Source organism: Myotis daubentonii, chromosome 4 (genome assembly GCF_963259705.1).
Source record: "Myotis daubentonii chromosome 4, mMyoDau2.1, whole genome shotgun sequence".
NCBI lineage: Eukaryota > Metazoa > Chordata > Mammalia > Chiroptera > Vespertilionidae > Myotis > Myotis daubentonii.
This window is the reverse complement of record NC_081843.1, coordinates 33,434,634-33,495,581: the sequence shown is the minus strand read 5'-3', so window position 1 is coordinate 33,495,581 and position 60,948 is coordinate 33,434,634. Positions and strand designations below refer to the sequence as shown.

The following is a 60,948-nucleotide window of genomic DNA, read 5'->3' as shown; positions in this document are numbered from 1 at the left end:
TACTAATAAATGCTATAATATCAACGAATCTTGAAAACATTGTTAAATGATAGAAGCCAGTCAAAAAAGACCACATATGATAAGATTCCATTGGTATCAAATGTCCAGAATAGGCAAATCAATAGAGACGGAAAGTATGTTAGTGATTGCTTAGGGCTGAGGGTGTTGGTGCTGGTAGGGTTGGAGGAAATGGAAGTGACTGCTAATGAGTACAGAGTTTCTTTTTGGGGATGATGGAAAATGTTCTAAAATTGATTGTGCCAATGGTTGCACAACTATGTGAATATACCAAAAACACTGAATCGTACAATTTAAATTTGAATTGTATGGCATGTGAACTATATATCAATAAAGCTGATTTTTAAAAAATCTTTATTATGGAAAGTATTACATATGACCCCTTTTTTCCCCCATCAACTCCTTCCAGGCCATCCCTGCCCCCTACCCCAGGCCCTCCCCACTCCACTATCTGTGTCCATGGGCTATGCATATATAATTAAGTTGATTTTTAAAAAGGGGGTGGGAGTCAGGTCCTTGGAGAACAATTAATTTAAAAATATATTTTTATTGATTTCAGAGAGGAAGGGAGAAGGACAGAGAGAGAGAAACATCACTGATGAGAAAGAATCATTGATCAGCTGCCTCCTGCATGCCCCCTACTGGGGATTGAGCCCACAACTCAGGCATGTGCCCGTGACCAGAACTGAACCCCAGACCTTTCAGTCCACAGGCCAACACTCTATCCAGAGCCAAACTGGCTAGGGCTGGAGAACAATGAATTTAAAGACTGAAGAAGGGAGGAGAACCACGGAGGTGAAGCGTCCCTTTGCACAGTCAACTCCTGGAATTTCCTGGAAGATGGTTGTTCCATTAGTTACAAACCAAGAGAGCATTTCCAGAAAGATAAGCCGATTGCAGCTGCTGTTTTTGGAGCACTGACTAGTCATCATGCTAGACGCTTATATAAAGTCACCTAATCCTTCAACTTCTCATTTTACATATGATATAATTAAGTGATTGACGCTGGGTCACATAGGAAGTTCAGAGCTCAGAATGAGATCCAAGTCTATCTAACTCCAAAGCTAAGTTCTAAAAATAGACCCTAAAAATGTCTTAATTTTACATAAAAGTTTACACCAAAAGTGTAAAGATTAATACAGTGTACACCTGTGTACCCCCACTCAGCTTAAGAAATTGAATTCTCACCCTAGCCAGTTTGGCTTAGTGGATAGAGCATCGGCCTGTGGACTAAAAGGTCCCAGGTTCGATTCTGGTCAAGAGCACATGCCCGGGTTGCGGGCTTGATCCCCAGTGTGGGGCATGCAGGAGGCAGCCCATCAATGATTCTTTCTCATCATTGATGTTTCTCTCTCTCCCTCTCCCTTCCTCTCTGAAATCAATAAAAATATATATTTTAAAAAAAGAAATTGAATTCTCTCTGAACACCATTTAAGTCCCCTCTGCCTCCTCTCTGATTCCATCCCTCTTCTGCCATACAACCGTGCTTCTGAATTTGGTATTTATTGTTCCCATACTTTACTTTGTATGTAACTCCAAGCAATGTGAAGTATAGTTTTACGTTTCTAAATTTTATATCAACATCATATTATGCTGAATGTACTCTTCTGAGGCTGCCTTTTTACTCAGCTTGTTTGTGAGATTCATCCAAATTGACATGTGTATCCATAGTCCACCCATTTCCATTGCTGTAGAGTACGAAGCATTCCATTACATAAAGGTAGGGTAGCTCCTGTCACTATCCTGGTGTTGGACAGTTGGGTTGCTTCCAGTTCTTTGTTATGACAAATCGAGCTGCTGTGAACATTCTGGTTCATGAATCCTCGTTCGAGAGAGTGAACATTCCCAGGAGTTTGTACTAGTTTCCTATGGCTGCTGTAACAAGTGACCACAACACTAGCGGGTTAAAACGACACACATTCATTATCTTACAACTCTGGGTGTCAGAAGTCCGAACGGGGTTCACTGGGCTGAAGGGAAGGTTTTGGCAAGGTCACCGTCCCTCTTTAGGGGAGAATCCATTTCCTTGAATTTTTTGGCTTCTAGAAGCCACCCGCCTTCCTTGGCTTGTGGCTCCTCACTACATCTTCAACACCAGCAACACAGTATCTCCAAAGTTCTCTGACTCTGACCCTCTGCTTCCGTTGTCTCATCTTCTCTGATTCTGACTCTCCTGCCTTCCTCTTATAAGGACCCTTGTGATTACATAGGGTGGACAAGTTCCCCATCTCCAGATCCTTGACTTAATCACAGTTGCAAATTCATGTCTGCCATGGGAGATAACATAGCCTCAGGCTCCGGGTTCAGGATGTGGACAGCTGTGGGGGCCATTGTTCCATCTACCACCGAGGGAACGACGCGGCAATGTGATATGAGCATCTTCGCATTACTGCTCTCCACAGTGAATCGGGTCTCTCTCCTACTGGTGGTGCAGAAGCACTCCTGTCACTCCCACTTTCACCAACACTTGCTATTACCTGACTTTTTCATTTTTGTCAACCTGGTGGCTGTGAAATGTCTGGGCTCTACTGCTATGGGGTCAAGAAAGAGACAGTGCTCAGTGCTGCTGAATGTGGAAAAGAGGAGTCCTGGCAGTAAGAACGTGGTCGACGACCTCGGCTGGAGCAGTTCCCTCCTGAGTGGTGAGAGGGAGTCAAGTCAGACCAAGTTAAGAAACAGGGAGGGCCAGGAAAGGGACACGGGAAGTGCAGCGCGTAGAGGGCATGTCTTAACTTGGGCTCCACCGTGAAACACTACAGACTTGCGGGCTTAAACAACAGATATGAACTTCTTACAATCCTGGAGGCCGGGAAGTCCAAGATCAAGGTGCCAGCAGATTCCGTTTCTGGTGGGAGCCTGCTTCCTGGCTTGCAGACAGCCACGCCCTCGCTGTGTCCTCACGTGGAGAGAGAGAAAGAACTCTGCTCTCTTTTTCTTCTTATAAGGACACTGATGCCACCATGGGGGACCCAATCTCATGACCTCATCTAAATCTAATAACTTCCCGAAGACCCCACTTTCAAATAGCATATTGAGGGGTTAGGCCTTCCACATAGGAATTTGGGGGGACACAAACATTCAGCCCATAACAGGATGCTTTCAAAATATTGGAGGATGAATGAAAGGGAGGTTATCCGTCTAAAGTAGAGAGAAAAAAGACATAACTGATGGAATGGGGCAGGGCATCTTGGAGGAGGCAGGTAAAGGCGAGGCCTACAGGAAGGGCACCTGGATTGGCTTTGGAAGGAGGTGGCGGCTTTTTCTGGAGGTGGGAGGGTCGGGAGGACACTGAGGCATATGCAGAGAAATCCAAAGAGGCCAGGCAGAAAACGGCAGAGGCTTCTACTGTGATGGGCAGCAGGAGTGGGTTTAGGGGTCTGAGGAGTGTGGGGAAGGTTTACAGAGAACATGGTTGTGGGGCATTCAACAGGGTGCCTGCTGGGCTGAACAAAGGGGGGTGGGTGAGAAAGAGGGGACAAGCTGAGGTCTTACCAGCACTCTTAGGGTGAAGAAGTTCAGAGTGAAAGGGGCCAAAGGATGGCCATGTAGGATTGTCTAGAAGACCCCTGGATGCTTAGTGGAAATGGTGGGTCCTGAGGTGGCAGAGCAGAACCAGGGAGATCACAGCCAGGGAGCTGGGATGTGTGGAGGGACTTTTGATAATGCCCAGGACCATGGTGGAAGGAGAGTAGGGACTGTGGGAGCCCAGAGGAGAGGGGCACATAACCCAGCCTGGGTAAGTGGAGTGCTTCCAGGAGGTAGTGATGTTTCAGCTGAGTCTCGAAAGGGAAAACCAAATTTCAGTTATCATAAAAATTTGGAAGAAGTATTGGCTTTATAGTCTACTCATCAGTTTTGTCTCTCTTGGATAGCTGCCCATTGTGCTCTGGATGGATTGGAAGAGTCTGGATGGATTGGTATAAGTCTTTCAGCCCTTATACCTTGGCTTATGGACTTCTCTTTAGTTTAATTATTTTCTCCTTTAACTTCAGAACTCCTATTCATCCTTCAAAACCCAGAGCAAATGTCACCTCCTCTGGAGAGCCTTTCTGATTGCCCTGGTCCTACCTCTGTGCTTTCTTAGCAGTGTGATAAAGTGGAACAAGCTCACTCATTACTGTTTGATTTTAGACAAGTGGCTTAGTCTCTGAGTGTTTCCTGGCAATGGGACTAGCCAAGTCTAGCTGTGAAGATAAGGCAAATGACAATCCTCTGGCATCACACGGGAATCACTTAGGAAGCCATTGGGTGGTGAAACTTGACATTCTGACTTGTCCTAGAGTAAGCTGTGTGAGAATGTGACTCTGTCAGTCTAAATCCATGAGCTCTGCAGAGGGTCTAGCCCAGTGACCGGGAATCATGTGCTCTGTGGGTCCTGAACAGAGGGAAGAATTGAGATTGCCTATCATTTACCTGTAATGTGACTTTGGGAAGGTGACATCATCTCTGTGAATCTGTTTCCTCCTCTGTAAAATGACAACATATTAGGGATTCATTTACTACAGGTAAAGCACTCAACACTCACTATATCTAATCCTCACTTTGTGTATCATCAACCCATTTTACAGAAGAGAAAACTGAGGCTTGGGGAGGTGATCGACCTGTTCAAGTTAGCCGCAGAGCAGGAGCACCTGGCGCCCAGCCAAACTCAGAAAATTGTGCGAATCCAGAGGGGAAATGTGAAATAGTCCCGCAAATTGTAAACGCCTGGGGTGGGAGAGTCCGTGCCTGGGGGGCGTGGTGAATGATGGATGGCCAAGAGGAGGGGTGCGGAGAGAAGCCGCCTCAGCTATCCGGATGGCGGCGGGAGGATGGTTTTGCCCGCCGATCGGCGGGTGCGGGAGGCCCAGAGGGGCGCTGCATTGCCCGGTGGGCTGGGGTGCGGCTCGCCCCCTTTCCGCCCCACCCCCAGCCCCAACATCGCGGCCCCTTTAAGAGCGGGCAGGGCGCCCTCTGGCGGCGGAGCGGCGCGCGCGCGGCCGGAGCCGGAGCCGGATCCTGGAGCCGGAGCGGAGCGGAGCGGAGCCGGGGCGGAGCGGGCCGAACGGGCCGAGCCAGCAGCCGAGCTGGGGGCGCGGGCGGGCGGCATGTACCGGGCCCGGGCGGCGCGGGCGGGGCCGGAGCCCGGCAGCCCGGGGCGCTTTGGGATCCTCAGCACCGGGCAGCTCCGGGACCTGCTTCAGGATGAACCCAAGCTGGACCGGATCGTGCGGCTCAGCAGGAAGGTAGCGCGGGGGTCGCGGGTGGGGGGCGCGGGAATGGGCCGCGGCCTGCCGGACCTGCCGAGCAACCAAAGGGCCGCACGGGCCGGGCCGCGGGGCCGCCGGAGCCTGGCACGTACGAGTGGGCTCCACGGAGCCGCCCCCGGGGGAGGGGGCGCCCAGAGCCGGCCTGGGGCGGGTGGGGCGCCAGAGACCCGGGGAGGCGCCTATGCACCCCCGGGATGGCCGCGAGGCGTGTCCTACAGCGGATGCTCCAGGGAGGTGTGTTCTGGGGGGCAGGGGTGGTTGTGTTGTGGGGGGCCCTGGCTCGCACACCCACGTTCTGTAGGGCCAGAAAGGGGAGGCGCCTTCCATGGGGAGAACTAGGGGCCTGTTTAACACCTGGGAGGACCGACGAGGGAGCACCCGCATCTGGAGGGTGCAGGAGGCGGCTTTGTGTCTTCCTTTGGGTAGGGGTGCTGCGAGCTGAGGTGCCTATTCCATAGGCCACCATAAGAGAAAGTTGTATATTTCACAGGCGATAGGCCGGGGCTGGTTGGCTGTGGGGGGCAGGAAGGGAAAGTGTGTGTCGGAGGGAGGCAGGCAGGAGGGGCATATGCATCCTATAGGGGACAGATGGAGGGTAGCGTGTTCTCCAGGGGCCGGGAGGGGAGGTGGGCACTCCTAGGAACAAGGAAACAGCATTCTCCAGAGCCAGGGAAGAAAGGGGCTCTGCTTGCTGTACGAGAAGGCGAGCTGGGAGGTGCTAGAGGCTCTGGGAGGGAAAGGGGGTGTGTATTCCTTGGGGGGTGGGGATTCCACTGGAGGGCAGAAGGACAGGTGAGAGGGGAGGAGAGGGTGGCTTGAGGGGGTACTATGCAGGGACTGGGTGAAGGCCACTCTGGACAGCCAGAGCCGGGGTGGGAGTGTTTCCGCACAAACACCTGAGGAGGAGGCAGACAAAGGCCTGGAATGAGAGGGAAGCTGCCCATGCATGGAAAATGGGACAGAGGAGGGCGGGGGACTCCTCGGGGACCTGAGCCGACATATTAATTGAAAAATTAAAAATTAACTAACATTTGTAGAGGCCTTCATAGTTTTCCTCTCTTCGGTCTCACCACAGCCCTGTAAGGTGGCGGTTTTCGCTTACTTTGTAGAGGAGGAAACTGAGGCCCAGAGAGGAAGCCCAAGGCAAAGCTCCTTCTGGGCCTCTTGCATCTCTCCACCTGTTGGCTCCCCATCCTGGGATTGGGGTGCCTTCAGCGTGACCCCGGGCACTGCTGCTCAGGGTGGCAGGAGGTGGAAGTGGCAGACGCCCTGAGTGCACCTCTTGGCTCTTCTCTGGTGGCAGTTCCAGGGCCTGCAGCTGGAGCGCGAGGCGTGCCTGGCCTCCAACTACGCACTAGCCAAGGAGAACCTGGCGTTGCGGCCCCGCCTCGAGATGGGTCGGGCAGCCCTGGCCATCAAGTACCAGGAACTCCGAGAGGTGGCCGAGAGCTGTGCGGACAAGCTGCAGCGACTGGGTGAGGGGACAGTTGGGAGAACTGCCTGGGAGGGTGGCAGTTGGCTCTGGTTGGCTGGCCTTGGGAAGTGCTAGGTTCTGAAAGGTGGGACTTGGGCAGACCTATTCCCCAGGCAAGTTGGAGGGGTGCTACTCCTGGAAAACTGAGTTGGGGAAGTGAACAGTTGGTGAGCAGAGCTGGGTTGTAGAGGCCAGATGGGGCCCTTGGCAGTGGGAGGAAAGGGGGCCCGATATCCAAGGGCCTGGGGTACTCTAGGAGACCAAGCCCTTGCTCCCTCTTTTGCACTAAGACTGGGGTCAGAACCTTGGGGGAAGGTGCACAAACTGATCCCAAGGGCATTGTACAGATGAGGAAACGGAGAAACAAACACAGTCACACACAGGGTTAGGGAGAGTCAGGATTGGGCCCTGGGACTATGGCCTATCTGTCCTGGGGGACAGGCCCTAGGGCAGGGGCTATTCACTCTGTCCCTCTGTGGCCCTCAGAGGAGAGCATGCATCGCTGGAGCCCCCACTGTGCCCTGGGCTGGCTGCAGGCTGAGCTGGAAGAGGCTGAGCAGGAAGCTGAGGTGAGGGGAGGGGAGGTGGGCCTGGGGACAAGAGAGAGACCCATCCTATCACCCCCCCACTTCATTCTCACATTGCAGGCTTGACAGCCCCTTCCCCAGGAAGCCTGTCCTAAGTGCCAGGCCCCCAGGAGAGCCCCCTGTGAATGTCTCAGGGCAGAGTAGGCTGGGTCTACAGAGGAGCTGGCACAGACTTCTCAGCGCCGGGTTGGGAATATAGGGCTCAGTGAGTTAATGGAGGTGGGGAAGGAGGGGGCCTGGCCCTATCTTTGATGGGCAACACCTAAGTCTACCTCAGTGGGTCCCCATCTCCGATCCTGCCTCATCTCTGACCCAGCAGGTCTGGTGATAGTAAGGAAATAAAGGCTTGAGAGTAGAGGACATTTGTCTGCAGTCACTCAGCAAGTCGGAGGCACGCCCAGGCTGGGACTCAGGTGGCTCTGTCCCCCAGCTGTGGTCACCATTAGAAGGGATTCGGGGGGGAGGGATAGAGGGCCAGTCCACAGTCTTGGTCATGCTCCTCCCAAACTGTGCCTTCCTCCCGTCCCAGGAGCACATGGAGCAGCTGCTGCTGGGGGAGCAGAGCCTGGAGGCTTTCTTGCCCGCTTTCCAGCGAGGCCGTGCCCTGGCCCACCTGAGGCGGACCCAGGCTGAGAAGCTGCAGGAGCTGCTGCGGCGCCGGGAGCGGTCTGCCCAGCCAGCACCCACTGCTGCTGTGGATCCCCCCAAACCTTTCCCCGCTGCAGCTGTCCTGCCCACCGGGGCTGGCCGGGGGCCACCAGCAGTACCCCGAAACCTGCCCCCCTTGGACTCCCGCCCAGTGCCCCCACTGAAGGGCTCCCCCGGGTGCCCCCTTGGCCCAGCACCTCTGCTGAGCCCTCGGCCCTCGCAGCCAGAGCCCCCTCACCGGTAGGATCCAGGGTATGGCTCCCCAATGGGGGGCCCAGACAAAGTTGATGCGTGGCTCCTCCTCCTCCCCCACTGCCTGGGTGGGGGGAGGGGCAGGCCCCTCCCCTTGGCCTCAGGCAGGCCCTGGCCCTGGAGGCTAAGCTGGGGAGGAGGGTCACCTGGAAGATGCCCAGAGAGGGCTGGGGGTGGGTGGGCAGGGTGTTATGCCTCTGGCATTGAGGAAACTGCCTTTTTTTTGTCCCTGGCTGAGACCTCCCAGGTGATGGGCAAGACCCAGTGAAAGAACTTGACTCATGGCAACCTAGGAAGGTGCCCGCTCTCCCCAAGGCCCTGCCTTGGGGGCCTATCACATCCTGCCACTTCACTGGGCTGGCACAATCAATGCCAAGGCTGATAGAAGTGTTTTCTATCATGTACTGCGCCTACCTTTCCCCCAGTCCTGGGGCCCACCACCTAGGAGCCAGGTGGTCAGGTCCCAGCTGCAGGGTCCAGGAAACCATGGCCCTGGGGCCCCACTCACGCTCCAGACACTGGGGCAATGGGGCAAGGTAGGCCAGGGGCTTCTGACCTGCACAGGTGAGAGTGGGCCATCCCCAGGAAAGACCATTCTGTATTTTTCTGTCCTGTCTCCTTAGAATGGAACCTTTTTGAGGGCAGGTCCTTGTCTTTGTATGTTCTGTCCCCAGCCCCGCTTCCCAGGGGCCGTCAATAAATGTGATGATGAGGATGACGATGCTGCTCGACTCCTCTCTGCTCCCTCCACCAGCCACTCTGCTGTTGCAGCCGCTCCATCCCAGCTCCTGCGCTTCCTATTCTTGAGATGCCTTTCCTTCCTCTCTGCCCGTCCAAAGCCCGCCTGTCCTTCAGGTCCAGCACCGCTCCTGCCTCTTCCATGAAGCCTTCTCTGGTTATCAATCTGTGGGAGACTTTCCTAACCCTTAACTTCCCGGCACTTCTGGCCAGAAGCACACTCTACTTCTTCACTGGTCTCCAATTGCCTCACCTGTACGCAATTTCTTTTCCTGGGCCATCTGTAAGCCCAATCAAGATGGTACCTGCTTCTTCTCTGGCCTGCCAAATGGTCACCGCCAGAGTGCTGGAGGGGGCTGTATAGTGCTGAAGGTATCTGTCCAGCTAGGGTGAACACTGGGTGGCCCGCTTGGCAGATGAGTGTGGGACAAGATGGGAAAGCAGCCCTAGCCAGTCTGGCTTAGTGGATAGAGTGTCGGCCTGCGGACGGAAGGGTACCAGCTTGATTCCAGTCAAGAGCACATGTCTCAGTTACAGGCTCCCCCCTGGCCCAGGCCCTGGTCAGGCCATGTGCAGGAGGCAACCAATTGATGTGTTTCTCTCACATCGATATTTCTCTCTTCCACTCTCGCTACAATCAATGGAAAAATATCCTCAGGTGAGGATTAAAAAATAAATAAAATAAAGAAGATGGGAAAGCAGAAACATGCCCCGAATCCGCTTAGGTCAAGTCTGACGAGATGAAGTTTGGTAGGGAGGCACGGATGGCCTTACAAATAAGAGGGGATAGTCAGTGCTGCAGCAGCAAATGTGAACTTGGTCCACGTTCATGGGAATAAACCATCTACAAAGAGGGAAGTGTTGGGTTGGCTCAACTTTTCACTGAAATCTTACACTCTAAGGGGGATTTCCAGAACTGCACATTTGGAGTAATAACGATAAGAGAGGATTGAGACTAAATCCCATGTGAAACAACTTAGGTATCCATGTAGGGCCAGAGGTCAGAGCCTAGACCAGTGGTCGGCAAACCGCGCCTCTCTTCGCAAGCCACATGCGGCTCTTTGGCCCCTTGAGTGTGGCTCTTCCACAAAATACCGACTTCTGCGCATGGGCCACAAAGTTTCAATCACACTGTACGTCAGAGCCGAGACCCATGGTCGGCAAACTTCGGCTCGCAAGCCACATGCGGCTCTTTGGCCCCTTGAGTGTGGCTCTTCCTAAGCCTTAGGAGTACCCTAATTAAGTTAATAACAATGTACCTACCTATATAGTTTAAGTTTAAAAAATTTGGCTCTCAAAAGAAATTTCAATCGTATTGTTGATATTTGGCTCTGATGACTAATGAGTTTGCCGACCACTGGCCTAGACCAATGGGCGGAAACCACAAGGAGCCAGATTTTGGCTCATTATGAGGCTTTTAAGTCAGGGCTGCTACTGGAGATAGTTTTGTGACTGCTTAATCTTTAGAGATGAAGGCAATAGTTGGGAGGGACGGGCCCACTGAACTTTTCAGAGCCCTTCATGCCATCAGATTTATCATATAGAGGCACGGTCAAAGGAAGCATGACTAGTGCCCACATGAGACCCTTTGTCCATATGGCCTTGGTTCTACTCCCCTTACTGTTAGCACTTGAGCTGCTGGAGGCTGAGGGACACCAAAACATCTCTGCCTGCGAGGACAACAGACAGAGCAGCTCTGGACAACCTCCTAAATGCTAAGCACAGCTTGGGGCAGGCTGGGCCCTTCTTGCCCTCGTCTCTCATTCTGGATTCAAGCTTACAGGCAGTTTGTAACTAAGAGGAGAAAGGGGGCTAAGGTGGGCATGTCTGAGCCTTCCTCCACTATCATGAATTGAGGAGCAGCCTCATAAAGCAGGGTTCAGCCTCCCCTCCCCAGGGCAAGTAAGAGAAAGGAACGACCCAAGCAGTGGAGGGACAGAAGGGGAGAGAGGTGTTTCCATGGGACTGTACGGGGTCCTTCAAAAGTCCTCACCTACATCAGAGAGCTCAGACTGCTTCACAGGGCGTGGGGACTGAGGTCCCTCAGTGTTCAGCTCCAGCCTGAAAAAGACCAAGGCAGGTGGGTACAGATATCACCAGAGTGGAGTGGGCCTGGTTTGGGGCCATGGGAAAGGGTTAGAATTGGAGGGTTAATAAATTGCATTAACTTCCTTGCTGGAAAATACATGGAATGTTCTGGAAGGTTGCAGGCAGGGCTCTCTTTCTAATTGAAACCCTCTGGAACTTTGTTCCCAGATTCTGGGGCCCCAGCGAATATTCCTGGCTATAATCCTCTGTGAGAGAGAACAAACTTAAGGGTCTACATCAAGGAGCCCATGAGTAAGGAACCACCTATTATAGACCAACAGAGCTTTTACAAACCAAAAGCAAAAAGTTGTCCAAATAACAAAACTCCCATCCCTTTTTGATAAAAACAGAGTTCCTACCTCTCAAGAAAGTCTGGTATATGCACCTCCTTGTTTAGGTATCACTAGCTTCTGCATATTTCCTTAAGCTTCTCCCCTTGTTTTCCAAATACAAAACATAACATTAAATGTGTTTTTGTTTTGTTTTGTTGCCAGTCAAGGCTTACTGACCTAAGCAGGCCTGAACCAGAGTGGGCTCAACTCTTTACCATTGAATCATGTGGTCACTGCACAACCACAGCTACCAACTTGCCCCTCACCTCCAAGGTTAGAGAATCGAGTGGTTCCCAAGAGACCAAGGTGGATTAGCTGTGGGTTTATCCCAATTTATATAAAGATTGTACATAAAAGATTGAGTGTAGGAATTGGGGTTATAGTACTCTGCAGAGGGAGGACCTCTGGCTTTGTCTAGGACAGTGATGGCGAACCTATGACACGCGTGTCAGAGGTGACACGCGAACTCATTTTTTTGGTTGATTTTTCTTTGTTAAATGGCATTTAAATAAATATCAAAAATATAAGTCTTTGTTTTACTATGGTTGCAAATATCAAGAAATTTCTATATGTGACACGGCACCAGAGTTAAGTTAGGGTTTTTCAAAATGCCGACATGCCTAGCTCAAAAGGTTCGCCATCACTGGTCTAGGACCTTACCACTGCTGTAGACCTCTTCAAAGATTCTTCTTGTCCCACATGGAAATAAGATTTACACTCTGCCTCCCACATAAAGTGTCAGCTCTTACCTATGCTGTAAACTCAAATGCCTTGGGGGCCAGGAAAATCAGAGGCGCAAAGCAGTTCATTCCCACAAAGAAATACACCCTCTCCCATCTTTTCTGGAAATGTACAGTCCTTTTAAAAAATTTCTCCTCTTGATATGGGATAGAGATATTTCTCTACTGTGGGCAAAATGGTGAAAGTATCAAGGCCTTGCATACTTTCCCCCTGATGATGGGAGTGCAGTGAAATGTAGAGAAATATCTTATCTCAAAGGCAGATGTCACAGCTTCTCCCAAGCACTAACGTGGTTATCTGAGCTCAATTGTGGCATAATTTTTTGAGAGAAGTCAGAAATCTAGATTTTCATGCAAAGCCCCATTATGAATGTTGGCTAGTTATTTTAAGACACTGTGCCAGCCACAGCCAAACACTGTGTGAACCATGAATCTTGGTCTGTTCTTGGTCATTCTGAAGCAGGCCTTCTTTTGTCTAGTAGCAGTGCCCTCCAGAACTGAAAATATGAATGCTGAAGAAGCGAAGGCAGGATGGGAGGGCCAACCTACCTCAAGACTAGTGAGTGTCAGGACCTCAGGTTCAGATGGCCTTAAGAGAGAGTGGCATGATGGCTAGATGCATAGTGACACGATGACTTCATGATGCGTGGTGCACTCTGCACTGGCTTCTTGGGGATGAGTGCAGAGTGTTCTCAGCATATGCAAGTTCATGCAGTCCAAACGCAGGTCCTTAACACAGAGGGACCCTCAGTTCTCTGCTCAACCCCTATGGCTGCCAGGGCTACAAGCATGGCCTGAGGGCAGGCAAGGCCAGCCTTCTCCTAGGATCCTGACCATAGTCGGGTGGCAGTGTGTGACCTCATCATAGGGCGGAGAACTGAGAGGAGACGAAGGCCAGGAGAGAGCCCACTTTTCTCGTGAACTGAATTCAAGAGAGAGTGAATTCAAGTAGCACCACCACTGACCAGTTGTCCATTCTCTCAGCCTCTCTTCATGGGATCTGGTGACCTTCCAGGAAGCCCAAAGGTCCAAGACACAGTCTCCTACCCTCACGATTTTCCGAAAAGGGAATGTGATGGCCACTCATTTGGGCTCCACCCTTGCTGCCTCAGCCTCAGGCTATTACACACATACACACACACACACACACACACACACACACACACACATTGTACATACGGTTTTATATGTATGTGGAGTTAATAATGACTAAATGGACAATTCACTGGCTTTAGGCAGGCTATTCTTATACATTTTGGCTCATGCTAGAACCATTATAGTAGGTAAGGTACATCCTGTGAACCAAATGCTTAGAACCTCAGAAGGAAGCAAGAAATCCTACTCTCTCAGCACTGGGATGAGTAAAGGATTTCACCCAGCAATAAATAAAGGGCAACAGAGGGAAAAGCAGTTTGGCTTAGGGGAAATAAAGTCCTGATCAAGTCCAAAGACACTTGCCTAGACATGTACACCTCTGATCCTGTCCTGTCTGAGTCTCCCTGTTTAGGAACTGTGTGCTGCTCACTCAACTTTGTACTACACTTGCAACCTTATTCCCACCCCATAAGCATAGCCTGGGACAAGCTGGGCCCCTCTTGTCCATCTCCTGTCAAAAATGGACTAAAGCTGAGCATGTCTGAGCTGTCTTCTACCATCAGGAATTGGGGAACAGCGCCTAGAAGGCAGCTAATGTCCTCAGCCTGGTTCAGCCTCTTCTCTCCAAGGTAGGAAGGGAGAAATGTTACTATGGGGACAAGGTAACATTGGAAGGGCCCTCAAAAAGCCTCCCACACATCTCTCCTTCCATGAAAAGCTCAGACTCAGTTTAGGGATGGTAGGGAGTGGGGTCTTAAGGAGTTCAAACCGGGCCTAAAAATCCCCGAGGCAAGCAGAATGGCACTCTAGTTATAGGCCTAAGGAGAAACTGAGTTAGATGGTTAAAAATTTTATTGACTACCCTGCATGAAATATATATTCTGGAATGTTCCAAAAGTTTCATATTGCCTGGACACCCCCCCCCCCGCCCACCACACACACACACACACACACACACACACACACACACCTGAAACCTCCTTGAGCTTTTTATCTATGTATTTCCATGTTCTGGGGCCCCAGGAAATGTTCTGGATTGTGATCTTCACAGAAAGAAAACAAACTTGAAAGGTCTATGTCAAGGAGCCCATGCAAAAGGTCCCAGCTGTTACAGACCACTAGTGCTTTCACAAACAAGGCCCAAAAGAGCTCCAACTCCTTCTGATAGAATCTTGCCCAAAGGACGCTGTTATGCCCCAACTCCTTGGTTGGGAATCACTAGTTTCTGCATATTTTACTAAGCTTCACTTATTGTAGTTTATATTTCAAAAAGAACACTCAGCTGGCGCCATTTTGGGGCTCAGCCCACCTGGTTTTCCAGATTGACCTAATAAATTCACAATTCTTTACCAAAAAAAGAGAACACTCTCCCTCTTGTTTTTCAAATATGAAACATAATAACATTAAATGTTCTTTTTCAAAGTACGTATGCCCCACCCCCAGATCAAGGCTCACTGAGCACTGTGGGCCTGAATCAGGGTGGGCTCAAATCTTTACTACTGAACCGTGTGTGGTCACTGCAAAGCCATGATTAAGGGCTTGTCCCCCGACATCTAAGGCTAGAGAGAATCGGAGAGCCCAAGGTGAACTAGCTATGGTTTGATCCCGATTTATACAAGGATTTCACACAGGAACTGGTATTACTATACCAAAGCACCTCTGGCTTTGTTTAGCCTCTAGACTTAGGCCTGTGCCCTTGTGGTAGCTCTCTTGCAAAGGTTTTCCTATCCCACAGCTTTACACGCAGCCCCAGTGTGTCAGTCTCCGAGCACTGACAATCGCACAGCCATGCACTCCCCATGTGCAGTGACTCAGGGTTAAGAGAGCCTGACTACTACTGCTCTAGCCAAGTGAGGACTGACCAAGGGCTGAGCACAAATTAGAAACGGAAAAAAGCCTCAGGCAGTTCTAAACCAGGGGTTTCCACCACAGGACTCCTCGTCCTCAGCAGTCCCACCAACTCCGCACTCCCAAAATTCCCCACAGCCTCAAGCAACCACGTTTCCGGGACTTGGCCTGCACTGCCTGCAATAAGCACTCAAGACAAACAGGAGGGTCCACACTCAGAGGAGCTCTGTTTCTGAGAGAGGACTGCCTGCACTGTTAGGGACAGGGCCAGCTGGTAAAGGGATAACCAGGCGACAGGTCCACTATCCCAGGGATAAACCTGACTCCACTAGCATGTTTTAACCATTGAGCCCATTCCAACTATGGACAATAAAAGTGTGACAAACCTCAAGAGAGCAAATGGTTTGCTCTCTGCCCTCATGTCCACAGAGTAACTTTCTTCAAGGGCATATGATAAGTATGGGCTCAGGAACACTCACTCTTTATGCTCCCCGACCTTGCTTTTCCCGACTCCCTCATGCCAACAGCAGAAGCGGGAGAGGGGCTTGGGGCTGACCATCGCAAGGTTTCTATATATCACATGTGTAGCCTGTGTCGGGTCTCACCTGTGGCTTGGGGAACTCACAGAAAGACAAGGTTGCACACCTCAGAATTTTTCTTTTGGCCGCTAACAACTGGCCACATTGCACGTTTCAAGGTTACAGAGCTCCATGGCACAAACACGGGGCCGGAGCAGACATTTCTTTGCTCAGAGCTCGACAATAAAGCCAGAGCCAAGTGTTCCAGAAGTTGACAACCGCCGGAAGGCGACCCCTGGAAGCAGGCACCCAGGGGACTCCAGGAAACTCTTCACTCTCGGGCCTTCAGGGCTGTCCACATAGGGGTCTCCTCGGGCACCGAAAAGCCTCCTTTTCCTGGGCCGCAGGGAAGAGGAGGTGCGGGTCAGAGGCTAAGCTGGGCGAGCGGGGAAGCGAAGGGGGAGAGCGGTTCCTTCGGACCCCAGCAGAGGTAGACTGTGGAAAGCGAAGGGTTCAAGACGGGAAAGGCCGTTTTCTGGGGTCGGGCTGGGGGGCTGCTCCCCTCGCCTTCTCCCGCGGTTAAGAACGAATGCCTATGACGATGAAGACGGCGAGGAGAAAGACGACTAAAGCCGTGTCTCGGATCTCGTCCCAGCGCAAGCCCTTCTTGGCCCGATCCTCCTGCTGCTTGCGCAGGGCCTCCCGCCGGGCCCGCAGGCGGCGCTCCCGCTCCAGCTGCTCCCCGTAGTGCGCCTGGTAGAAGGCGTCAAAGTTGAACATCGTGCGGTCGGCGCCCGGGGCGGCCTGACCCGAGCTGTGGGCGCGAGAGGCGGGCGACGGGGCGCGGGCCGGGCCGGAGTCCGCGGAGGGCGCCGCGGAGGGCCGGACGCCGGGTCCGCGCAGGTCCATGTCGCTGAGCAGGCCGCGGTCATACTTGCGGCGCAGGGTGGCGCTGCCCAGCACCACGTAGGCCTGGGAGATACGCGTGAAGCGCTCGGCGGCCTCGGCGCTCCCCGCGTTGCGGTCCGGGTGGTAGAGGAAGCTTTGCCGGTAGTAGGCGGCCTTGATTTGCGCCTGCGTCGCCGTGGGCGGGACGCCGAGCAGCTCATACAGCGCCGTGCGCGAGTACGGGCCGTCGCCCCGGGAGTAAGTCCTCGCTTCTAAGCCGTGGCAGGACACCCGGCTTTGCGGGGGCCCCCGACCCCGCCACAAGCTCCACAGTAACAAGCGCGGCCACCACGGATCGTGTCGCGCTGCCATCTTGCATGGGTCTGGAGGGCGGTACAAAGGTCACCTGGCCAATGGGAGGCCCGCGTTGTTCGCCGAGCGTCATCCTGGTAGCCAATCGCGTAGAAGAGGAGGCGGGGAGAGGAGTGGAGCATGCGTATTACGGGGCAGGCGCGGCGCTGATGCTCTACACTCCGGACTCGGGAGCCCCCAGCAGCGGTCGTGCGGTGGAAGCGTGGGTATGGCGTGTCGCGGGCGCCGACCGGAGCACGGCGGACCCCCCGAGCTGGTGAGCCCTGCCCTGCGGCCCTCGGGCGCCCTTCGGTCTTAAAGAAGCTCGGCGTTTCGATTTCTCCCCCTTACTACCCTTTTCTCTTTCTCTTTTCCCGCAGTTTTACGACCAGAATGAAGCCCGGAAATACATGCGCAAGTAAGGCAGCCTGGCTATTGCGCGGCGTCGGGGGTGGGGACCCGCAAGTTGCGCTCATTTGGGGCATTGCTTGGAGAACGTGAAGAATTTGGGGCGGTTGGGGTGGGAGGAAGGGACCTGGGTTGATCCCATTTTTTACACTGGCAAAGTCGGTTTTAGTTAAATCTCTGAACCCTCTGGGCCTCAGTTACCGCAGCATTAATACGGGAGTGATCACATTTTTATCTGGGTTTTCAGTTTATTGTGGCAACTTGTTTTAAACATGTAGTAAAATAGGCAGGAGGCAGTGGATATGTGTAAGTGGTTAATGCTATTGGGGGAAAGGAAATGTTCATAAATGTTTACCGGGTGCCCCTATTTGCATAACCTCGCTAAATCCTCTCGACAGCTGTTGGTGTAGTATCTGAATTTCACGGAGGGTAGTTATTTCTGTAACTAGGTGAAGGCTAGAACAGACTTCCAGACCTGTCCTTTCTGATAAACCAGCCTGTAGAAGAGTCCGCAGATACCTGATCTTGGGAAAGCCAGATATAATATAGACCTATTCTGTGCTACGGTAACCAGTAGCCATCAGTGTCTGAATTACTTAGCATGAAGAAAATATAAAATATTTTATTGATCATTTTTATGTTGATTACGTGGTGAAATAATTTGAGCATGTTGGGTTAACACATTAAGCGCCCTGTCAGTCACTGGTGACTGACACTATACTTTCACTCCGGAAGACAAAACAGGCTGGGCGCTTAACATGTTAAAATTATTAGGTACATTGGATTTGGTTAATTATTAGTTAATTTTACATATTTAATTTCTTTTTTACTGTGGCCACTGGAAAGTCATGTGGCTTGTATTATGATTCTCCTGGACAGCACTGCTGTAGATTTTTGTTGTGATTCTTTTTTTTTTTTTTTTAAATATAGTTTATTGATTTTTTACAGAGATGAAGGGAGAGGGATAGAGAGTTAGAAACATCGATGAGAGAGAGAAACATCGATCAGCTGCCTCCTGCACGCCCCCTACTGGGGATGTGCCGGCAACCAAGGTACATGCCCTTGGCCGGAATCGAACCTGGGACCCTTCAGTCCTCAGGGCGACGCTCTATCCACTGAGCCAAACCGGCCAGGGCTTTGTTGTGATTCTTGATCCTGATATCTGAGAGTCACTATGGTGGATAATTCTTCCAGAAAACTTGTTCTCTTTTTGTTTTTTTTAAAAATATTTTTTCATTGATTTCAGAGAGGAAGGGAGAGAGAGAGAGAGAAACATTAATGATGAGAGAATCATTGATCGGCCGCCTCCTGTGTGCCCACCACTGGGGATCAAGCCTGCAACCCAGGCATGTGCCCTGATGGGAATTGAACCCATGACCTCCTGATTCATAGGTCCGATGCTCAACCACTGAGTCATGCCAGTCGAGCCAAAAAAAACTTGTTCTTAAATAAAACTACATCAAAGCCTGATAGATTTGAGAATACCCAGTGGTTGGTCATTAGTTAAGTGATTTGTCCCCTTTAGCTTTGCATCAGGTGCAGTTATAATTTGTGCCACAACAAAATAACATGTCGCTGTTATTGGGGTTACTTTTAAATAGTTATAGTTGAGCCCTGTCCAGTTTGGCTCAATGGATAGAGCATTGGCCTGCAGACTGCAGGATCCCAGGTTCGATTCCTGGTCAGTGCACATGCCTGGGTTTCGGGCTCGATCCCCAGTAGGGGGTGTGGTGTGTAGGAGGCAGCCGATCAATGATTCTCTCTCATCATTGATGTTTTTCTCTCCCCTTATCCTTTCTTCTCTGAAATCAATAAAAAATATATATATTAAATAGTTGTAGTTGAGTTTGTTGACCAGGAAAGAGCACCTTGTTCTTTTTTCCTAGAAGATCTTGGGTTTTTTTGGTCTGGGTACAGTTTTAGCTCAGAACCTTACCACATGTGTGTGTTTCTGCCTTCCTAGCTCTAGGATGATTGATGTGCAGACCAAGATGACTGGGCGAGCTTTGGAGCTCCTTGATCTGCCTGATGAGAAGCCCTGTTTCCTGTTGGATATTGGGTGAGATCCTGGGGCCCAGTCAGATTCCCCCGGTTGTGGGGCATCTTTGCTACTCACACTGTTGAGTCCCCGTTTGTATCTTCCAGCTGCGGTACTGGGCTGAGTGGAGATTATCTCTCTGATGAGGGGCACTATTGGGTGGGCATCGACATCAGCCTTGCCATGCTGGGTAAGTATGTTCTGTTTAGAACTGGGGTGGCTACCCTCATGAGTGTGGAGCAGCTATGCATGTTGTCTGTTTCCCTCACTTGCTCTTCTGTGATGCAGATGCAGCTTTGGACCGAGAAGCACAAGGAGACCTACTTCTGGGGGACATGGGCCAGGGCATTCCCTTCAAACCAGGCTCCTTTGATGGTTGTATCAGGTAAGAGTCTTCATGCTTTGCTCTTCGTTCTGCAGACCTGCTTCCCACACCTGGCTGTGCAGCAGAGTCACGTGGGAAACTGAAAATTATACATCCTGTGTGATTTTTAGGTTAATAAGGTTAGAGCAAGGCCCCAAAATAGGTATTTTTTGTATTTCAAAACTATCTACTGTGATTCTCTTGCACTGCCAGAGGTTCAGGCACCTCTGATACAGTTTCTCTGTCTGCTTTGATTGTGTGGTAGGAGAAGGGTGGTCTTCTGAGCCACTAGCAGTCATCATGGAGGCCTGGTGGCCATCTTGGGGGGGGGCCTGGTGGGCAAGCATGTCAAACTCAAAGGCTAACAAGGGCCAAATAAGATTTAAGTTTATGTGGGCTGCAATAAAAAAAAAAGCTTCAATTTTCATGGAAACATAGGTTTATTTCCATAGAGACATGCTGAACACAAAGGGCTGAAATAAATGAGTAATCATTAACACAAACTAATAGAACATTTTAATAAAAATTAATATTTTTTCTTGAACATTAACTTACCAGACACTGAATAACTGCACAAATTGATAAATGTGACGCAAATAAACCTATTTTTCTTGTTCTCCGAAAGCGAAATATTTCCTGTTGCGCGCACCAAACAAGTCAGTACAAGACTAATGATGTGACAATCAGCTGCTAAAATATTCGCTGCTAGTATTAGTGGAGAGAAATGGTGCGCCCACGAGTAAGGCATGTAAGAGAAATAAATGCAACACGATTATAGTAGTCATTAGCGAACATTGTAGTTCGTTATTAATAACTAGAGGCCAAGTGCACGCAATTCATGCCCTCTGGGACAGGGGGGGAGTCCTTCAGCCTGGCCTGCACCCTCTTGCAGTCCAGGAGCCCTCGGGGAGCGGGCCTAAGTCATCAGTTGGACATCCTTAGTACTGCTGCGGAGGTGGGAGAGGCTCCCGCCACCATTGCTGCACTTACCAGTCGTGAGCCAGGCTTCTGACTGAGAGGTGCTCCCCCTGTGGGAGCGCACTGACCACCAGGGGGCAGTTCCTGTGTTGAGTGTCTACCCCCCCCGCCCCCCCCCTCCCCCCCCCCCCCGTCAGTGTGTGTCATAGTGATCAGCTGTTCTGCTGTTCAGTCAATTTGCATATTAGCCTTTTATTATATAGGATTATGTATAACAGGATATTGTAAAAATTAAGTTATGAAATTTTTATTAAAATGCATCTTACCATTATATTGGCTGGGCTGCAAAAATATTCGTGGGCCGCGAGTTTGACATGCTTGTTGTACAGGCTGCTGTGGAGTTTGAAAATAAAATAGTCCCTGTTGTGGTTAATTAGCTGCTAAAAGATATAGATTGGTTAAACACAAGGCTGAGTGTGGGCTGTGCACTGGGGAGTCATGGGACCACCTGAATTGTGAAGAGAAAAGCACAGGAAAGCCGTGGCTGGTGGCTCAGTTGATTGGAATGTCCTGAACACCAAAAAGTGGCAAGTTTGCCCTAACTAGTTTGGCTCAGTGGATAGGGCGTCGGCCTACAGACTGAAGGGTCCCAGGTTCGATTCCGGTCAAGGGCATGTACCTTGGTTGCGGGCACATCCCCAGTAGGGAATGTGCAGGAGGCAGCTGATCGATGTTTCTGACTATCCCTCTCCCTTCCTCTCTGTAAAAAATCAATAAAATATATTTAAAAAAACAATAAACCAAAAAACGCCCCCAAAAGTGGCAGGTTCAATCCCCAGTTGTGATGCGTTTAGGAGGCAATCTATTGAAATTGTTCCTCTCCCTTTTCCTCTTTCTAGAATCAATTTTTTTTAAAAAAGCTTTAAAAAGAGCACAGGCAAGCTTTGAGAAAGGAGGGGTTAGGGTTGGGTCTTGAAGGGTGGGGGGAATTTGGAAAATCAAGGAGGGTTTCTGAGTGAAGGAATAGAGTCTGAGAGATCATGGGCATGAATGAAAGATTTCATAGAAGTTGAGATTATGTAGACTTGGGTCCTAGAAAATTTTTTTGTTATTGTTAATCCTCACTTGATAGATTTTTCCATTGATTTTTAGAGAGAGTGGGAGGGAGGGAAGGGAGAGAGAGAGAGAGAGAGAGAGAGAGAAAGAGAGAAACATCCATGTGAGAGAAGAGACATTGATTGGTGCATGGGCTGGCACTGTAATCACTGAGTCACATTGGCTAGGGCCTGTTTTTTTTTTTTTTTTTAAAAACTCCATCCTAAGAAGTTGGGGCTTTATTCAGTAGTTCTTTGTTTTAGGAAAGTTGTTTAGAAGAAGAGAGGAGAGATAGGTTGTTAAACAATTGAGGTGGTCCTAAGTGCTGACCTAGGAGAGTGGTGGAGGAAAGTCAAAGCTTGAAGAGGCAGTGGGACACATCAGCAGGGTTTGTTTGGGCTTCTCTGAATGGGTTGGGCGTTCACAGCACCGAGGAAGGGAATGCCAGAAAGAAGGACATAGTAGCTGCTTGAAAATTTAAGTAGAAGGAACTGATTTTGGAAGAGCGTGAATGAATGGCCTTCTAAGTGCTATAAAACACGTTTCCCTTGATTTTGGAGCAAGGGAGTGTGAAAGGGTAGGTGGCAGAGAACCTTGATATGATGAGTAATTTTGAACTGAGATACCTGTAGAAAAAGGTTGAGAAACTGTTTCTCTGGACGGACTGCAAGGAAGTTAATGCCGACCTTCGGGAAACCCTGTTTGGTCCAGCGTTGTAGAATAGTCACCTGGAGTGGACCTGCACATGCCAAGAAAGGGAGTGGCGGGGGGTTTTACCTGGACACTCAGGGTGTGTGGTGTATGAGTCCTGACGAGGCAGGGGTGTGCTGGCCACTTGCCTGACTAGGTCCCTTCCTGTTTCAGCATTTCTGCTGTGCAGTGGCTCTGCAGTGCTAACAAGAAGTCAGACATTCCCGCCAAGCGCCTGCACTGCTTTTTTTCTTCTCTGTATTCTGTGCTGGTGAGTATAAGGTCTCCCATCTGGCCGCCGCCGAGCCCTCCCTTGCCCTGCAGGTAGAGTGATGGAGTGGAGTCCTGTGGCAGGGCTGTTCAGGTGGGACGGCATGGGGTGGCAGAACCTTTTTGTGATCCGCAGCCTGAGCAGAGAATTCAGTGGGCTAACACTCCCTAATGAAATGCAAAAGGTGCTGATGTCAAAGTATGAGACAGGTTAAAATTCCTGTGTCCACTGTGCTGAATTTTCATCAGAAGTTGGTTTGGGGACATAGACTTCACAGAATGAGGACAGGGACATCGTGTCCAGGACACACAAGGCATATCTTTCCGAGTGCCCACATCCTTCAACTCCCACCCCTTGCTCCTCCCTCTGCTGATGCTCAGATGGGGAGCAAGGTGGTGTTTGCCTCTCTGCTGAGATGTTCTTCCCTCGTATGTTTGAATGACCAGCTCCCCATATATTCAGGTCTCTGCTCAAGTGTCCCTCTAAGAGAGGCCTTCCTTGAACCAAAAGTAAACTCATTAGTCTCTTGTCACTCACAATCCCTTTGTCCTCCTAAGTTATTTTTCTTTTTGGCTCTTAATCACTACTGTAAATTAGCTTGCTTCCTCTGCTAAAAAGTGAGCTCCAAAATTTCAGAGGAGGGGCTCTCTCTTTTGTTCATAGCTGTAACCTCAGCCCTAAGAACAGTGCCTCGCACATAATGGGAACTCAGATGTCAGTGAATAAGGAAGGGAGGAGTGTCTGGGTCCTGACCCCATGGGATACTTGTAAGACAGTGATTGTTTCTGTTTCTTGCAGGTCCGTGGAGCCCGAGCTGTTCTGCAGCTATACCCTGAGAACTCGGAGCAGGTGAGCCTCTTGGCTACTAGAGGTGCAGGGAGGTGGGAGGGGCCCAGAACAGGTAAACTGTTCGTATCCTGCTCCTCACTCACCTGCCCTCCTACTATTGGGAAGTGACAGAATAGGATCCTTATGCTGGTTGGTGGGAAAAGGAGAGAATGAGTATCTGAGAGTGGTTCCTGTGGCTCCTGATGACATATTTTATGATCTGATATCCGAAGGAGGAGTGGTGGGTGTGGAGTAGGGTTAATGTGATATATTAACTGATTTCCATAACCAAATATATAAATAGGGGTGGGGGACTGAGAGAACATCAGCAGTTGTCTGTTCTAAGGAGTGTAATGCAATATGGAGGAGGAATGAGGAGGTTGGAGTTACCGACCTTGAAAGGTAAGTTGTGAGCTGTCCCTGACTAATACCATGAATGAGTCTGCCCCCAGTATTGGCCATTCATTTCCTGAGATTTGAGTGGGTAGATGGTTCCCTGGGCTACAAAGTGAGACTTGCTTGTTCTGTAATTCCCTTGAGGGGGCTGTGTGCCATGGCTGGTTCTAGCCTGCACTTTCCTGTGTGGCTTTTGGGGACTCCGAATTGGGAACAGTCTAATAAAGAAGACCTTTAGTTCTCCCAGGCACTGTCCATCCTGGAACCAGACTGGCTGAAGAGGAGTAAGGGAAAGCAGTGTGCTCCCCCAGCTTCTCTCTGATTCACCAATGTTCTCTCCGCAGTTGGAGCTAATTACGACCCAGGCCATCAGGGCTGGTTTCACTGGCGGTGTGGTGGTGGACTACCCCAACAGTGCCAAAGCAAAGAAGTGAGTGCTGCGGGTCATGTGCTGCTGGCACCGCTGGGTAGAGGCTGGTGGTGTGGACCAGAGTAGTAGTGCAGGAGGCACTGCTGGAAGGGAAGGTGAGGACTTGACTTACACTGCAAGGCTTTATGAGTCCTTGAACTTTTCTTGTTTTAGGTTCTACCTCTGTTTGTTTTCTGGGCCATCAACCTTTCTGCCAAAGGTGAGGGACCCTGAGTTTTTGGGTGTGTGTCTTTTGGGTTCCCTTCTTGTGAGGCTGGGCCTAGTACCTGTGGAAAGGGCTTAGGCTTGGTGGGTGCCCAGGCCTTTCAGGGTAGGGCAGATGGGTTTAGAGATCTCCAGAATCTCTAAAAGCACTTTGGTTCCTACAGGGCCTAAATGAAATTAAGGAAGAAGAGGAGGCAAAGGAATCCACATTCACAAACAAGAGGTAAAGCGAACTGTAGGTGAACCTGCCCAAGGTTCAGGGAGTTGCTGCCGCTAGGTCTCTTAGACATGCAGAGGAAGCTGGGGCTGGCAAGACCACTCCATTTTTCTCTGCTTTCACCAAGTTCCGGGCTCAGACGTGACAGTGACACCAAGGTGGTAATAGAACCAGGAACCCCTTGTTCCAGTGCCTGCTACTGTCTAAGGCTGGGACGTCTGTAAGCAGCCTTGCAGCCTTGCTCTCTGCCTTTCCTCTTTCCATGCCTGACAGGCTGTCCCCTCCTTCCCTAGGCTGCCTCCGCCACCTCTGTCCTGGACCCCATCCCCTCTTGGCCCCTGTGACTATCCTTTCTCTGCATCCTCATCTTTACTCTCCTGGGCTATTTGCATCCGTTCACAAACATGCTACACAATTTCTCATGTCTTCTAAGAGATTGTCCCTTTACTTCTTAACAACTCCAAGCTACCACCCTGCTTATTTGCTTCCCTTTATATCACAAAACTCCTCATATCTGCTTCTTGCTTTCTCCCCTACCATTCTCTCAGTCCTCTTCTCTGGCTTACGCTTCTGTCTCATCACAAATTGCTCTTGTCAAGGCCACCACCAACCTGTCTTGCCAAATGTATGGTCACTTCTGTTTTTTTCCCTACTTTATCCTTATTTTTTTTTTTTTTTCATTAATCCTCAACCCAAGGGTATTTTCCATTGATTTTTAGAGAGAGTGGAAAGGAGGGGGGGGGTGGAGGGGAGGGGGAGAAAGAGAGAGAGAAACAGAAACATTGATGTGAGTCATATTGCTTGGTTGCCTCTCCCACATAAGCCCTGCCCAGAGCTGGGGATAGAACATGCATCCCAGGTATGTGCCCTTGACTGGAAATTGAACCCTTAACACTTTGGTGTGTGGGCTGACACTAACCACTGAGCACACTGGCCAGGCCTTTATCCTCTCTTAACTTGCCTGCTCAATAGGACCTGACCCAGCCCTTCACTGTCTTAACACTTTCCTTACTTGGCCTCCCACTCACTATCATGGTTTTCTCTTAACCTTACTGGTTGTTCCTTCTCAGTTTACTCTGCTGGCCCCTCTTCTAGAGCAGCGCTCGCCAATTGGTGGTCCGTGAGGTCCAAAAGGTTGGTGACGGCTGTTCTAGAGCACTCGGGGGCCCAACCTGGACCCCTTCTCTCTCTGCACGGCCTTAAACACCAGCTACAGGTTTATAACTCCCAGATTTATATCCTTGGCCTCAATTCCACCTGATTGCCAACCCGCCTTCTAAGTATCCATACCTAAACTTCCCACCCTGTCCATACCTGAACTTCCCACAGATGTCTCGAATAAAACAGAGCTCTGGGTTTGCACCCCCAGACTTCCTTTGTCCATTCTTTACCATTCTCACTTATTCTTTTTTTTTTTTTTTTAAATATATTTTATTGATTTTTTACAGAGAGGAAGGGAGAGAGATAGAGAGTCAGAAACATCGATGGGAGAGAAACACCGACCAGCTGCCTCCTGCACATCCCCCACTGGGGAAGTGCCCGCAACCCAGGCACATGCCCTTAACCGGAATCGAACCCGGGACCTTTCAGTCCGCAGGCCGAAGCTCTATCCACTGAGCCAAACCGGTTTCGGCCATTCTCACTTATTCTTATCTTCCTTACCTCTCATAGCCAATCGTCCGTCTGCAAGTCCTGCACCCTTTTTCTCAATGTATATCCCAATTCCAGCCCTTTCCCCACTCCCACCTGGTCTTAGGTCACCACCAGTCTTGCCTGGATTACTGAAAGCAGCTCCGTGTGTCTCTGCTTTTAGTATTTGTTTCTTTCCATTTACTTTCTGCGCAGCAGCAAGACCGATTCTTTCCTTTTTCTTTGTTAAAAAAAAATCTTGCCATTTTTCTTTTCCTTATCTTTAGTTCAGTTCTCCTTACCTTTATTTTCCTTAACACCTTTTTATTTAAAAAAATATATTTTATTGATTTTTACAGAGAGGAAGGGAGAGGGACAGAGAGTTAGAAACATCGTTGAGAGAGAAACATCGATCAGCTGCCTCCTGCACACCCCACACTGGGGATGTGCCCGCAACCAAGGCACATGCCCTTGACCGGAATCGAACCTGGGACCCTTCAGTCCACAGGCCGATGCTCTATCCACTGAGCCAAACCAGTCAGGGCTTCCTTAACACCTTTAACTGCTCTAAATCTTGGCTATTTGTATCCCCAACTAGAATGAAAACTTGGTGGAGACTGGTATTATGTGCCTGCCATCAGAAGAGTATCTTGTTAATTAAAGATGTTCAATATTTGTTGAACACATAATTACAAGATAGTGAAGGAGTTATTTCTTAGTTCTGGTTGATATGGGTGGAAGGTGTTAAGACTTTGAAGACATTTAAGAGGAAAAATGGGCAGAGAATTGAATGAGTTTAGAAGGCCCACCGGTAGTGAAAATCATGATTGTACTCTGTGTCCAACACAGATTTATGCTGTCTGATCGCTTGTCCCTCAGTAGTCATCTCTCTTAGCTTCCTTTCTCAGCCCATTCCCCATGGGGACTTAGCTCTTCTAGATGTTTTCTGCTCTAGGGCACCCACCACTTGCCCCCAGTGAGTGATCCCATTTCCTGCTTCACAGAGGAAGTACAAGCTGTTAACTCCTTCCATCCATCTTAGGATCCCTCTTGTCCTCACACCGGTGTTTATAGACTACATGTCCTAACTGTAAACTTGGGTAAGTTTTGTGACCTGAGCGTCCATTTTTCTATTTAAAAATGGGGGGATATTGCCACCCTCTTGGGCAGTGTGTTGTGTAGAGAGCATGTTTGTTCAGGACTCAGCACAGTGCCTGGCACAGACCTTGTCTCCCCTAGTTCTGCAGGCTCTCACTCTTCCCTTCAGAGTCCCCAGATTGCCTATTAGAAGTATTATTGTGATTCTCCCATTACTATCACTTCTCTCTAATCACATTCTGGCCACTTATAAATAGGTGAATTTAAAAGTTTTTAAAATCTTTACTTAGCCCTGGCTCGTGTTGCTCAGTGGTCAGAGCATCGACCTGCTCACCAAAGGGTCACAGGTTCTTTTCTCAGTTAAGGGCATGTACCTTGGTTGCAGGCTCGATCCCCAGCCCTGGTTGGGTGCATGTGGGAGGCTGCCAATATGTGTGGCTCTCTCACATCAATGTTTCTTTCCCCCCACAACCCCACCCCCTTCCACTCTCTAAAAAATCAATGGAAAGAATATCCTTGGGTGAGGATTAACAAAACAAAAAAACTTTACCTAATTTATACATTTCTTTTGCATCAATATTGTTCTACTCGTGCATTCCATAATTCTTGCTATCTGGCCTCCACCCTACCAGGAAATGGTGGTCACTTAAATGGCAAGCATCCTTGCTTGGTTTGGGTTATGCTGGAAACAGTGTAATCCCAACTGCCAGGTGGGGCAGTGGTTAGGGAGCCCAGGCTTTTTCCGTTCTCAAGGCCTCTTTTCCCTGGGGCTGTAGGGGGTTTCCTTTCTCCTCAGCCAGGGCTGGAGGCCAAGATCAACCCTTGAGGGTTATTGTCAGGGCTGTCACGAGCTGGGCAGCCTTGTTTTCCTACTTCAGACATTTATTGCTGGGAGCCCCTATCTGATGGGGTATGCTGACCTCACCACCAGACTAGGGCCTTAAGGGGCAGCAGTGGACGTTGGGCCTCTGACTTTCTATGGATATTGCTAGGCTCTTGTGAACCAATCCTGGCCCAGGTTGCCCAAAAAGTAGCCTTGCCCCCTGCCTGCTCCCTAAGCAGGATGTGTGCAGACCCAGTAATTGGTCACCTACTGCAGATATGCCTGCAAGTGAGTGGGGCCTTGCACCTTCTGCCCTCCTATATAAATTGCTTTTGACCCCAGTGGATGGTACCAGGATGGAGATGGTGGTGGAAGGGGGTGGTTCAAAGATGCAACTTTTATTGTAGAACTAGAAGCTTGGTGCACAAAAGTTTGTGCACTCAGGGGGGTCCCTCAGCCTGGCCTGTGCCCTCTTGCAGACCAGGAATTCTTGGGGGATGTCCAACTGACAGCTTAGGCCCGATCCTATGGGGAGCGGGCCTAACCCTCAGTCTGGCCTCCCTCTGTGGGAGGTGATTGGCAGGGCAGTCAGGGGAACGGCACCGGCCAGTGAACGGCCAGCACCCCTCACCCCCCATCGCCGTCTCTTCCCTCTGCCTGCTAGCACCTGCCTTGGCTGGCCTGGTGCCGTCCACCCACTGACCCCGCCCCCCACTGACTGGTTGTTCTGCTGTTCAATTTGCATATTAGGCTTTTATTATATAGGATGGGCATCTAAGGCCCCTAACTCAAAGGAAGTTCACCATTTTTTCCTGCCTGGATTAACTTGGGTGCCAGTCAGGCTGTTCCATCCATCATTTCACAGCCGTGTCTCCTGCACAGGGTCCCATACAGGATTGCACGGAGCGGGGTGGTGAGGAAGATGAAGACCCGGGAGTGGGTGCTGGAGAAGAAAGAGCGCCGTAGACGCCAGGGCAAGTGAGTACCTGGGCCAGGGGTAGGCTGCTGCGGATAAAGGGAGGTCTTGACCGGGAAAGGCTCACCTACACTTGAAGGGGTCCCAATAGTACTTTGTTCTTTCTTCTGAAACTCTTCTATTCTTCCTGCCCGTTACTTCTTCACAGGGAAGTCAGACCTGACACTCAGTACACTGGCCGCAAGCGCAAGCCCTACTTCTAAGCTGTTAGCTGCACTGAATGGTGGGACAGCTCGGGGTCCACACAGTGGTGAGCTGGGCCATCCAGCTCAGGCACTGCCTCTGGAAAGCTTTATATATTGAAGTATCTACTCCATCAGCTGACAAAAGAGTGTCTAGAAAAGTCTAATAGCCCTGACCAACATGGCTCAGTGGTTAGAGCAGCCTGCACACCAAAAGGTCATGGGTTCGCTCCCCGCCCCTGGTTGGGGTGTGTGCAGGAGGCAGCCAATTGATGTGTCTCTCTCACATCAATGTTTCTCCCTCCCATTGTCTCTGAAGAAGCAATGGAAAAAATATCCTCAGGTGAGGATTAACAACAGCAAAAAAATCTAATACTATTTTCTTCATTAAAGTTCTAACGGCATCTTATTTTGTTGTAAAAGTAATAAACCACTTTCTATGGAACTCTGGCATTTTCCAGCTCTATGGTCCTAAACAAATTTAAGTTCCTCTGTTGGTGGTAGCTACCACTCGATTCCACGGGTCCAAATTAGAACTTAAGAGTGCTTTTATACACTTAAAGGAATAGGTAGATTTCTTTAATTTAGGCAAACTTGGGAAGGACGGACAGGATGAAATGCATCCAAAGTACCTATTGGCCTGAGGGAGGAGGCTGGGGTCATTTGCCTCGAGCCCCTCCCCATATTGTCACACACATTCACCTTTAAGTCCTAAGGCCATGACACTAATAGTAAGAAATCTAGAGCAGAGGCACGGGACGGATACAAATGTTTATTCTACATAAAAATTTCACAAAACAGGCAGCTGGTTGTACCAAGACCTTTGGTGAAGGGGTAAAGGAGGGGAGGGAAGTCGGTAAAGAAGGCAACACGCGGACAGTGGTCACAGTCACTGGACAGGAGCAAAGCTGAGGAAAGGTGGGGCTCAGACATGGCCCCGTCCCCTATTGCATGCACTCGCATGCACACTCCTTGCCTGTCAACAAGGAAGAGAGGGGTCTTGAAGTGAGGGCATGTTTCTGACTTGAGAAGCCCCGAGATGGTAGGGAGGTACCCCTCCTGGCTGGCTGCTGAATACTGCATCCAAGACACCTGACACTCATGTGGCACATCAGTGGGGAACAGCAAGGGCAGGACATGACTGCAGGCCTGAAGTAACATCTGACTTCCCAGAGCACAAGAGCGGGGACTACTGTCCCAAACATGCAACACACAATGGCTTGAGGACCCGGCTAAGGCCTGCTGGGGAGAATGGCTGGCCCAGGCGGTGGGCTTGGCCTGACAGGTCTGCTCTGTCTCCCTGGCTCTAAGGGTGGCTAGAGACCAGGCACCAGCCAGCCTCTTCCAGAATGTTATCTGGGGTCAGGCATAGCCAAGGGGAGGGGGGGGGGTTGCTCCTGGGGCTCTAGGAATGTGGGGAGGTTGAGGCAGCCGAAGACCTGTTGGACTCTGCCCCTAGATAGGGGAGAGAGTCTGGCCTTGACACAGCCAGAAGCTACCTGGCCACAGCACCCTGAGCCTCCCTGGCAGTGACTGGCTATTAGAGGCTTAGAGCTGGGCTGTCTCTCAGGGCCATTCCTCCCCTAACCTGAAAAGCAGCACCATGTGGCCAGCTGATCCCCACCCCTCAGGGGGCTGGGCTTAGGGGGGACAGCTGGAGAGGACAGGATAGATGGTGGGGTCAGCAGGAGGCAAGGTTGGGGTACAGAGAGCCTTGATGCATGGAGAGGCAGACCCCAGGTCAAGAGTGGAATTACTGAAGGCAGAGGAGGGGAAACATGGCTACCTGGGCAGCTCTGCCTGGGAAGGGTGAAGCAGCCGGGCCAGGGCCTGAGTCTGTCCCTTGCTGACCTGATCCCCGCCCCGCTGGTTGTTTCCTAGCCTGGCTCCCCTCGGCCTCTTGTACAGACACACACTGTTACGAAGATCATGCACATGACGGCTCAGGGCAGGGTGGGTGTGGAGGGGGCTCCGAGCCACAGGGAGTCAGCAGCCAAGGAGCTTCCTTAGTTGGGCCATCCAGAGTGGAGAGGCAGGTGGGGGAGTTTCTATCCAAAGATCCCTCCAAAGATAGAGGCAATGACAATGCCCAGGACCACACAGCAGATGATGATCATGATCTTCTTCTGCACCAGAGAAGCAGGAAGGAAAGGCCTCAGAGCATGGGAGAGGCTGGAGGTGGGCAGAGCTTTTAGGGGCTCGGGGCTATTGGGAGAGAGGACGGAGGGTTGGAGAGTCTGGGGGGTTATGGGGGGAAGGTGATGACCTGGAATGGGCCTGAGGATGGTTAAAGTGAGGCACTGAAACCTGGGAGAGGTGGGTGAGGTTACAGTAAGAGCTGAGAGGTGGGACAGGCAGAGTGAGGAGGGGTCTGTGATCACTAATGGACGTGCGGGAAATGTTGGGTAGAGTTGGGGCTACTGACCCGGCGCGCCTTGCTCTGGTACTTGACAGCCTTTTTGGTGTCAGACACGGCCCTCTCCACGTAGTCCACCGACTGCTCCACGTTGTACTCAATCCTGTCAATCATCTCCCCCTGCAGGGCCAGGGGCACCCAAGCTCCAGAGAGCCGCCCTCAGGGTCAGAAGGGGGCTTGAGGCAGGACTTTAGGAAAGTGCCCTGAGATTAGAGAGAAAAGGAGTATGAGGAGGATGGGGTACAGCTTCTCACCAGTGTCCTGCAGGCCAGACACCCTGGTAGCTCCGGCCTCTCCCTGCAGAGCAGCCATCCTGGGGAGGGAACTGGCCATGCAGTCTCAGCCAAGGGCATGGGGACCATGCAGAGAACACAGCTGGGGCCCTAACCCAGTGCCTGGTGCAGGTGGGCCTGACTGTGGCCACAGATCACAAGGTGACCAGTGAGCCCCCCGTTCCATCCCTGGGCCTGACGGTTTTGTCCAGCTCTGTATTTGGTACCCGCCCCCACTCAGCCCCATAGTCCTCTTGGGCACTGCAATCTGGTCCCATGCAGTAGGCAGAGGCCACTCCGATCATGACGCTGCCCAAAATTCCCAGCAACAGCATGCTGACAACTGAGAGCTCTCCAAGTCCGTCGCTTCCACAGGCCTCCATGTCACCATGATCTCTCACTGGGAGGCAGCAGCAGCACCCTCATGACCTCCCTGCTTCCCACTCACATCACACTCCCATACTGAGACCTGCCAATCTAGAGACTTCACCGCCAAGGCCCTCCGTCTAGCTCATCTCCAGCTGCCCCTGTGCTCCAGCTGCATGGCCTCCTTTCGCCCTCAAATATGGCAGGACCATGGTTGCTGGTCCCTCTGCCTACGCCAGCTCTTGATTCTTCCTCTGGGATGTCTCCAGCGCTCAAACACCCCCTCCTCAGAGAGGCCTTCTCTAGGCACCCCATCCCCATCCAAAGTGGCTTCCGTATCAAAATGGTATTCCAAGTGTGATCCTTGGACTAGTAGCATCAGCATCACCCTTGTGCATGTTAGAAATGCAAATTCACAGGCTCTTACCCCCACCTACTAATCTCTGGGAATGGGGATTGAAACAGAAACAAGGAAACAAGCCCTCCAAGTGATTCTTGGGCACTTTAAAAGTTTGAGAACCACTGCTCTATCACCATGCTGCCTTCTAACATCTCCTGAGCACTTGGCACAACTGGAGAATATTCCAGTTGCCATTTACTTATGCTGCCCTTCACCCAACAAACATTAGCTCCAGGAAGCAGGCCCTCAGCTGTCCTGGTCACTGCTCTATCTCCAGCTCCTAGAAAAATGCCCATACACAGTGCCTACATGACAAACAGCTGGTGGATAAGACAGGGGAAGGTGGGTAGGGCCATGCAGGGCCTGGGATCCTGGAGGGCCAAGCAGAGCCATGCAGAGAGGGGCCTTTAGGTGAGTGAGGCCCTGTAGGCAATTTCAATAGCAGGTGGCTAGTTACCTGAAGACTCGGTCCCTCCCAGGCAGGGCAGCGTGTTGGGCAGAAAGGGTGGGGGTTAGGGCAGACTGGGTGCTGCCATGGGCTGGGGGGCAGGGCAGTGGGGCCCCAGGCCCTCACCTGGCTCTCCACAAGCATGGCCATGTCCATGAACATGTCGTGCAGCTCACGGATACTGTTCTCCAATTTAATGATCTCACTGTGCCGTGTCTCAATCTCACTCAGGGCCTGCTTCGAGATGCTGGAGTCCATGATGATCTAGGGATGGGAGCAGTGGGCTGGGACCCAGGCACTTGCAGAAGGGGGTGAGAATGGGGACCAGGACAGCAGGAAGCCAACTACAAAGGCAGCTAGGATGAGCAGTGGCCTGTGCAGAATGTTCTGGAAGGAGGGTCTGAGGCTTCTTAAATGTGGCCCTCTCCCCACTTTCTGCTCAGCTCTTACTAGCTGTTACCTAACTTCTCTGAGACCCTATTTTCTACATGTACTATGGGGCTCGTAACACTCCCTACCTGTGCTTGTGCGTAGTAACTGCTAAGTGATAGTTCTTATCACCAGTGCTGTATAGAGCCCAAGATGACTGCCTCATGGACCCAGACCTTAAACTGCCTTTCTCCTGTCCCCTCTCCTCCTGTTCTTCCTTCTGCACTAGATGTAGCTGTCCCCACTTTCTCCTAAAACCCACACTCCGAAACTCCTCACTTATAACTAATTCCTTCAAGAAGTCCTCTGCTCAGCAGAGAGCCGAGCTTCACCTAAACTTGGAGATGGCTATGGTACCATGGCTTCTGAGCAGGGAAAAAGGTCCTGAGGATGGTGGAAGGAGGCCCAAGCTGGTGGGGAAATGGGCAGCAAGGAAGTGGATCCAACTGAGAGGAACCAGGCCTTTGCCACTAACATTTATATGAGCTCGACCTGTCCCCACCCCTCTCTGGGGCTTGTCCTTCTCTAAAAACTGTCTCACAAAGTGGCTATGTCCAAACCTGCCCATATCAAGCACTCCAGGGTCCTGGTGGGCGGGGTCCTGGTAAGGAGGAGTCCCTGTGGGAAGGGTGGGGTCCACACTTACCCCAGAGGCAAAGATGGCCGGATTCCCACTCTCCAGCATGTCCTCTAGTTCCTCACTGGTTGTGGTCCGGCCAGCTGCAAGCAGGGGTCCCAATGAGTGCAGCCCAACCCAGGGAGTTCAGCAGCACCTTGCTCTGCACCTCAGTCTTGGCCCCACCCCTCAGCCCTAACCCCACCCCCTCAGCTTACTGATCTCCAGCTGCCTCTGTATCCGGCCTTTGCAGCGCTCCCTGTAGTCACACTGTGTCGCGTTGTACTCTGACATGACCTCCACAAACTTCCGGGACAACGTGGAGTGCTAGGGGTCCGAGAGAGGGGTACAGGTGTCAGGCCCAGCCCCACTTGGCCCAAGAGTCTCAGAGGCCAGCTGCCCACTCAAGAGGCCCAGCCCCCACCTGCGTCTTCCGGATCCTCAGGTCAGCGGATGAGCGGTTCAGGCCTTCCTCCTGCTCAATGCTCTGCTCGATGCCTGGAGGAACAGATGGCTGCTGAGCCATGATCTGCCCCCATGGACCACTGATCCCCAACCCACACTCAGGCTCTGGCTTAGGAACTCCCCTGGGCGGACTTGTGTGGCCTGTAAATGGGATCACATGGGAACCAGAGGAAAAAGGAGGGCCAGGCATCGATGGAGGAGGAGCCAGCCAGGACCCTTCTAGGCAGGATGCATGTGTAGGTGTGTGTACATATGCATCACACTCCTCAGTGTGAGCTCCTACTATATGTAGGCCCGGTGCTCAGGCCCATGCTGTCTCTCTCCTGCTCAGGAAGGCTGTACACCCAACACGGGGCCACGTCCGGAGTGGAAAGGGTCAAGTGGTTGCCACCTGCAGGGGACACAGCCCCTAGGCCTGTGCATTCCAGGCATGCACACCTAGGCCCATACAGCCACAGGGAGGCTCTGTGTGGGACTCGGCAGTGCTAGCTACTCCTCTAATCCTCTTTAGGCGAAGTGGGGGACAGTGCCCAGAGCGGAGCACTTCCTGGACGAAGCCAAGGGCCAGCCCAGGCCCTGGCACAAACAGGCCAACAAGATAGCTGTTGAGTGAATGGCACATGATGGTAGCCTCATAAAGAAAAGCAAGACCCAATGTACCCCCTCAAGTTGATGAAACCCCATGGGCTGCGTGGAGGAAGCAGGCTTGGAATGCCCCCCACCTTAGACAAGGCTGGAGCCCAGACTCACTCTTCAACTTGGAGCGCACTTTGTTTGCCGTCTTCTTTATGTCGGACATGAGTTCCTCCAGCTCCTCCTTCGTCTCTGGGGAGGCAAAAGGTTGCGGGTAGACACCCTGGGTTCCCCCATGCCAATGTTCAGGCTCAGCCTCCTACACAAGGGGCCCACGGAGGGGGCTTTGGACAGACCCTGGGTCCTGGGTCTTCCTTCTTCCTTGACTAAGGTTCTGTCTGCCCCTCCAATCTTGGGCCGGGGCCACACCAGCTGCAGCCTCACCCCCTCATGCTGCTTTCCAAGGAGCCTCCCTTCTTCTTTCCCTGGCTCCCCCACCCCCTGCAGATAACAGATGGGTCTAAATTTAAGGCAGAAATAATTGTGGAGCAGCTGGTGATGCTGGAGTTGGCACTGGGGAGCATTTACTTGATACTTGCCTGAGTCGGGGGGGGGGGTGCGAACTCACCTAGCATTACCTGGTGGCTCGGGGGTAAGCATCCAGCCAGTGGGCTGACAGGTCCAGGGACCAGGGAGGCAGAAGCCAGCCCCTACATCAAGCACCCTGAGCGGGGCAAACCGTGTTCTATTCACAAAGCCCCCCTCCCCAGGTGCTGAGCTGAGTGGAGGCCAACTGCTGAGTGCCCAGGGGGTGGATGGGGCAGGAGGCACCTGGCCTGGGTGGGGTAGAGCTTCAAAGAGGTGGGCCCCCTGGAGCATAGCTGGCTCTGGAGGTGGCAGGCAGCGGGGCCTATGAGAGGGTGAAGCTGAAGGTCGGTAGCTGGTGCTTCTGGCCCTTGTTCCAAATGGAATCATCCCTCTAAAGCTGGTAGAAGCCACGAGGGTGCCCAACTTGCCTCATTCCCTGCGAGGTGTTGGTTGGCAAAAGGGGGACAAGATGGCTGCTTCCCGCTGGGGTGCTGGGTGGAACAATGGGTCCTGACAGCACCCCAGCCTCAGGGCAGCCTCTAGTCCCAGAGAAATCACAACTGAGCTCCTGGCTGGGACCGTTCCCCTCTACCCTCTGCTGCCTCCAGGGCTGGGGCTTCTATAGGGGGTTGGGGAGGGGTGTTTACAGTGGAGGGGCAGCTGAGGCCACTCCCAAGGGGAATATGAGTGAGGTGGAGTGGGGGGCTTTAAGGAGCGGAGGAGGGAGTCTCTCCCTGAACAAAGGAAAACTTGGTTACCAGCTGCTCTAACGTCTCAGCCTTTTTAGCTCAGACCCAAAATAGCCCAGTTCAGATAGCAGCTCCCAGAGGAGGCAGAGCCAGCCTCAGCCCAGGAAAGCGCCCCCCACTCACCACTATCTTTTCTCGTGACTCCTCCTTAACTCTCCTCGCCTTTGCCTTAGAACCCTTCACTTTACTCAGCCCACATCAGCGACCACCTGACTGCTCAGCTCACAGGTGGCAATTCTGAATGGGTTGCTACTGACCGACATGGGGAGAAATGCCGAAGAGCACAAGGGAGGCCAGGAAGGAGCTAGGCAGCTCATCACCCCACCTGGGCACCCCACCTTCCAGCAGGTGAGAGGCCAAGTCTCCAGCTATTTAGAGTTCCTGCCCCATAATCAGCCCCCTTTCACCAGCAGTGACCCACCACTGACACACACTGACCCACACACACACGGGCACATAGACAAACCATGTCACATGCTGCGGTCCCAGACCAGCCTCTGGGGAGAGGGGGCTGCACTGGATATATGCCCTGTTTTGGGTGGTTCCCCTCTCCTTTGTACCGCTTTCTGAGACAGTCACCCAGGCTCCAGGTTCACTTATTTTGCCTTCCAAGGGCCTGGCACTGTGCTTGGTTGGTGTGGCATTGGCCTTGGGTTCAAGCACACTTTGGGGCTATGAAGAGATTTTTTTTCGGGGTAACTGAGGGCGTCTGTGGGCCTGGGGGTGAGGGGCCATGAACAGGGAGGCAGCGCTGGAGATGAAACTGAAAGCAAACCCAAGTGCCTGGGTGGCAGGCCGTGAGCCCTGGCCCCTGTCACTGCCCCTGGGGCTGAGGAAGCGCGCCCCCAGGGAAGGGGATCTCCAGCCTGCACGTTGTCAGCCTGGCACATAATAGTGTAGTGATCAACACCTCAACAGGTATTGTGACAGCTGGGGCAGGGAGACCTGTCTGGGGACAGAGTAGAATGCAGACACACACAGGCTCCCTGTGTGGAGGGACAGAGGTGACTTCCTGGAGTCCTGAGAATGCCTGGCTCCAGGGTGCCAGTGGCCAGATGTCAAGGCTGCCAGCTCTTTCCGGAAGCTCTGCCTGCTTGGCCAGCTTGCCCTCCTACAGCGTTGCTGCTTCAGAGCTGCCATCTGCTCCCCAGGGAGGCAAGGAAAAGGGAGGGGCGAGGCTGAGAGGCCTCCAATTCATGAGAGTAAGCTCCCCTCCTTGCCTTCCTCCCAGAATCCCAGGGCCGCAGCCAGCCCGGGGCCTTAGAAAAAAAAGCCAGTTTACCGAGGGAGGGCAGGCTGGCTGCCTGACCCACCCAGGTCTCAGGAGGGCCACCCCTCCCACCACACAAGTCTTTATGGGAGACCTGGGTCCCGTGTGTGAAACTAGGCCCTCCCCTCTCCCTCCATCCTGGGCCCGGGACAGCTGTGTTTCCTGAGGTTCTCACAGAGCCCCCCCAAACCTGGCCAGGCAGCAGCGCCTTCCTGGAGAGGCCCACGGGGCCTAAAACCCACCCCTCACACCTATGCACTCACTCTCATCAGGGTTGGGGGAGGCCAGGATGGCACTGTGCTTCCGCTTCACCTCCTCCACATTCTCGGAGAGCTTGTCGATGAAGCCTCGGATCTCCTCTACCTGTGGACCAAAGCCAGGTGATCAGGAGAGTCCACAGAAAGACGGGCTCCTTGGGCCTATGGCCTGTCCAGAGTGGGCCAGGAATCAGGCTGAGGGCCAGGCTCCCAGTGGGCGGGGGCTGGCTGCTCCAAGTCCCTTCTCGATTGGGGCGAGGAGGAGTGGTCCAATCCTAAACTTGGCTCCCCTCTGAGCTTCAGGCTATTCACTCTCAAAAGAGGTTCATTAATTGGTGCCACGGGCTGCTGAGCCAGGATCAGGTGTGTAAGTGCAGGCCTGGCTCAGAGTTGAGATGTGGTCGCCCAGGGCCTGCCAGTGTTTGGGGAGAGATTGGGTGTGCTGGCTCCCACCTGTTCGAAGAACTCATCCATGAAGCGGTCTCGGTCCACGGTGACAGTGACATCATCGTCGTCATCGCTGTCCTTGGCCTGCACGGGGGTGGGGACACATGAGCATACCTGTAGTGGGACCACTGGACCTGGGACCCAATGCCTGGCATCGTGTATAGCAGGCTTGCAGGTTGTAGCTCCAGGGCCCAACCATGCCCCTCTGCCCTCTTGGCAAGGATAAGCCCTGGCTGTGCCCTGTGCCCCAGCCCGGCGAGGCCTGAAAGATCCCTGGTGACCCAGCATAAGGAGAGGGGCCTTGCCTGTCAAGTTGGAAACAGCCAAGTCTCCATCTCCAGGCCAGGGACTCCTCCTGCCCAGCTGCCTGCCCCTTCCCCACAGGACTGGGATCCTCCCAGAACCTCCCTCCCTCTAGGGTGCTGCTCAGGAGGCCCTGCCATTGGCTGGGCAAGAAAACCTCAGGGATTGGTCCCCAGGCTACGGGGCCCCAACTGGCCCCAAGTGGGGCATGGCTAGGAGATCTATGGAGACAGCTTGGAGGGACCCCTCTCATCAAGAGATCACACCTCCTCCCCCAGCAGCTAAAATAAATCCTGGCCTGAGCTAGACCACCTGGAAGCCAGCGTTGTCTACTCTTCTGGCTAGGAGTTTCCAAGCTCTCTTTCCCCCGAGGGCTCTGGAAGGGGAGGCCTGGGCTGTCCCAGGCCTGGGCATGTCAACACCCCCCTCCCAAAAGGCTGGATGGTTCAGACACGAGGCCATCCCCACAGCACCCCAGACATGCCTGAGCGAGACTCCTCTGTACGGGCTCTGCCATGCTGCTTTACCCACTCAGTCCTCTCAGGATCCTCTCTCTCCTGGTCAGTCTTCACATGGGACCTTGACCAGAGCTGGGTCCAACACGTACAAGAGGCCAGTCATGTTACTTGGCTGGGGCTTGCCTTAGGAGCAGCTGTACAAAAGCCAGCCTCATCCTGGGGTGGGGGTAATTATACCTCTGACTTCCCAGCGTGCTGGCCATGCCCATTACTGTCCACCCCATACCTTGACTCGGCCATGGTCAGCCCACTCTCCACAGCCAAGGCCAGGATACCCAGGGCAGGACTGTCACCCATCGGACTGGGGTTCTCAGGCTCTATCACACCTCTTCATTTCTCAGCGCCCCAAGGGGAGGAGGCACTAGCTGGGTAGGCACTGGCCCTCACCTCCACGCTCTTACATCAGGGCCCAGGATAGAGGCAGGCAGAAGTCAAGGGACAGGGAAACTGAGGGACTTATCCTGTGGGTCTATCTCTTCTCTACAAAATGGGGACAGAGACACCTGCCTACAGGGAGGGAGGGCTGAGGAAGGATGGGGAAGCACAGCATGTTGTAAAGGGCTGTGCCCCTGGAGCTCTCGTGGTCCCACTACCCCAACAACGTGGGGCTTGGCTAGGAGATTTATGGAGACAGCTTGGAGGGGCCCTCTCATCAAGAGATCACACCTCCTCCCCCAGCAGCTAAAATAAATCCTGGCTCACACAAGTGCCTGCAGCTGCTACCAGGTGGCCCCCCTCCCCCCACCGAGCCCATCCATAGACACAGGCAATCTAGGAGCCATTTCCACACTTTCAGACCCCCCACCCCCCCCCCCCCCCGCCCCGGCCAAGTCCAGGAGTTGAGCCAGAGGAACACTCCCTAGGAAAACTGAGGCAGAGTGCAGCCTGGAAGAGCCCAGTTCCCCTTCCTGGGCAGCTTGCCAGGTTGGCAAGTGACCCTAGGAGCTCCAGCCATTCAGCGCCCTGCCCTCTCTGGTCTTCTGGTGCCCAAAGGAGGACAGGGTGGACTCAAAGAGGCACAAGGAGAACTGTCCAGCTTCCTTCCCAGGAAGAGCAGTGGCCAGCTAGAGCTAAAGACAAGGGCACCTGAGTCACTAGAGATGAGAGTCACTGCCCGAGACCCCTCGGATTTGGGCTCGTGCCCCTCTCTGGGTCTCATATCTTCTTCAGAAGTCCAGCCAGTCTGACCTGCTACCTCCACAGCCTCCCCAGAGGATTGAAGGCTGGACTTGGGTGTTTCTCCAACAAAAGAAGGTTGGCAGGAGAGCCCTCTCTAGGCTCTCCGTCTGTGAGGGTAGGGCTGGGGAATGGCACACCTTGGGCTAGGGTCTGACTGGGGCACCCAGGTTGGGGCATTCAGATTGGACCCAAAGACAAACTGGAGGGTTTAAAGCCTGACCTTGCAGCTTTGGTCAAACCAACCGGGGCTCCAAGCAAAACTTTGAGGGGATGCTCCAAGGGGACCCTTCCTTACTAAGTCCTGCTTCCTTAGGACTTTTCACCCCGACCCTCCTCTTCACCTCACTTGCCCCAGCCTGAAATCTGATCCCAGCACAGCCCACCTATAACAAGCTCCCTACCTCTACAATCCACCCTAGGTCCTCCCTGCTTTCCCATGCAGTTCCCTCTGCCTGGGATGCTGATTCCGTAACCCTGACATTCTCCTCATCCTTAGATGCCACCTCCTTCCAGAAGCCTTCCCAGCTCCTTTGGGCTCCCCATACCCTATTCACATTCCTACTGGAGCCAGAGCCACAGACTCTCAGGCCTTAAGGCATCTGAAAAGTCACTTTAGCCCCAGCTTCCAGCCTCAGCTTGCACACTTCCTGTGATGGTGAGGGCATTAGCTTCCCCAGGCAGCTCTGCCCATCTTGGGCAGCCCCAATTGTTGGAAAGTCCTCCCCTTTTTCTGTGTTTTGGACCCAGGCCATAAAGAACCTTTGGTGCCCTCTCCCTCAGCTGACCCTGCCAGAGATCTGAAGGCAGCATCCATATCCTACTTGGTGTTTTTTTTTCCCCCCTCAAGTTCACCATTCCCTCCCCTTCAGATCCTTCTCAGGGGCCCTAAATTGTAGCTCCTGCCCCTGACTTGTTCAGTCTGACCTCTGTCTTCCCCTGTAGTACAGGATGCAAACTGAACCTGTTGCTGATTGTGGTCTAAGCAGTGCCAAAGTACTAGCCCATCCCCTCCCTCTTTCTACATATTCTACCTCTGTTAATGCAGCCATAGATCACATAAGTGATCCTCTGGCACTTCCTGCCGAGGAAGGCCTCAAGTAAAGGAACTTTTTTATTTCATTTCTTCATCTGTTCTGATCCTTGTTCTAGCCTGTGAGAATCTGATGGTTTGTGAGTCTGTTGCCCCCTGCAACCTCATACCCATTGAGCCCAGAGCCCTGTAGCACCTTTCTTAGAAATGTCCTCCAGATGAACTCAGACCCTTAATCAGTTCTCACTGGGCATTGAATAAATGACAAGGATGTAGGATGCCAGCACCCCTACCTCCCTGCCCGCAATACAGACACACTCCTGACCAAAAGGAACTAGGAAGTAGGCTGGCATGCCATCTTCCTAGTGTCCTGGGCGGGCCAGAGTGAATATCATACACATACGTAAAGTGGGTATCTGGATATTTGTTGAATGAGTAGGGCCCCAACTCCCTTGGGAATCCTCCAACCCTCTCTGCGTGGCAGTCACAGCTCTGAAAGGAGGGCTGGGTTGGAACTGGGGACTTGGGAGGCTTCTGCATGGAACTGGCAGCGGGAGCCATGGGGCAATTACGAGCCTGAAGGTTCAGACGTCCTCGGGATCAACCCAGCCAGACATCTGTGGGCATCCTGCCTGCCACCTGCCCAACACTAGGCTCCGCCTCTTTCTCCTGAACCTCCTCCTTTGAAACTCCCTGTTCCCAAAGGCTCCCCAAGTCAGAAACTGGGAGACATCTACGCTTCCGCCTCCTCTCACATCCAACTAGCACTGGATTTGTCCCGGTGTCTTCTGTTCATCTTTCAATGGTTCTCCACCCTGGTCCAGCACCAGCATCCCTTGGCGGGATTTGAAAAAAGCAACTTTCAGGGTCCTACCCCAGAGAGTTCGGATCAGAATTTATGGGGGTGGGGCTGGTGAGGCCACTCAGGATTGAGAGCTGTTGGTCTGGTCTCACTCCTTCTGACAGGCTGGCTGTCTCAGCTCCAGCCTCACCACTTCCAGCCTGAGCAACCAGGAATAAACACCGGGTGGGGTGGGAAGGGGTACTGCCCCCATCACACAGAGAAGACACCGCTGGAACCGCTGGAACCACTGGCAGGAAGCCCTAACCTTCCCCTAGTGGAGGCCGGGCAGCCCTGGTGGTCTCACCTGGCAGAGGCTCCAGGATTCCAGGAAACAAGCCTTTGATTCCTCCAAGAGGCGCCCCAGGGATGGCGGCAGGCCAGCCGGCAGGGTTGATTCATTCCTACTGAGTAGGAGTTGCTGTTGTCTGCCTCAAGGCTATTTTTTCCCCTTCTTCCTTTTAATGACTAATCAAAGTCAGTGTCACTACAGGAGAGGTCCAGAGCCCAGTTCCCTGGGTGAGAGGCCAAGCTGAGCCTCCAGGAAAGAGGGCTCTCCAGTCTGATCCTTGGCCCTCTCCCCATCCTGTGTAATCCCTCCTCCATCAGATCCCTTCTCTTAACAGGGCCTCAGAGGAGCTCAGGCAGCTTCAGGCCATGGACAGGGGCTGGGCTCTGCCCTTAGATACCGCGTGACCTTGGAGAAACCCCTGGCCCTTTCTGGACCTGTTTTCCAATTTGTAAGATTCAGGTTGGACTAGATCAGTGGTTCTCAACCTTCCTAATGTCGCGACCCTTTAATACAGTTCCTCATGTTGTGGTGACCCCCAACTATAAAATTATTTTCGTTGCTACTTCATAACTGTAATTTTGCTACTGTTATGAATCGTAATGTAAATATCTGACATGCAGGATGTATTTTCATTGTTACAAATTGAACATAATTAAAGCATAGTGATTAATCACAAAAACAATATGTAGCCAAACCGGTTTGGCTCAGTGGATAGAGCGTTGGCCTGCGGACTGAAAGGTCCCGGGTCCAATTCCGGTCAAGGGCAGGTACCTTGGTTGCGGGCACATCCCCAGTGGGAGGTGTGCAGGAGGCAGCTGGTCGATGTTTCTCTCTCATCGATGTTTCTAACTCTCTATCACTCTCCCTTCCTCTCTGTAAAAAATCAATAATAATAATAAAAAAAAAATATGTAATTATATATGTGTTTTCTGATGGTCTTAGGCGACCCCTAGTGAAAGGGTCGTTCAACCCCCAAAGGGGTCGCGACCCACAGGTTGAGAACCGCTGGGCTAGATAGTCCCTAAAGAACATCTCAGCTGCATCCCAGATGAAAATGTGCTCAAATACATTGTTTCTTTTGGGAAAGCCCAAGGAGGTCATTGGAGAGAGGGAGGGAGACGCTACCCTGGGCCTGTACAAACCTGCCTGTTGTTGCTCTAGGACCCCCGGTCTCTTCCCACCAGTGAGAGAGAAGAGGGAAACTGGAGGGCAGAGGGGGACACTGGGCTTCCCATCCAGGGCTTCCCCAGCTGCGCCTGTGGGCTGGGCCCTCTAGACCAGGTGTCACGACCACCCACCGTTCTCTCTTGGATGGGCATTCCCACCTCCTGCGTTTCCTCATTCTAGTTCCTCCTTTTGGACCACCTTTCTCCCCCCATGCAAATCAAACTCCTCCTCCTGAGACATCCCAAATCCTCTTCTTCCGTGAAGGTTTCTTCCCAGGTCTGACAACCCCAACTCTCTCTCCTCCCTCTGTTCTCTGGCTCCTACAGCAGGTCCCTTGTGTCCCACACAGCCCAGCATGTAGATAAACAGTGTTTGGGTCCAGGGAGGGATGGATCAGTTCCAAGAAGTTTTCAGAAAGGAGACCAGGGAGACTTCCGAAGTGGGGGCAGGGCTGCCTGGGACACCTTGCTTCAAAAGTCTCCCAGGTTGTAGGACTCTGAGCTTGTGTTTGCCCCTCTTAAGCCTAGGGTTGGCCTTCCGATCTCTGAGGGCTGCCTACAGTGCTGAGTCCTCACACTGACCCTGAAGATCCTTCACTTTCCGTATGAGAGGAGGAGGCTGGAGGGCTGAACCTGGCCTGCAGAGTGCCAAGGAAACGTGCCAGCTCCTTTATCAAGTGTGACTTTTATAAATAAGCTCCCTTTGCGGGCCTTCCTTCCGAATGTGGTGGCGTTGAGTGGGGAAGGGGGAGGAGTAGGAGGAAGAAGGGCTGAGGGGGTGGAGGTTGCTACCCCAAGGACCACCTCTGTCCAACTCACTGGAGCAGCTGGGGAGCCCCTGGGTGGGAAGTCCTGGCCTCTTGGTTTCTGGGGATTCTGGTCTGAAAATTCTGGATCCTGCAAGTCTCCCCCAAATATGGAGTCAGGGTCAGGAGACTTGAGGAGCCACTCCTCTTGCCCTGAGAATCTGGGTTCTAGGTTTTCCTATCTCCACTTCATAGATGGGAACTTGAGGCCCAAAGGGAAACCTGTGGGAATGGCAGCCCCCAGCTGTTCCACTCCACCATTGTGGGTTCCTGCCAGCACCCCATCAAGGTGGCTAGAAACCCCTATTGGGCATGCCTTCCAGCAATAAGTATGGCAGCATCCGTGGGCTCAGAATACCGGAGGGCTGGGGTTGGTAGAGGAAGCCTCAGTTGATTCACAGAGAAACCAGGTCTTACCATTGAAGGGCCCACCTGGGCTACTGTGGGGAGGGGAAGGAGAAGGGTCACAGAGACACATACCAGGGCAACAGAACTGGGCTTGAGCTCTCTACAACTCAAGCTCTCCTGGGGGTCACCCAGTCCCAACCAGGCCTAAGTCTGCCTGTCTTCGGGACTAGGCAAAGCCCCTTTCTACCATCCCTCTTGACCTACGAGGTAAGCCACCTGCTCTCTTGTGCCTCAGTTTCCCCTTCGGCAGAGGGGATACAGGCTGATGAACCAGAGGTCCTGTCAAATGGGGAGGACCGTGTTCCCTCTGACCATTGGTCGCCACATGTACTCTTATCTGACCCAAACATCAGCAGATGCACCGTGAGACCACCCAATGCAAAGATAACGCTTTCTGATCCGAGGAGGCAGCACAGGAAACTTGAGGGCAACCGCATCGGCTGGCAGGGGAGTGTTTAGACAACACATAGGACATGAGGGACCATCTTCTTCCTTTGAAACCTCCCGGGGTTTACCCTGGGGGCTGGGCACTCAGCCAGGAATAACACAGGTTTGACTGGTAGGGTGGGGGCTGGCAGCCAGAACAAGGGGGAAATGGAGGCAGGAAGGTACAGGTCCCAGTCCCAGGCTGCCTGGGGGACTAGTATAGAGGGGAGACCCAGGAACAAACAAACACAGGGAGCCTCTGGGCAGTGAGGACAAACCCAAAGGACACTTGAAACTTTCCATATGAGGGGACCCAGGTCTCCGGTTTCAAGGTGGGCAGCAGGAGTGGGGTTCTGGGGAGCCACTGAACTAAGGCTCCCCCAGAGAACACGGACAGGGCCTAGCAGCAGGGCTGTCAGACAGGGAACCAGACACATCTCAACCTGGTCTAGAGCTACAGGCAGGCTTCGTTTCCGTCACTGCCCCCCACTCCCCCGGGCCTGCGGGCTGGCCACCCCTAAGGGCAGAACGCAGACCTCCAGCTGAATGGCAGAAGCCTGGGGAGGGGGCGGGGTCGCAGAGGAGCAGGCGGCAGGGGTCTCTATTAGGTCTGGGAGAGGGTGGGCTCTAACTCAGAACCTGGGCGCACCCCGCTTCTCCCCATAAACCCCGCCCCAGGAGACACACCCCGAGGGCTTCTGAGACACAGGTGGAAAACAGGTTCCGGTCCGAATCTGACCAGAGAACCCCGGAAGGGTCTGGAAATGCGGCGGGCTGCCCGGAAGCCACGAAGGTGGACCGGGGGCGGGTCTGATCCCTCCTCCCGCACGGGGCGGGCAGCAGATCCCAATCTCGAACGGGTGGGGAGCCACAGGTGATGCTGATGGGAGCTACAGGTGATGGGAGGTGATGGGAGGTGATGGGGGCGGCGAGGAGCCCGGCGAGGAGAGTCCGCCACGGAGCCCGGCCCCACCCGACCGCCGGCCGCAGCGCACCCCGCAGCGGGGCCCTGGGCGGTGGACCGCTCCGCGCCCCTTCCCACCGTGGGCCCGCGTGTGTCCACACCGGAGCGGGGACAGGAGGGCCAGCGGTCAGGCACCGTGCGGGGGCAGGGACTGGACGTGCCCGCGGGCCGGGAGAGAGGTCAGGCTTCTGTCCTGCCAGCCATAGCCGATGGCTACCCCTCCGACCACCACCCCAAACAAGGAGGCGCCCTCAAGTTTAGCCGGGACCCTGGACTCCGGCCCCCGGCCCGCGGGCCAGCGGGCCCGAGCTCCCGCCGGCCGTGACCCCGAGTGGGTCGGAGGGGTGGGATCCGTCGGGGGGTCGGGGTCCCCGGCTCCACCACGCTGTCTCCGGTCCAGGTCGGGGACGCAGGGGCTGCCGCCCGGGGACCCCCGGAGCCGGGCAGGAGCGGCCCCGCGCAGACGAGCGGCGAGCGGCGGCGCGCGGGGCCGGACTCACCGTGCGGAGCTCCTGGGTTCGGTCCTTCATGCTCCCGGGAGTGGCTGCGGCGCCGGCTGCAGCCCGGAGAGCCCCGCATGCGCGGCGGCCGCCCCGCGGCTGCGCAGCTCCAGCCCGGCCCCGCCCCGGCCCCCGGGACCCCGGCCCAGCCCCCAGCCCGGCCCCGCCCAGCGTGCGCCCCGCCCCGCCAGGTCCCGGCCTCGCTTAGGACCTGGGAGTGCAGCTCCCCGTCCGCGCCCCCGACAGGGGCCTTTGTTGGGTCCTGGCCCTGGGACCTCGTCCCCCAGCGTCATGATGCGCAGTTCCTGCCGGGATCAGGCCCCGGAGCCGTTGCTCCCTCCCTCGTCCCAACCCTCTTTTGACTCAGCCTCTCAGCCTCGTTCTGGGCCCTCCCAGATCTTTACCTCCAGAGTCCCTCCCATCCCTTGGGATTTCTGGAGCTTGGAACCCCCCACTCCCTTGATTTCACTGCTCGGACCCTCCAAAAACCTCCTCCAGAGTTCCAGCCTCTGAGCCCCTGCCCTTCACTCTCTTCCTCATCCTCTCACATAGACTCCGGCTCTGACCCCTCTCTCCCCAGAATTTCAGTTCACAGGCCTGATGCTGGATGACCACCCCCTTTCCTTTAGTTTCCACTCCCAGCAGGATACAGGAACCCTTCTATCCGTGGGGAAGGGAGGTCTAAGTTATACTCCCTCGCTTTCCCCATCCCTGTATCCCCAACCTTGAGCCCCAGCCCCAAAGCCTGAGATCCTCTTTCCTATATAGAAGCTGGGACCCAGCTCCCTGTGGCACTAATGGGAAGATCTTAGCAGTACTGTGTGTGTGTGTGTGTGTGTGGTGGGGGGGCGCTAGTCAGAGCAGATGCTCCTTTTCTGGTCTCTGCCAGCATCTTGTTGAGACAGCCGTCACACACACACACACACACACACACACACACACACACACCAGCTGTCCCCTCTGTGCCCTGGCCCATACCCTCTTGACCTCAAGCCAAACATACCCCCTTCCCTTTCCCAGGGCTGCCAAGGTGTTGCTGTGGAGCTGGGCCAGCCCCCTGCTGCCCAATGTGTCAGGATCTGGCACTTGTCCCAGACTGTGGGTACAGGTTAGCTGGCTGGCAGACTGGCTAAAGACACGGTTCCAGCCATCTCTGGAAAATCTGGCCCAAAAGTAGCTCAGATGTGGCCTGGCATGAGAGACAGCCACACCCCTTCCAGTTGTCCAGACCTTGAATGTCCCACAGAACAAGCATTGGTGGTGCCCCACCCTTTTTGGTGGTACCCATTAGACAGATGCAAAACCAGGACTCAGCTGCTAGAGGGATTTGATCAGGATTACAGGGAACAAATGGCAGGGCAGGTGCTTCCTGGCTCCAGAGTGCTTTCCTCTATGCAGCATAATTACAGGTGTACCCCAGAGTCATGTCTGGCCATGTGGAGAGAGGGCAAGAAGGGGAGACAGCTCCTACCCTCAGAGAGCCCAGGTGTCAAGCCAACCATCACTTACTGAAATGTATTGAATGATAACATGGAAAATGAATAAAGAATGAACATGTGCCCTTCACCTTAAACTCTGCCTTTCTGATATGTCTTATTCTCATGCAATCATTTATTCATTCATCAAATGTTACCTTGGAAACCATGCCCTGGAGCCACTGTTCTGTAGTTCAGGTGCTCCTCCTGTAGTGGGAGAGACAGACATGGCTTCAGTATGTGAGAGATCCAGGGTGGCTTTCCAGAGGTGGTGATGTTTGAGCTGGGTGTTGGAGGAGTGGGGTTGCAGCGGGGGTGGAGGTGGGCTTGGGTGGGGAGGGGGGAGTGTAGGCTTCCTGGGTGGAGGAAGGAGTGTGCCCAGACACTGGGTAAGTATAAGAGTCAGTATGGGTAAGAGGTGAGTGAGGGAGACCTTGAATGTTAAACTTTATTCTGCAGACAAGGAGAAGGCAATCAAGAGTCAGACATTCATTCATTCAATAAAAAGGTATTAATTGAGCATTTACTATGTGCTGATTGTTCTAGATGTTGGAGATGTGGCAGAAACCAAGACCGACAAAAGTCCTTGTCCTCATAGAGTCCACATTCTAGTAGTGGAAAGAGATGATAAACAAAAATAAATGACTAAATAACATATATAACTGTGGTGACATACTATGGAGAAGATAAAGTAGGAAAGAAGGGGTAAAGGGTGCTGGGTTTAAGGTGGGAATTCCAATTTTATTTATTTATTTACTAATTTTAGAGAGAGCAAGAACAACTTGTTGCCACGACCTGCATGGCGAGTTCAGGATGACTTGCAGGAGGGCTGAGGACACTATATAAGAAATATAAATTTTGAAGGCATGGGGGGCCAGGTGGAAACCTCTTGCATGAAGAGGAACCGAGACTGGGTCCATCTGCTTTTTATTCACTTTGCATACACATTTGCCCTTTAGCAATGCATACAGGCAGATCAAAGGTAAAGTTTGGTAAAGGTAAGGATTATCAGGTCAGGAAATCGCCTGGAGCCATTGCAATCACAGCAGGAGCAAACTTGTGCTGAAGTCCATTGGTCTTCCAATGTCTCTTTTGCATTTTTATGCTAATACTGTTTGCTTTAGCCTCTGGCAGTTGTTCCACTTATTTATGCATTCATTGGTTGTTTTTTTTTTTTTTTTTTTTAAATATATTTTATTGATTTTTCACAGAGAGGAAGGGAGAGAGATAGAGAGTTAGAAACATCGATGAGAGAGAAACATCGATCAGCTGCCTCCTGCACATCCCCCACCGGGAATGTGCCCGCAACCCAGGTACATGCCCTTGACCGGAATCGAACCTGGGACCTCTCAGTCCGCAGGCCAACGCTCTATCCACTGAGCCAAACCGGTTTCGGCTCATTGGTTGTTTTTTATATGTGCCCTGACCAGGGAACAAACTCCGCCCGCCCCCCCCGCCCCCCCTCAACTTGGCGTACAGGGACTAGGCTCTAACCAACTGAGCTACCTGGCCAGGGCAAAGTGGGAATTCCAATTTAAATGAGATGGTCAAGGGGCCTGAGAGGGTGGTATTTGAGTAAATAAATATCTGAAAGAGGTGAGGGAGGGAGCCATGCATATCTCTGGGAGAAAGCAATTGGCCATGCATATCTCTGGGCAGAAGGAACATTAAATGCAATGACCGTGAGAAGGGAGCATGCTGGAGAAAAAGCAAGAAGGCAAGGATGCTTGGAGCACTGGGCTGGCCAATTGGGCTGGGCCAGCCAGGGAGAGGGGACGCGTGTGGTTGGGTAGCAGGCCCCTGGTCGAACTCCTGGTTGAATTCCCTGACAAGGGGACATTTTGCCCCCTTTTATTATATAGGATTCTATTGTATAGGATTTATTATATAGGATTATATTTATTATATAGCCTTTTATTATATAGGATTGATTTCAGAGAGGAAGGGAGAGGGAGAGAGAGATAGAAACATCAATGATGAAAGAGAATCATTGATCGACTGCCTCCTGCACACCCCCTACTGCAACCTGGACATGTGCCCTGACCTGGAACTGTGACCTCCTGGTTCACAGGTCAATGCTCAACCACTGAGCCACACCAGCCGGGCTTGGAGTCAAGGGTTTTGACCTGAACACCTGGAAAGATGGTGTTGCATCTGCAAAGGTGGAGAAAGAACTCGAGGAGTTGCAGGTTGAAGGTGGAGGTAAACCAGGATTTGGGGTTCGGACCTATTAAAGTTTGAGTTGCACATTAGACTTCCCAATGGGGAGGGCAAGTAAGGCCATTGCCTCTGTGATCCTGTAATTCATGGGAGAGGTCCAGGCTGGAAGTGGCTAGCGTGGAAGTTTCCAGAGCCAGGGCAGAGGCCCCTTTGTAGCAGCATGGAGGACAGCTGGCTGTAGCAGGCTGCTGTGGTATCCAGGAGAGAGACCAGAGACTATGATCTGAATAAAAGCAGGACCTGTTGGACTGCAGAAAAGTGTCAAAGGCACTCAAGAATTTATTTAATACTACTAGAGTTTATTTCAATAATTAAAAGAGTATGTCTGTTGTAAAACATGAAAACAATGACAGATATTATGAACTAGAGGCAATAGGCCCTGGTGACTCTGTGCAGATGAGAGCAGAACTGGTGCTCAGAAGAGGAACAGATCCAGGGAAGGGGAAGGCTGGATGTGTAGCCCCGACATCCAGGAAGACATGTAGACAGTAGATGAGGATTGGTGTGGAACACCGGCTGGAGCCTTGGGAAGCAGGAGTGGTCTGTTTTGTGTAGAGATGGACGTTGTGGGCCACAGCCCAGGGTGTGTGTGTGTGTGTGTGTGTGTGTGTGTGTGTGTGTGTGTGTAAGAAGAAACAAGGGCTAACGGTGGAAGTGGAATACTCCCTCATACGTGAGGGATGGGCAGAGACAGAGGAACCAGAGCATGGCAGGGGCTAAAATAGGCACTGCTACACAAGATGCCTTAGGTCCTCAGAGCAGCCAGCTTCCTGGGGTCAGGGACCACTTCACAGAGGCAGGCATTTGAACTGGTGGCCAGGGGGAGAAAGCGCTTAGTGCTATCATAGCACTTATTGTCCTGGGTGTCTGTCCCTCATTAGATAAAGGAAAGGAACCGGTCGTGTTCTCATTGCTTACCCAGGGCTGGCACAGACATGAATTGTGGGATGAGTGGTAAACACCTGCACGCTGGAATGAGCAGCGTTCCCATAGAGGGGCACTGGGAGAACGGCTGGGCATTTAAAGCTCCCAAGTCCCCTCAGTTTCTATTGCACCGGCTGGGAGGGTGAGGCAACCCCTTGCCCACTGGGTCCCAGATATTGATTGATAACTGCTGCCATCTGCTGGTCAAGGCCAGTGTTGCCTCACCGATGCCATCATAGCTCAGTACTCGTTGCCCAGGTTGGGATGAGGACAGTCAACTCCTGCCTTTCAGAAGCCTGCGGACTGGTGGGAGAAACACCCTGGCAATGACAAGACAATGATGGACAAGTTTAGGGCTGTACGGGTCTGAAAGAGGAAGAGGAGGCAGCTTTGTGTAGGACTCAGGAACAGAATTGTCTCTGGGGCAGAATTATGCAGGGTGCAGAGCAGGAAGGGGGAGCTGACTCAGGCTCCATTGCTGGAGAGGGAGGGGGAGAGAGAGAGAGAGAGAGAGAGAGAGAGAGAAGAGAAGAGAGAGATTCTCTCGGTGTTGTTTTCTTTAATATATTTTTTATTGATTTCGGAAAGGAAGGGAGAGGAAGAAAAATAGAAACATCAACAATGAGAGAGAATCATTGATTGGCTGTCTCCTGCATGCCCTACGCCCTACACTGGTGATGGAGCCCACAACCCAGGCATTTGCCCTGACCGGGAATAGAACCGTGACCTCCTGGTTCATTGGTCGACACTCAACCCCTGAGCCACACTGGCTGGGCCCGTGATTTTCTGCTGCTTTCTGACAGGCTTACTTCCTCTTTCTCCTCTCCTGGGAAGCCTGGCTCCTGGCCCCTCCAAGTGCTCGTCGTTGTGTGAGGTACCTCGTCTAACCTTTACCGTGACCCTATCAGTGGGCCTCCATGAGTCCACTTCCCAGGTGAGGACCATGAGGCTCAGGAAGGCAAACACAAACGAAGCCATGAGGGCCGGGTGCCATGGTTTGCAAGCTGCCCAGCTCTGCACATCCCAGCTGTTCAGGCCACAAAGCCCAGCCCCTGCCCGGCTTGGGTGGCAGGAGTCGTCTGTTTTGTGTAGAGATGGAAGTCGTGGGCCACAGTCCATGGAGTGTGTATGTGTGGTTTGCGTGTCTATGGAAGAAGAAGCAAGGGCTCAAGGTGGAAGTGGAATACTCCCTGACAGGCAGCTCTTTTTCCCCTTCTGGCCTCCCCTACCACCATCCTGTAACCACCTCCCCTGGGCCTGCGCTCAGCCATCCTGGGGGAGTTGGGAAGTAGGGAGGTGCGGGCGTCTGGGAATAAGTCCCACTGCTCAGTGTGTGATAGTGAGGAAGGGCTTTGTGACGGAACGCACTATGTGCCTGAATATAAGGCTATTCGCTCTTTTTCCCAAGGAGAAAATTAAAAAAAGTTTTTGGCCCAATATTCTAATTTGGACATTTAGGAATTCAGATGAGATAAGCAGTTCCCTACTTATAATAGTTAAAATATTTAAAATTTAAAATCACATGCTTTTTAGAATAACTTTATATATTTATTGATTTTTTACAGAGAGGAAGGGAGAGGGATAGAGAATCAGAAACATTGATGAGAGAGAAACATCGATCAGCTGCCTCCTGCACACTCCCCACTGGGACATGTGCCCGCAACCAAGGTACGTGCCCTTGACCAGAATTGAACCTGGGACCCTTGAGTCCGCGGGCCGACGCTCTATCCACTGAGCCAAACCAGTTAGGGCTAGAATAACTTTATTTTGAAACAGTTCTTTTCCAATTTCATGGAAGTATATTCAAACCGCATCTTCATTTGTGCTTGGAAATACAGCACTTTTTTTTTTTGTATAGGGCGTAATGTCACAGGAAGGCCATAGTATTCTGCCACCCGTGAGGAGGAAGCCCCAGTTGCTGTTGGATGTGTTGTACACAGAGAAGCCATTCTTCAGGCACTCTGCTCTCTCCACACCCAATATTATACAGTACTTTTTACATCCATGAATGATGCTATTGCTGGAAATATTATTCCAATCATGAGAATGGTTGTTTTTCATCTAAGTGATGGATTAATACTGTGATCTCTTTAAGGTCTCACCTGGCCAGCATGGTTCAGTGGTTGAGCGGTGACCTATCACGGTTCAGTTCCCTGTCAGGGCACATGCCTGGGTTGTGGGCATGATCCCCAGTAGGGGGCCTGCAGGAGGCAGCTGATCAATGATTCTCTCTCATCATTGATGTTTCTATCTCTCCCTCTCCTTTTCTCTCTGAAATCAATAAAAATATATTTGTTTTTTATAAAGAGAGAAAGTAGAAGGGAGGGAGGGTGGGAGAGAGACAGAGAAAGAGAAGGAGAAACATCGATTTGAGAGAGACACATCTATTGGTTGCCTCCTGCACACACCCCAATGGGGTTGAACCTGCAACCCAGGTAAGTGTCCTTGACTGGTAATTGAACCCAAGATCCTTCAATGAGCGGACCAACGCTCTAACCACTTAGAAACACTGGCCAGGGCTCAATGAGGTTTCTTATCTAGCTTGGAAGTGTGCTTGGTTTCTACTGGATTACAAAGCCCTCTCATTCAGGAAACACAGTAGTGTCCCGTTATCAGTCATTGATGCCGGTGGGAGGGCCTAGGCAGGCAAGGTTGCAAGAACACAAGAAAGCCATGCCCTTCCCTCATTCGAGTCATGAAACCAACATTCTCACGAGTACCCAGCACTGTTCTAGGCACTAGAGATACTGCAGTGAATAAAACCAGCAGAAATCCTTGCCTGTTTGGGGACATTCTGGCTGCCCCAATGGAGCTGACACACTGGAGCAGAGAGAGAATAAAAAATAACCAAGAGGAATATAGAGTATGGCAGGTGCTGTTAAAATCATTCTCATCATTGATGTTGCTCTCTCTCTCTCCCTCTCCCTACCTCTCTGAAATAAAAAAATATATATTAAAATAGCAGTCACCAGGTTCTTCGTCATTCTCTCTCCCTGCTTAATTTTTCTCCACAGCACTTCTTACCTATTTTTTTTTATTATTGTTTTATTGCTTAAAGTATTACAAAAGGTATTACATATGTGTCCTTTTTTCCCCCCTGCCCTTGACAATCCCCTGGCCTCCCCTACCCCCCAGTGTCTTATGTCCATTGGTTATGACTTCTTACCTTCTTATATACTCATCCATTTGTTTATTGTCTATCTCCCCTCATTAGCATGTGAGCTCTGTGAGATTAGGGAATTTTGTCTGTCTTCCTGTTTTATGTCAATCACCTAGAAACATGCCTGGTACATAGTATGTGCTCAATAAATATCTGTGGAATGAATGAATGAATGAATGTAAAGCTCTTAGAAATGTTTGACAGCCCACTGGCAGCCAGGACCATGCATGAGGAAGGCACTGGAAGAGGGTGGGAGGGCAGCCCTGCAGTAGCTGAGCCCATGTAAGGAGGGCATTTAAGTTAGGAGGAGCCCAGTTGTTTTCGGAGATTAGCTACATACGGGGGGTTGAAAAAATTATGAAATATATTGAAGACAATTGTAGCAAGGGGGTAAAATATGTAAAGGAGGAAAGCTGGGATGAACCCCGTGCTCTTGGATTAGAATTTAAGCTCTAAATGTAAATTTTCTTCCATATATGTAAATTGTATTAGTTAGGGTTCTCCAGAGAACCAGAACCAATAGAATATATACAGAGAAAGAGATTTATTATGTGGAATTGATTCACGGATTACGGAGGCTGAGAAGTCCCACAGTCTGCCATCTGCAAGCTGAAGACTTGGAAAGCTGGTGGTACAGTCTGAGTACAAAGGCCACCGATGATGTAAGGACCAGTTCCAGGGCAGGAGAAGACCAGTATCCCCCCTCAAGCAGTCAGGAAGAGGGAGAGAATTCAACCTTCCTCTGCTTTTTCTCCCTATTCAGTCCATCAGCGGATTGGATCATGCCCACCCATATTGGGAAGGACCATCTGCTTTACTCAGTCCACCAACTCAAAAACTACTCTCGTCCAGAAACACACTCAGAAATAATGTTTAACCAGTCAAGTTGACACATAAAATTAAGCATTCATAGATAAGAAAATAAACGTAGTTGTGTGTGTTTGTGGGTATAAATGTGTGGCTACTGAGTGGGCTGGGGAGCAGAGATTACCCTAATTGCAACAAGTACACCTAACAACCAGATCCTGGTTTTTAAATACTATTTGCCATGAAAACACACACACACACACTCACACAGGTCCTCTTGTGGAAATGGCCGATTCTAAGGCTGGGGAAGGGTGAAACAAGATGAGCCTGGACTATCTTGCTGAGCCAGAAAGAAAGGCAGTGTTCAAAGGATGATGTCACATATCAAAACGCAAGAGGCCAGCAAGGGGCACCCACTGACCAAACCTAAACCTGGTACAATTTGAGCATTGAAATAAGCAATAGGAATGGGTTATAATGCATTGAATAAGATAGGAAACCAGTAGTCCACTTGATATAAATAAATGGATAAGTAAATGGGGGTGAAGAGACAGTTCTTTGCAATAGAATGCCAACAAATAAGTGCAGAAGAAATGGTGAAGTTAGAAAATCATCATTTGCAATGGATGCTGAAACCTATGGGTGAATATGGGATGAAGCAAGTTTCAACATCTCAAAGTAACTCCCTTCCCCAACACTTACCGATCACGATCAAGTGGTCAACATTCACACGCCCAGTCCTGGTTCCGAATGATATTGGACACGAGAACACAGCATCGTTTCTGTGATTTATCCTCACAAAATGTGTAACAGTGGTCCGATCATGAGGAACGCAGGGCGAAGGACAGTTTAAAATAACTTCTCTGTCATCTTCAAATGTGTCAAGGCCATGAAACTCAAAGGCTGCTAATTGTTCTAAACTCTAGAGTGAGGGAGACTGGAGAGATATGACAACCAGTAAATGCTTGATACCATATTGGATTTTTTTTAATCCTAAAAGAATTATTTTTTTTTGGACATCAAAGACTAGTTTGGACATCAAAGACTAGTTTGGAATTGTTTCCAAATAAAAAGTTAAAATGAAAAAACAAACAAACCCACAAACCTGGCAAAAAGTGTTAGCCCTGCCCTAACCGGTTTGGCTCAGTAGATAGAGCATCGGCCTGCGGACTCAGGGGTCCCAGGTTTGATTCCGGTCAAGGGCATGTACCTTGGTTGCAAGCACATACCCAGTGGGGAGTGTGCAGGAGGCAGCTGATCGATGTTTCTCTCTCATCAATGTTTCTAACTCTCTATCCCTCTCCCTTCCTCTCTGTAAAAAGTCAATAAAATATATTTTTAAAAAAAGTGTTAGCCCTTTGCCTGGCTGACTCCTGCTGGCCTGTGGACAAGCTCCTGTGGAACCCCCTTTGACTAACAGGATGAGGGGCCCTTGTGCTCCCACTGCCCCCTGGACCTCCAACACCCTTTTGTGATTATATCTATGCTTTGCCTTTACTAGCCCTGGAGACCCCTGTCTGGATCATGGAACAGAGTAGCCTCTTGAAACACCCTGAATCTCAACAACAGGGGTGTTGCATCAGGGGGTACAGCTCAACCCACCTCTTTGCCTGGGCTTCAACCTAATAAATTGTCAAGTCTGGCTGTTGGAAGTGCACCTGACTGAATGGGACCTACCAACAACCAGGAGTGATGTCTGCAAGGGGTTTCCGGGGGGTCTTATAGGAACCATTTTGTTCCTTTTTAATAAATTTTTGGTTAACACTGGTTAACAAAAGTCTACAGGTTTGAGGTGCACAATTCCACAACGCATCTGTACACTGTATTGCATTCACCACCCCAAGTCAAGTCTGCGTCCATCACCATGTATCCCCACTACACCCTCCTCCACTGCCCCCCACCCACTTAGGGTTGAGTTGAGGACCTAATCCTCAAGCTGCAACCTTGCTGAGGAGGCTTCTCAATGGGGAAAATTCCCTTTTACACCTTTGATGTCACTGATATGCTCAATAATCACACTGAGAGAGGAGTGGGACACCGAGACCCCCTTCAGAGCCTAGCAGACCCATCCATGCTCAAGGATCAGAATGGTGGAAATATTGGAGGAATACAGAGCAATATTGCTAGGGAAGATGGACATTCAAGATGTTAGGAGCCCTAGTTGGTTTGGCTCAGTGGATAGAGCGTCGACCTGTGGACTGAAAGGTCTGGGTTTGATTCTGGTCAAGGACACATGCCCAGGTTGTGGGCTCTATCCCCAGTAGATCGATGATTCTCTCTCATCATGGATGTTTCTATCTCTCCCTCTCCCTTCCTCTCTGAAATCAATAAAAACATATTTTAAAAAAAGATGTTAGGAACTCTAGCTGGCTTGGCTCAGTGGTTAGAGTATCGGCCCTGGACTGAAGAGTTCGATTCCCAGTCAAGGTCCCCCCATTGCAGGTTCCCCAGTGGGTGTGAGAGGCAACCAATCAATGTGTCTCTCTCACATCCATGCTCTTGCTCTCCCTTCCACTCTCCTCCACCCCTTCCACTCTTTCTAGAAATCAATGGAAAAATATCCTTGGGTGAGGATTAAAAAAAAAAAAGATGTTAGGAGGAATGTGCCAGGAATGGTTAAACTTTTTTCTTGTTTTCTGCTGAGATGAGGTTACAGTTATAAGTGTGGAAATGCCATTCAAGGTACCAAGATGCCAATCCTTCAAGTTGGGGGGCTGGGCACCTGTTTCTCAGCGTTGGAGCAGCCCTGGCTCTGTTCCTTCTTTCTCATTTCCTGATGTGGGGAGAGCACCCCCCTTGGGTAAGGAATGCTGGGAGGCTCTGGGCCTGGCTGGAGGGTTCCAGGATCAAGGAGAGGAGGCAGGGACCCGCCTGCCTGCCTAAGGCGGGGCTTAACAGGGAGTGCCTTGCCAGGAAGGCAGGGCAAAGGGCTATGTCCTCCACCTGCCCCGCCCGGCTGACAAGAGTTCCTGTCACAAGCCACCCTCTCTGTCTGGGGCCCTTGAGGGGTAAGTATCCTCCAGCCCACCTTCTCTCTTTCCTTGAGGTCAGGTGAGAACTCCTTTCCTCCTTGGGGGCCCAAACACCGTGCCCTCTCTGCCTACCCTTCGGCCAGGCATGGACCACACCTGCTACCCCTCACCATGGCATAAGTGCCCCTGCTTTACGTTCACAAGTCCATGAGACCGGGACACTAAGGGGCAGATACAGAGTGCCTCAGACCCTTCCCTTCCTGATATCAGCACAGGGCCAAGGCCAGGGCGGAAGGGCCCAGAGAGGGGCACCTCATCCAGGCAAGCCCACAATCACGGTTCCCTCCTCTCCCACCCTGCAACAGAGCCCAGAATCCTAAGCGGCTGGAGCACTGGGGGACACGCAGACAGAGCCCTCGCTGGACCAAGTCCTCCAGGAGCGGGATGAAGCCATTGCCAAGTGAGAGGCAGCTGCTGGGGGGAGTTGCGGGGGCAGTGCTGGCTCACCCTCAGGACTGTCCTGCTGGGAGAGGCGAGGGGGAGTCAGGCATTCCTGGAAGAAACGCCATACAAGCAACTTTCTGTGTCACAGGGCAGGGGCTGTGGCCGTATCTGCCCACCCCCAGGGCCCAGCATCAGATCTGTAAGTCCTCAGCCTCAGGCTGTTCTTTCTGCCACCTGCAGGAAACGGGCTGTGGAGGCTGAGCTGGACACATGCAAAGCCAAGTTACGAGCCGCAGAGGCCCAGCTGCTGGAGGTCCTGGAGGAGAAACTGAGGCTGAGGCAGGAGGTGGAGGCCTGGGAGGTAGGGCGGACATGCCAGCTGGGCCTGGGAGGTACAGGGAGACAGGCCCGGGTCTGCCTGCGAACCTTCTCTCCTGCCCCCAGGAGGACATGCAGCGGCTGGTGAAGCAGCTGGTCGAGAGTCAGCTGCAGAGAGAGTCCAGCAGCACTTTGAGAGCCCCTATGCAACCCGGAACTGCCAGGACCCCATGGGTTCAATTCCCCCAGCGTTGGTGGGGGCGTTGGTGGTGAGCGCGCTCAGCCCAGAACCTTGAGAGATCAGTATCTTTATTCATTAAAACTTGAGGTCTGACCACCTTCGCACCTTGTGTCTTCTTAGTGCCCACCTGAGTCCTTCTGTGCAGAACAGGAAACGAGCTGCAGGGCCTTAACACCTGGGGTTTCAAACATGACACCCCCTGGCCAGCAACTCTCAGGCCAGGAAGCCTCGGATGGCAGCCATGAAGTCCTGTGGGCGGTCAGCGTGGATCCAGTGCCCAGCATCTGGCACAGTCTGTATCTGGGCCACAGGGAAGAGCCGCCGAATCTCAGGATGGTGGCTGGGGCTGTCCATCGAAGAGAAGGCCGCCAACAAGGGATGAAAGTGGGGACACGGGAAGAGAAAGAAAAGTGAAGGTGGAGCAGGAAGAGGTGGAGAGCTATATGCCCCGTGGTGTTCCCAAGCTCTCAGGAGCTCACTGCCCACACCCAACCCCTCCCCCAGGCAGGCTCCCCAGGCTGGGGCTGGGTAGGTAAGGCATGCCCTGTCCACCTCTCAGCCTGGCTTACGGCACGAATTCAGAGTTTCCACCGAGGAGGAAGAGGGTAGGCCCAGGGTAGGATTCTTGTCGTGGTGGGAAGGCCAAGATCTCGTCCACGTGCTGGGCCAAGGCATCCAAGTTCACCCTCCACACAAAGCGCCCGTCTACCTCCACCAGGTTGGTGAGCAGGAACTGTCGCACAGCCATGTCCTGTGGGGGGTGCCGATGGAGGGGCTCCCTGTGAGGCTTGGGCTGCCACTCGTCTCTCGACAGGTCCCAACCCAAACTATCCGGGGCCTTGAGGGTATCACCTGAATAAGAGGGCTGAGCTGTTTATCGGCCAGTTTGCGGGCACTGGAGCGGGACACCTTATCTGGGATGTCTATGGTTTTCATCGCTGCCATGTAGGCTGGAAAGTCTGAGCTGGATGTAGTGTTCACTGGGCTGATGTCCACGGCAATCAGACGTTCCACCAGCTCTGGCTGTGGGAGAGAACTGGACTGGGGACCAGCCTTGGGCATGCACAGTGGGTTGCAGGCATGGTTCCCCGATCCTGAACTTGGCCATCCCAGGCTCCTTTGAGTCTCAGGTTGCCTGCTGGGCACTCAGGATCTACACTGGATGGGAGGAAGCCCTGAATAAGGTCGGCTCACCCTCTGTAGTGCCAGCAACATGGCTGTCTTGCCTCCCATGCTGTGGCCAATGAGGACACAGGGCACTAGGC

The 60,948-nt window shown here is 52.2% G+C and overlaps 5 protein-coding genes, 1 long non-coding RNA gene and 2 other non-coding genes across 17 annotated transcripts in view; 4 read left to right on the top strand and 4 right to left on the bottom strand.

Annotated features, from left to right (window-relative positions):
* Positions 1–549: 549 nt before the first annotated feature.
* Positions 550–16,847, bottom strand: DNAJC30 (DnaJ heat shock protein family (Hsp40) member C30). 2 transcript variants are annotated; one of them, XM_059693465.1, is made up of 2 exons: positions 12,676–16,847; positions 550–4,484 (listed from the first exon to the last, which is right to left on the bottom strand). In XM_059693465.1, exon 1 carries the CDS (start codon positions 16,845–16,847, stop codon positions 16,167–16,169), a length of 681 nt encoding a protein of 226 aa, XP_059549448.1. In that variant the 3' UTR covers positions 550–4,484; positions 12,676–16,166. The 2 variants fall into 2 exon arrangements, with proteins under 2 accessions (XP_059549448.1, XP_059549449.1); XM_059693466.1 differs by having other exon boundaries at positions 15,456–16,847.
* Positions 5,011–8,946, top strand: VPS37D (VPS37D subunit of ESCRT-I). The gene is made up of 4 exons (XM_059693464.1): positions 5,011–5,243; positions 6,571–6,742; positions 7,228–7,310; positions 7,858–8,946. The coding sequence occupies exons 1-4, from the start codon at positions 5,106–5,108 to the stop codon at positions 8,218–8,220; spliced, it is 756 nt and encodes a 251-aa protein (XP_059549447.1). The 5' UTR covers positions 5,011–5,105; the 3' UTR covers positions 8,221–8,946.
* Positions 16,848–16,961: 114 nt separating the features above from the next.
* Positions 16,962–29,838, top strand: BUD23 (BUD23 rRNA methyltransferase and ribosome maturation factor). Of its 2 annotated transcripts, none has more exons than XR_009452571.1 (12): positions 16,962–17,103; positions 17,207–17,244; positions 19,198–19,293; positions 19,380–19,462; positions 19,561–19,657; positions 22,514–22,610; positions 23,409–23,459; positions 24,179–24,264; positions 24,418–24,463; positions 24,633–24,691; positions 29,101–29,213; positions 29,360–29,838. XR_009452571.1 is itself a non-coding variant. In XM_059693458.1 (12 exons), exons 1-12 carry the CDS (start codon positions 17,056–17,058, stop codon positions 29,412–29,414), a joined length of 852 nt encoding a protein of 283 aa, XP_059549441.1. In that variant the 5' UTR covers positions 16,962–17,055; the 3' UTR covers positions 29,415–29,838. The 2 variants fall into 2 exon arrangements, 1 of the variants encoding a protein (XP_059549441.1); XM_059693458.1 differs by having other exon boundaries at positions 29,118–29,213.
* LOC132234001 (small Cajal body-specific RNA 20) lies at positions 28,165–28,296 on the top strand. Its single transcript, XR_009452831.1, has one exon. It is a non-coding gene; the product is annotated as a small Cajal body-specific RNA 20 (non-coding RNA).
* Positions 29,839–30,151: 313 nt separating the features above from the next.
* On the bottom strand, positions 30,152–47,261 carry STX1A (syntaxin 1A). 5 transcript variants are annotated; one of them, XM_059693463.1, is made up of 10 exons: positions 47,123–47,261; positions 38,696–38,773; positions 38,249–38,348; positions 35,556–35,630; positions 34,765–34,838; positions 34,559–34,667; positions 34,371–34,444; positions 33,422–33,559; positions 31,819–31,929; positions 30,152–31,519 (listed from the first exon to the last, which is right to left on the bottom strand). In XM_059693463.1, the coding sequence occupies exons 1-10, from the start codon at positions 47,150–47,152 to the stop codon at positions 31,442–31,444; spliced, it is 867 nt and encodes a 288-aa protein (XP_059549446.1). In that variant the 5' UTR covers positions 47,153–47,261; the 3' UTR covers positions 30,152–31,441. The 5 variants fall into 5 exon arrangements, 4 of the variants coding, with proteins under 4 accessions (XP_059549446.1, XP_059549442.1, XP_059549445.1 ...); XM_059693459.1 differs by lacking the exon at positions 47,123–47,261 and adding an exon at positions 42,868–43,525; XR_009452572.1 differs by having other exon boundaries at positions 31,481–31,519; positions 31,819–32,012; positions 47,123–47,258.
* A 6,330-nt stretch (positions 47,262–53,591) lies between these two features.
* On the bottom strand, positions 53,592–53,720 carry LOC132234002 (small nucleolar RNA SNORA11). Its single transcript, XR_009452832.1, has one exon. It is a non-coding gene; the product is annotated as a small nucleolar RNA SNORA11 (small nucleolar RNA).
* Positions 53,721–58,606: 4,886 nt separating this feature from the next.
* LOC132233187 (uncharacterized) lies at positions 58,607–59,776 on the top strand. The gene is made up of 4 exons (XR_009452570.1): positions 58,607–58,716; positions 59,046–59,140; positions 59,365–59,485; positions 59,569–59,776. It is a non-coding gene; the product is annotated as an uncharacterized LOC132233187 (long non-coding RNA).
* ABHD11 (abhydrolase domain containing 11) overlaps positions 59,735–60,948 on the bottom strand; it is a 2,442-nt gene continuing 1,228 nt past the window's right edge. For 2 of the 4 annotated variants that reach the window (XM_059693454.1, XM_059693457.1), the window contains 4 exons: positions 60,878–60,948; positions 60,536–60,706; positions 60,253–60,434; positions 59,735–60,029 (listed from right to left, as the gene is read on the bottom strand). The exon at positions 60,878–60,948 is cut by the window's right edge and continues 103 nt beyond it. In XM_059693454.1, the coding sequence (XP_059549437.1) occupies positions 59,897–60,029; positions 60,253–60,434; positions 60,536–60,706; positions 60,878–60,948 (557 nt within the window). In that variant the 3' untranslated portion in view covers positions 59,735–59,896. The remainder of the gene's footprint in view (positions 60,030–60,252; positions 60,435–60,535; positions 60,707–60,877) is intronic. The other 2 variants (XM_059693455.1, XM_059693456.1) reach the window with 2 other exon arrangements.

Coding starts and splice junctions, on each gene's coding strand:
- VPS37D (XM_059693464.1), top strand. CDS start 5,106: ATGTACCGGGCCCGGGCGGCGCGGGCGGGGCCGGAGCCCGGCAGCCCG. Junction 5,244..6,570: donor TCGTGCGGCTCAGCAGGAAG/GTAGCGCGGGGG, acceptor CTCTGGTGGCAG/TTCCAGGGCCTGCAGCTGGA. Junction 7,311..7,857: donor AGGCTGAGCAGGAAGCTGAG/GTGAGGGGAGGG, acceptor CTCCCGTCCCAG/GAGCACATGGAGCAGCTGCT.
- BUD23 (XM_059693458.1), top strand. CDS start 17,056: ATGGCGTGTCGCGGGCGCCGACCGGAGCACGGCGGACCCCCCGAGCTG. Junction 19,294..19,379: donor TGTTTCCTGTTGGATATTGG/GTGAGATCCTGG, acceptor TGTATCTTCCAG/CTGCGGTACTGGGCTGAGTG. Junction 22,611..23,408: donor CTTCTCTGTATTCTGTGCTG/GTGAGTATAAGG, acceptor TGTTTCTTGCAG/GTCCGTGGAGCCCGAGCTGT.
- DNAJC30 (XM_059693465.1), bottom strand. CDS start 16,847: ATGGCAGCGCGACACGATCCGTGGTGGCCGCGCTTGTTACTGTGGAGC.
- STX1A (XM_059693463.1), bottom strand. CDS start 47,152: ATGAAGGACCGAACCCAGGAGCTCCGCACG. Junction 38,349..38,695: donor TGGATGAGTTCTTCGAACAG/GTGGGAGCCAGC, acceptor TTTGGTCCACAG/GTAGAGGAGATCCGAGGCTT. Junction 31,520..31,818: donor ACCAGAGCAAGGCGCGCCGG/GTCAGTAGCCCC, acceptor TCTCTGGTGCAG/AAGAAGATCATGATCATCAT.